A 72,089-nucleotide genomic window follows, 5' to 3' on the forward strand; every position below is an offset into this window, starting at 1 on the left:
GGTTGATGCGATATGCGTGTTCTCAGCGTTCTCCTCAACCTATCAATGCCCACGATGAACTCAGGCCTTGAAGTCGATGGTGAGCAAGACCCTGAACCGAATAACAATTACGGGCAATAGGCTAGAGGTTATATGTTATGGTTGGTCTCGTTATACAGTCAAACCCTCTATTTATAACGAAAGATTGGGTGTGGTTACATAATGTGAGCAGTTCACGTTCAGATAACTTTCACCCTAGTAACTCCCATTAAGTGTCCACTAACAGCCTCACTAACCCGATCATTAGTGTCAAATCGGGTCACAATATGGATTGGATCCCAACCCAAATGTCCAATAGCGTCAAACAAAGATCCGACTTTTTACTAGCCGGTGGCTTTTGTGCCATGGTCCTTCAACAACGTGGGCTGCCCAAGCCTTTGTCTTCATCCCCCCATTTCTGTTGTTTTCTACACCCACTACTTCCCATGCCTTGACCCTTACTTCCATGGCCTCAATAGTCACTGCTACAAGGCACTAGTCTAAAGCACAGTATTCTTCTTTTGTTAACTTTTGGGAAATGGGGGGGAGAATCTTATTTATATACAGTTGGGGACACCATTTACCACATCCAACTCTTTGTTGCTACCGCACATCAATCAATGGCTACTTGTTCTTCCATGAATCTCCTCCTCTTGGTAGCCATTTTCTCCTTCACTGCAGCCGCACGCAGGAGTACCATTAATGGAGAAGTTGGTGATGGCCCTTCTAGGAGGAGAGAGCTTCTCAACAATGGTCTTGGCCAAACTCCTCCAATGGGGTATGTTTGCAACTGTATTCTTTGGTACCCTTCTTTTTTTCTGGTGAGATTATGCACCAATGTTCGTTTCATGCATGTAAAATGTAGTTGGAATAGTTGGAACCGCTTTGGATGTAACATCAGTGAGGAGATGATCAGGGAAACAGGTAAGTTATAGAGCTATTATATGACTCTAGATGTTGGGCTATTGGTATTAGTAACCTAACAATAAGGATGGTCTTACAGCCGATGCCATTGTTGTCAAAGGATTGGACAAATTGGGATATGTCTATGTCAACATAGGTGAGTTCATTGTGGCTCAAGCCAACCATTGTCAATTTTCTATATTATCTTGCTTTGTTTATTATTAGTGGAGAAACAACAACTAGAAAATGAAAGTTTTGGGTTGTCTAATTATTTCTGTTATTTGAAGAATGTGCTTTGATGGTATGTTTTTCTGCCTACTACTAATGGATAGAGAAACTTCACTTTTGTAGATGATTGCTGGGCTGAGAAGGGAAGAAACAAGGAGGTAACCCTTTGGTTCATTTATCTTACAACGGTTAACCGTGTTTGGTGAGACGCACAGTTCATGAAGAATTTGTGAAGTCAGCTGTAGCACCCAAGAAAGTGATGGTGTCCACAGATTATTGTGTGGTTTTCAATGCTGCTCTTTGGTATTATATTGAAAAACATTAGCGGGAAGAACAATGCCACAAGGACCAACAATCAAGAGAACTCTAGGCTCAGTTTGGTCACTAAGATAAGGACTCATGAACAACTTGCGCAGGTGCTAATTATATTTGGACACCATGGCATTGGAGTCTTCAATGCCTAAATGGAGCTAATGGTTGTGGTGTCGTTGCCTTGCAATTTAAGAAACTGGTAGCGACAGGGCAACCTAAATGGCAGTGAGGAACTGAAGGAGACGTGTTTTTGTTATATGCTTTGTTTGTTGCTTGGGTCATTGTGGTCCATTTCCAATCTTGTGTAGCAACACTTGTGTTTGTTTGTTTGTTTGGATAGGGCAAATTGGTGGCAAGACGTACTACCTTCCCTTCTGGCATGAAAGCCTTAGGGGATTACATTCATAGCAAGGGCCTTAAGTTTGGAATTTACACTGATGCTGGGTCTCTCTCTCTCTCTCTCTCTCTCTCTCTCTCTCTCTCTCTCTCTCTCTCTCTCTCTCTCTCTCTCTCATGCGTGTGTGCACCCGCGCACACACCAGTCGCAAATCTCAGCAAGGGAAATTCTGCTACATTAAAAAAAAATCTGTTTTTTTCTGGGAAAATATTGGTACATAAATATATATATATATAACAATAACAAAAAAAAATTGAAAAACAGTTTTAACACAATATTAATGCATTTAAAGAATGATATTTTCAAAATAAGCATTTTCAGGACATTGCATTTTTAATGTCAAAATAACAGCCATTGAAGATATCACATTAAATTCTTGATATTTTCAAAATATTGGGGATATTACACACAACCACCACCACCACCACCACCCCCCCCCCCCCACCCACCCACACACACACACACACACACACACACACATAAATCCATTTCTTGCTGTTACTGAATGTTGGGAAACATGCCAATAGGACATACACTTGCTCAACTTTCCAACCAGGATCATTGGGCCACGAGGAAATAGATGCCTTCACATTTGCTTCATGGGTGAGTCAATTGCATTTGCATTAAAATCCTTTCTTCCCTTGACATTCACTCTTTTCAGTTATTCTTACAGGAGCATGACTATCTGTAAAACCTGCTTCTAATTGAATAGAGACACTTAATTTTTGTTGATTCAATTCAAGCCTAGGAAGTATTTTCCATTGGGAAATAGTCATAATGCATGTGTTATATATATGCAGGGAGTTGATTTTCTTAAATATGATAACTGCTTTAACCAAGGAATCAAACCCAAGAGCAGGTAATCAAATGAACTTTTCTATATTTTTTTTATAAGACAGTTCCTATGATCTTAATAGTGAGTTCACATCCAACGCAGGTATCCTGTGATGAGAGATGCTCTTCTCAAGACAGGACGTCCGATTTTCTATTCACTTTGTGAGTGGTGAGTTTGTCTTCTTAACACATTTTTTATATACATTGTTTAAGTTGTAGGTGTGATGATCCCTGAAACAAATGATGTGTTTAGATTCTCAACATAAAGATGATGCTATCACATCAACTGAAACTAATGTTAAGCTTATTGTGTTCATGTTATGCATTTAGAATTAGCCACGGTGCAAACCCAGACCCATAAGTAAGCCTAAGTACTTATTGCAGGTGCATAGGCTGGACTGGCCTTTTTGTGAATGCAAGCCTGAATCACGAATTCTTCAATCTTAAATGTTATCTGTTTGTTGTAGTTACTAAGAGTTCATGTTGATAAAAAATATTAGTTGGATGATTCCTGAATGTGGAATCTCTTCCCTTGCAATGAAGAGCTGCTTCTGTGAATTTTATGATAACTAAAACCCATATTCTGCAAAAATAAGGAAGGGTCAACCTTGTACCAGTTGAGTCCCCTTTCTCATTTTCTATGGAATATGGTGCATGGATCACACAGGTCAGAATGTAGTTCTTAGTTTCAACATGAATGGGCTTCAAACTCCACTAACCAGACATTCTATAGCACCAGACACGTTGGAAAGTTAGGCATATGATTTGATAATATTTTTGTGACATTGCAAGGGGTATAAATCATCCCGCAAAATGGGCAAAACCAGTTGGGAACAGTTGGCGAACAACAGGTGATATCAGAGCAGATTGGCACAGGTGATAGTTTTGTTCTACTTTACTTCCATGTAAAATCTTTATTCTTCATATCAAGAACCAAACAGAGAGAGAGAGAACACTAAACTTATTGTTTTCCATCCAGCATTACAACGCGTGCAGACTTGAACAACCAATGGGCAAAGTATGCAGGGCCTGGTGGATGGAATGGTATGATCATTGCCCCTACTGTGGAGCTGTCCTAGAAACTCTATGACAGCACATTGTTGGAATTTCATATCCTTGTAAAAGCTTGCTTAATGGTAGGGTGAAATTAGTCCTATCTATTTGATAATGGGTCATGTCCAAGGTATGTTGGATGAAAACTCTCTCCTTAACATTGTGTGTGTATCATCATGTTCTCTACTCAGCCATATGTAGAATGTAGAATTGAAGCCTTAGCTGAAAGTGATTGAATGGTTTTGGATACCATGTTTACTACCCTTGCATTAAGATGAACACTCTCAAATATTCCCTTTTCTTTCCCAAAAAGATTAATAAAAAAGTAATCAATGGAAACTTTTCTTCTATCAACGTATTGTTGTTTTCATTTGCATGCAGGTTGCAATGTTTGAGACCAATCCCAAATTTTTTCTGTTTCTTATCGCTCAAAGTTATCTAATTAACCATGCGGCATTATCTGAAACTGGGACAAGTTTCATGGGCTCCATCCTTTCTATTTCCTATGAATAGAATGTTGGAGTTCCTGAACTTGGTCTTGTTTCAGGAACATTATTCATGAACTTGATCATTGTACATGTTATCAAGAAAATGAGTCCTGGTATGCTGTCCCATTGTCTGTATTTCAGATTATTAATGACTTATAGTAAAGAATAAAGTTACCTTGATTTAATTTCTTTTGGCTCTATTCAATGATTCCATTCTAAATAGTAATTCACTTTGTAGACCCGGACATGTTGGAAGTTGGAAATGGGAACTTAAAAGAGGGCGAGGCTCGTTCTCACTTCAGCCTATGGGCTTTGATGAAGGTATTATTCTACCACCATGTGCTTGCTTATTTAACCTGTGCTGGTCTTTCAAAGGACTCAGAAATGAACAAGGCATGATGACAATGTGTAGGCCCCTCTTCTCATTGGCTGTGATGTGAAGAACATGGACAAGGAGACTTTTACAATGCTTAGCAATAAAGAAATCATTGCCATCAACCAAGGTATAGTTTCCTTTTGATTGGAGAGGCATTAAGTATGTTCTTATGTTGAATGTGTATGGGTTTAAGATGTAGCATTGAATAACTACATGCATTCACAGGCTTCCATGTTTAATCTTCTCATGATGAATTTGTGTAGAATAAATTTTTGACACAGGTGAAACACAAAGCTCAAGTTACTCATGGCTTGGTTTTAAACTCTCTTCTTCTAAACTTGCTTTTGAAAGTTCAAAAAACATATGTCTAGAAGGAGAGAGGCTGTTATCCTTAATGTGTTATGTTACAGGAGAGTTTTGGTCATGTTGACCAATATTAGTTTTCTTTGCCCCTTATCTAAGCTCGATAAGACAACACTTGTCTGGTGGGTCGCATACATCTGGTTGTGCTCATATAGTCAATCATGTTTTCTAAGTTAGCTTACTGTGAAAAAGAATGCTTAACTATGAAGGTTAGGTTGCTCATGGTTCATTCAGAGTTCAAACAAGCACATAGGGATTTTTCTTGTGGCATTTACTAATTTAATTGATGGTAGAAGTTAGTCCCAAGCATAATATTTTTTTGCTTCATTGTGTTCTGGAACCCACTGTTCATGTTTAGGTTGGTACTGGTAGGGAAGTTTAACTGTACCATCTTTCATGCTTTTGGCCCTTCAGATGCCTGGTCATTTCCTTTTTATGCAATACCATCGGTTTCCTCCTCTGTTATGTGACATGGATAACAGGAAGAGCCATAAATAAGCCAAGCATTGGACCATTTGGGTGTCCCTGTCCATGCGTTCAAGATCAACTTAGCCACAACAGCCAGGTTCAGGATTGGATATATATATATATATATATATATATATATATATATATATATATATATATATATATATATATTCAAGTATTTTTTGCTTGATCTGAACCATTAGATGTGTTTATCATTGCTTATTTACCAAGAAACAGGCTTTCTTTCAAATTGATTTGATGTAAAAATGTAAATATTGTCATCAAATTTTAGTATAATATCAACCATTGGTTTTTTTAACACTTTCAAATATACATCTAAGCATAAAAAATGTTAATCAAATACATGCTCTCTCTTGAGTAAACAATGATAAACACATCTAATGGTACAGATTGAGCAATAAATACTTGAAAGTATGATTTTAGGAAGGTCATAACAGGACCTAACCAAAAAAAAGGGTAGTAGACCATCTCCCCTATATATATGTACAAATGCCTTTGGATCTCCATGTTGCAGGTTGTTTTGATCCAGTCCGACCTCATGGATGGATTCAGCATGATCAAAATAATGGGGATCAGCTTTTGGATCGTGTTTTTTTATGAAAAAACATGATTTTATGACCCAAGAAAGTGTTGCACATTTTAGACCATTGAGTGTTGAAGCCTTGTGAAAACCTTCCTACATATCGTAATCAAGTAATAAAAGAGCCAATTCCCACTAAAAAAAACACGTAGATCACATCTATAAGGTTAGTTTCATGAAAAAAAGAAAAAAAGAGGCGGTTGTATGTAATGGCGCCATTACCAAAATTGTTATAATATATGTATATATATATATTGATATTGATATTTGTGTGTGTGCACAGGCATGCATGTGCGCGAGCGCATGTCTGCATGTGTATGTGTGCATTCACTCAAGCTATTTTAGAAGCCTAGGCTGAGTTTGATCTGGCTTGTATGCAAGCTGAAGTTTAAATGCTTCTGAGCAGCTTTGGAAACAGCATTTTTGGTAGTTCTTCAAGTTGAATCTTTCTTCAAGTCTCATTTCCTATTTCAACTATTATTTTGCCTATTTCTTCATCAGATAAACTTGGTGTGCAAGGCCAAAAGGTTAGCCGAGTGCAGCACTCTGAGGTATAATTCTTTTGTATGAGCATAGCTATGGCCACTGAGCTGTAAAACATAGATGGTAACTTCTTGTTGTGCATACTCGCTATAGGTGTGGGCAGGTCCTTTGTCCAATAGCCGCATTGTTGTTTTGATGTTGAACAAAGGGAAAACAGCTACCAACATAACTGCCTATTGGAAGGACATCGGCTTAGACCAGAATTCCATAGTCAGAGTTCGAGATGTGTGGAAGGTAAATTTTCTATAGATGAAGCTTGGAAAACTCAGCTGTATGTGAACTTTGCCCTCAACATCTTACCAAAAATCATGATTTATGGAAGACGAAATAAAAGTAAAATTTATCTGGTTGACTAAGTGGGTGCACTTTACCATACAAACTATCAAGATTATTCTTCTAGGGAAATTGGTTTTCTAACAGATCTTTTTGAGGTGCAAGAAAAGCCTGGAAAACTGCAACTAATTCTTTGCAAAATATCCATCTTGTTAATACTTTTGCAAAGCACCCTGTTTTTGTATAATGTGTGACTTTGTATTTTTTCCCATTGGGGCTTGGACTTGTTTGTGAACTCAAGTGCAAGATGATTGTTGGTTTTTCATGTTTCCATTTGTTATTGAAACTTTCTAAAACCAAGATATGTGATTTCATTATTCTAGACATTTAACATGTGTTTGTGCATGATTTATTCTTTTGCTAGAACCAAGTTCTATCATCGAGGTATACACAGAGTGTGATTGCAGAGGTTGAAGCTCATGATTGCCGTGTGTTTATATTGGCTCCATGACACCCTGCCCTGCAATTGGAAGGAATGTTGCGTTGTTTCTCTCTCTTGTTGGACACAATAAAATTTGATGCAGAATGCTCATGTGGGTGGACATGGAATATCCATACCAATTTAAGTTCTTGATTTTATTAAAAGCTAGTTTTCCATGATGATGCACAAACATCTTATTTGCTAACATCATTAAGCCACAATGCCTCATTAGCCATGTTGGTAAAGTCCTCAACAGTTTATCCTCCCGACCATTCTAACCACTTCAAAAATCATTGTTTCAGCTTTGTTTTGCTTATTCTGAACCTGTTGATGCATTTGCCATTGCTTATTTATCAGAAAAATGCTTTGAGTTCACTGATAAACGAAAACATTGTTTTTTTATCTTGAAGTTTTGGTGTAATATGAGCCATTGATTTTTAGCGCTCTCTTGAACATGAAAATTATAAATTTAACACATGTTTTCCACCAAATAAGCTATTTAGGACTCATTTGGTTCAGATAAGCAAAAAGCACCTGAAACTATGTCAGTTATAGGACAGTTAAAGATGGATAAACTGGTTGGAACCCACCAATTCCTCTACATTCCGGAGTCACAATGCCTTTGAAACGTAAATGATAAAAGTAGGGGGCTAAACGCAGTAAGTGAAATGTTAGGCAGTCCTTTGTAAATAGCTGATGAGATTGACAGCTTTTTGTAAATTACTCAACTATTTCTAATATTTTTCGCAATGGAAAAAGAAAGAAAAGGCTCAAAAAGAGGAGCAGCGACTTGGTGACCGACATACCAAAAAGTGACTCCCCACCGAGTAATGCTGTGAGCGGCCCAAAACCAGGATTTTTTTTTACTAGGAGAAACTGCTCCAGGTGCAGAGACCTAGCGGGTGCTGGCTCAGCCTGCTATACTACAGTCTCTGTTCATGGGGGGGGATGATGCTCATGGGATTTGAACCTAGACTGCCTGTCAAACAGTCTAGGCCTCTACACCAAACTTCTCTGAGAGGTCCGAAACCAGGATTTTATTGGTATTAAACAAGATCAAATTTAGGTAAAACCTTTTAGGGAAAATTTCAAGGGCCAACTCTTTTGGCTCTAGTCACAAAAATGAGCTTCACTTCTCTAAAATTCCTGATATGGGTCATAGTTTTTTTGGGAAAGTGTCAAATATGGATCTCAGATTAACATCCATCTTCTTGAAAAAACACGACTTGTAAAAAAGATTTAGTTTCTTGTATTGTCCTTTGAAACTAAAAAATACTCATCCATCTTCATAAAAAAGAAAAAAGATAAATATTTTGAACATTTGATTTGCAAAGGTTATTGTGGTCATTGTCTTATGATTTAAATATTAAAATTGTTGTCATTGTCTTATGATCTAAATTTTAGTTAATAGAGAATGGATAGAGAATGATTTTCTTTTTTGGTTCATATCGCCGACCCCAGTCGTTTTGGGATGAAGTCGTAGTTGTTTTGTTGTTGTAGAGAATGGATAAAAGTGAGACTTTGTTGAAAAACACAGGCCCACATTAGGAAATTCAGACACACTAAACATATTTTTGAAATAAGGGCCAAAAATTGACCACTAAATGAAATTTCCCAAACTTCAGCAAGAACTGTAAGGTACGTTTGGCTGCATGTGCTTACATTTAAAAAGTGAATTGCATATGATTAGTACTCTAAAAGAAATCAAACATAAAAAAATTTTAGCACAAAACTTAGAAGCAAGCATCATAAAAAGTAAGTTGACATATAACTTTTAAAAGTGAGATTTAGAAAGTAAATCTCCTATGAGGTCTAGATTTTGAAAGTGAATATTTTTTAACACTATTTTAACTTTTCAAAAAACACAATCAAATGTATCCTAAATGCTTATTTCGCAAAGAACCCTTTTTTTTTAAGTAAAGTAAGATTGAGTAAAAGTTAAGCCAAGAAAAAGTTGTCAAGGTTAGGGGGATAACCAACACTTTGAAGGATCACCCCAAGGCTGACACCTTTGCTTGAAGGGTGAATTTTGTATATCATCGTGTTTATAGCTAATTTTGAATTAATTGGTCTACCTAACCCCAGCTTGACTATAAAAAAAATTGTTGCCAAGGTTGCACACACTCTCTCTCTCTCTCTCTTATTGTCAATAACTAGACATAAGGATGCTTTCTTGAACATAAGATGTTCTCCTATGTAGGAAAAAGTGTGGACCTACCACCAGTCTATCACAAGAAAATGGTGTATTTTAAGGTAGGTTTTTTATAATAGGATTCTGCATATGTGTTCGGTATGATCAATTTACAAGTAAACGACACTTAGATCATGTTTTTTTTATGAAAAAAATATAATTTTTATGCCTTAAATATTTGTCAAAATTTTAGACCATCAATTTTTAAACCTAATAAAAACCTATCTAAATATCAGAATAAGATAATCTAAGAGTTTATTCATATAAAATCAAGCATGTAAAAACACATGCATTGTCAGATTTAAAGAAAATAAGGAAAAACCCTTCAAAATCTTGGTAGGTTGGTGGTTGCCTACCACTTTTCTAGCCTACCACCAGCCTACTACTAGCCAGTATGTGTTTTTGAGTAGTTTTTTCATAAATCGAACTATACAACTGTGTTTGACGTGATTGATTTGCTAGTACATAGTCAAACAAGACTAAAGCATCTTGACAAGCATCAATATCGTACTTTACACCAAATCATTGTGCTGTAACTAATCGGTTGTGATGGCATAGATATGGCTTGCCACCCTATTCTGCCCAGCCTGTTGTTGTAGTGTTTGTTGAGGCTGAGCTCCTCAAGCTGCTCGTCTCTTATCGTCTGCTTCTTTCTTGTGAAACTGTCAGATATAGTGACTCATCTTTCTGCAGTAAACATAGATGCCTGTGTCACGGGGCACAACTGTCTATTGTGGACTCTATTGCACTTTGGATTTCTAATATATCAAAACTTAATTCAATCAATGCATAAACATATTTAACATGCTAAAATACAGAATCATAATTTATATTCGTAAACACACAAAATATATTTTTCTTTCAAAAATGGTTTTTCAAAAACATATATCGATTTATTGAAAACCTCCACACTCTAAAATATAACAGATCATAAGTGGATTTACATATACCTATTTATGCATCTGCGAATCACATCTAACATGCTCATGCTTTTTAGCATCATACATACACTCATAGTTAGACTGTACCTACCACAAAAGCCGAAAACCAAAATCGTAGAGAGCTCCTCCTCCTTGATGATCATCTTTCTCCTCTTAACTGCACCACCAATAGAGAAACAACCACTGGTGTGATAGAGAGGAAGAAGAGATAAGGGAGAGAGAGAGAGAAAACCATTGAGAGTAATTCCCAATTGGACCAACCTTCAAGCAAGAAGATTGCTTATTTTGGGAATCCAAACACAATTACAACTTGCAAACTTTTGTAATGCTCTATTGTTGGGAGAAACTTGTCCTGTAAGGACATGTTAATGGCATATACAACATTTCAGCAAAGATTTTAAACAAAAACAAAAATAAAAAGAAAAATAGAAAGAAGAGAGAGAAAATAAAGGAGACTAGTTTAACATGGTTCAATGCTTGTCGCCTACGTCTACAAGAAAAGATACGTGCATAACTTCATTCATAAAAAACACACGCTTTAAAAGCCCAGTAACATGATAATTAGGGGTGTCAACGGGTCAGGTTTGGTTCAGATCCATGTGGAACCAGACTTGGTCCCGATTTTTGGGTATAGTATCAGGTCCGAACCCGGGTTTAATCGGACCCACTATAAGAGAAATCATACCCATACCCAATAAAAACTACATGAACCAGACCTTAGCCATTCCCGATAAAATAATATTTTTTTATCATTTTTACATTGAAAATTTGTGAGTCTTAATCAAAACTCTAGTTGGGCCCGGGTTTGGTATAAAATTTCACAAACTATACTTGGATTCACAAATCTTCTTATTTATCACCATACCCGGATCCTATAGGGTTTGATATGGGTCGGGTTTACTCGGGTAAACCTGACCCATTGACACCCCTAATGATAATGATAACTATTCCAGCATGGCAAGTAGGTGTTGGCGATAAGAGCCGTTTGGCCTCTCCCTTCCTTATATTCACCTTTTTGTTTTTTTTTGTTTTTCTGTTACTTGGTTGACTTGCTTCATTTTGTGTTGTAGTTTCACCTTTCACTCTTAGCCTAATGGTGTGACTAAATTTTTGTAGATGGATGATAGCTTGATCGTTATCCATAGCGTGACACTTGAATAATAATTGTTTGATAAAAAATATGATTTTTGAAGCATTGAATATTTGTAAAAATCTTAGACTGACATTTTTTAATAAAAACCTACATGCATTAGGAATCGAACGATAAAAGAGACGATTCCTATAAAAATCAGTCATGTAGACACATCTACACGGTCAGATTTAAGAAAAAACATGAAAAAAACCTTCAAAAACCCGATAGACTAACGGTAGGCAGCTACCACCTACTATATATGTAGAGTAGATGGTAGCTGTGTACCACTCTTTTAGTCTACCACAAGTGAATAGATGTTTTCTAGTTGTTTTTCGCAAATCTAACCGTGTATATGTTTGGCATGGTCGATTTGTCAGGAAATGAAGCTTGAATTATGTTTTTTCAATAAAAAATATGATTTTTTAAGCATTAAATATTTTTAAAAATTGTACACCATTGATTTTTAAATCTTATAAAAACCTACCTGTGTGTGTCCGATGATCTAAGAGTCTATTCCTATAAAATCAAGCACGTAGATCACATCTTTATGATCAGATTTTAGAAAGAAAAAAAAACCTTCAAAACCTAGTAGGCTGGCGGTAAGCATATACCACCTACTATATATATAGTATTAAAAAATCAATAATTGTATTATAATAAATTTATTTATTTTAATATATTGTGTGTAATAAATGGTTGATTTTTCTTATACTTGCTCAACAAAAATGCAAAAGAAACCAAAGTTTTGAAAAAATGCCAAAAATTATATAGTTGATAAAATAATTTTTACAGCTTTGGTCATACGGTAATGACCATTCTTGTCATTTAGGTCGAGCTAGTAAAATGAAATTAAAGGCCTTAGTCTATATATATATATATATATATATATATATATATATATATATATATATATATATATATATATATATATATATATATATGTACAAACACAATAACTAGGTATATATACCTACATTCAATAGGTATATATATACCTATACATAGACAACTTTAACACTCTCCCTCAAATTTACGGTGCGATCACCGAAAGTTTGTCAAGTAAGAAGTAAAACCGGGGAGAAGGAAGCGCTTTTGTGAAAAAATTGGCCAACTGGAATTTTAATGCTGCATAAGGCAGTGTGATAGTCTTTTTAGATAATCTTCGCAAATATAGTGGCAACCATCTCGATATGTTTGGTTCTTTCATAAAACATCTTATTACCGGCTATGTAGTTTGCGCTTTTGTAATCACAACATAACTTGGAGGGTGACTGCATACACCCCTATATCTTCCAACAATCTTTTTAACCCATGGCGTGGTATTGAGCTTATGTTTATGATAGAGACACTTTTTGTTACTTCTTACAGTTTCAGGATACCATCGAATCACCTATAAAAATGCAAAAACCAGTAGTTGAATATCTATTGTTAGGATTTTCTCCCCAGTTAGAGTCGGAATATGCAATTAATTCAAGTGGAGAGGAGGAAGATAATAAAGAGCCTTTCGAAATGGAATTTTATAAATATTGAATAAATCCCATAACAACACTGATATGCATGAAAGTAGGAGAGTGTTAGAACTGGCTTGTTGTATGCATTGCATGAGAAATATCAAATCAAATAATTGTTAAATATGTGAGAGCCCCAATCATTCGAGGGTATTACATCATTTATCTTTATCTTTTCATTGATTACTTCAGCATTGTCCACCCTCTTTTCATCTGTAATTTTAGACTTGTCCATAACCTCAATGGAAAACTTAGATTAAGTTAGCAAATAAACACAAAAAATGTTACCACAATCTCCAAAAAGAATCTTAAGGATTCCTAGATCAGTCATTTCAAAATTTTGTTTAAATTTTTTTTTAATGTAATTGACTTATTGTTTACACTGTAATGATCATGTCATTCACATAGAGAAGTAAAATAAAAATACCTACGTCAGATCTCTTAATAGACATAACACTTTCAATATAATAGGATTTATAACTAAGCATAATTATAATAGAATTGAATCTATCATAATAGACTTTAGGAGTTTGTTTCAAACCATATAAAGCTTCTCTTAAGTAAAGAACCTTTCAAACCATATAGACTTCTTTTTTAATTCACCATTTAATAGATGGGCCAATTCCTAATAACAGTTACGACTATGAGGATTCTAACCAGAGTTGTCAGTCGAGGAAGCGGGACTGGGAAGTGAGGAACTTCTAAAATTTTAGGAAGCGAGAAGCGATGAATGACCTAGAAGAGAACCAGGAATCGTTTTGGAAGCGAGAAGAGAAGTGAACCGGAAGCGAACCAAGATTCAAAGGGAGACAAAGAGGGAGCGGTCTTGAGTGGAAAGTGAATAGGAATCGAAAGGGAAACGAAAATTTAATTATATATTTTTCTAATTTATCAAAATATAGGACTTATGTTGTCATTAACAAAATAAAACATAAGTCAATAACATTAAAATTGATCTATTAATCTCAAAACTGAATCATATAGGTAAGTGTAATCATTTAACAAATTCATCTTGTTTCAATCATTTAATAAATAATACATAAAAAATCACAATTCATATTCTTGTTGCAACCATTTAACAAATGCATCATGTTTCAAACATTTAATAAATAATACATCAAGAAAAATTCATATTCTTGTTGCAACTATTTAATAAATGCATCATGTTGCAAGCATTTAATAAATAATACATCAAGAAAAAGTCATAATTCATATTCTTGTCGCAACCATTTAACAAATGCATCCAAGCATTTAATAAATAATACATAAAGAAAACTAATAAATTTGATTAAGAAGTATACCTTTTTTCAAGAAATGAATCAATTGACTTGTTATTTAAGGTTGCGATCTTTGCAAGATAAAAAAATCAATAAACAAAAAGATTACATGGAGATATGGTTAAATTTTTAAATGCACAAAACAAATTATACATTTAAGCACTAAAAAATTTAATTTCAAGCATATTCAGTCCTACTCTGGACCTATGTCACATGGGTGCGGGTGCGGGGATGCGGCACTTCCAAAAAAACTGGGTGCGGGGGTGCGGCAAAATATATATATATATATATACTTATAACCAGTTTTTTTTTGCTGGTGTGTTTGTTTGAAGACTTGTTACCCACGTTCTGCTTGTTGTGTACTTTGGCACAAACGGGACAAAATTGATGAACCGAAAGGATTGGCAATTTGATCGACCCAGCCTGCTGGATTCTGCTGACTGTCATGATTCAATCATGTCTGAAACTCCCTGGTCTTCACGAAAAAAATATAAGCGAAAGGTTTGATGTGGTTTGTTGGGGAGAGAGTCTTCACGAGGCCTACTGCTCCACTGCCACGCCACTGCCTAGGGTTCTTCAAATTGCATTTTATATACAGTTGCACACAGATCTTCAGTCTGGACTTTGGATGACAGCTAAAAGAAATTTATTGGATTTAACATGTGGAAAAGAGAGGTCTACACCAGGCTACGGCTAGAGCACCCGTCTCGTCAGGAGAAAAGTGAATAGTAATAGCCACCAAGGCTACCACCACCATTATCATTTATTATGGAGAGAGAAAATCCTTGAGGAAGAAAGATCTGGATGGTTGAAGGATAAAGACTTCAAAAGGCTCTTGAATTTTGGTTTTAATTTTTGAGGAAGATGGATCATCATCATTTCCAAGTTAACCAACATGGGATGCCAACAAAGCTCGTCAAATATTGTGGACACAAGTGCCCCCTTTATAAAACAAGAGCAGCAGCAACAAGCAGACATCGGCTGTTCCGTCCTTTCATTCTCTCATCACTACCTGCAGGGATTCAGCAAGGGGTGGGGAGAGGTGAAGAATCTGGAAGTCCTCGTCAGGGAATAGGCGACTCTAAAGAGACCGAAGCTATCAAGGCCAAAATCAAAATCCAGCAAGGGGCGAGTCCCGCTGCGCGGTCAGCTGTCAGCAGATTTTTTTTTTTAAATTCAGCAGCCCATTTCACAGGGCAAATTTTTTTATAAAAAAAATCAAAAAAATTGGACCAAAATGACCTTGGGTACGGTCAATGCACCCAGGGTCGAGTTGACCGCATCCGGTGCCGCACCCCCACACGCACCCCCATCGCATCGCGTCGATGCGGGTGCGGCACTTGTCTGGCCGAATCCCTGTGACATAGCTCTGGACATAGCTTGTCGTAAGCATTCTGCAATATCTTTTTCATACTGCAAAGCAGAGAAGAAAAAAGAAAGCCATCATTCACTTATGATATAAAAAATGGTTAATAACTAACATATAAAATCTCGAATCAACATGAAGCGAGAAAGTTTGTTGACCAAATGCATACTACTGTATCCTAAAATTTAGATGAATATGGCTCCTAAAACCATATAACATATATTATACCAATTTAAGATCCATTTCATGAAGAAGGAAAATGAACTCAAACCAGAAAAAATTGTGCATCTTCAATGACTGATAAACCAAAGCAAAGCGCCATGCCAATACCAAATCCATTGGAAAATAACGAGCAGCCGACAAGTAGCTTGGGATATGACTTTCTTGGATTATGTATTTGCTCTATCAAAGATAATTCTGAAGTTTGAATTAGTTTTCTCTAAAATCCATTGGAAAGATATGCTTTTTCAAATGTTTCATTATTGCCTTGTCATTGCAGATGACGCTTAAGTTTTCGCTTAATGCATGTTCTGTAAAAGGCAATCTCGTGGAGGATGCAAGAGGCATTTACCATTGTCCCTCTTGTGACAAGAGTTGAGTCAGGAGCTTAACAATACATCCTCGTCTAAGGAGAGGAATCTCTAGCAGAGATCCTGGCTTTTCGAGTGAGCAGTCTTGCAAAGTAGACTTGAGAATTTAGGGAGCTGCGCAAAAGCATCAAAGACTGCCCAAATCAAAATATTTGGAAGGATATGATTAGTTGGTTATGTTCGTCTATTCGACATATCTCGGGTAACCCCAAATTGGGGCTTGAGCGAACTTCTTAGCGGGGATTCTATTAAGAAACTCATATCTCGTTCATCGAGGTCGTTATCGAGTCATGTGAGGCATGTAGATATCACGATAGCGGATGAGATTCTAGAAAATCGCATGCCAAATGTTGGCATAATCTGTTGCCTGCTTCAAAAGATAAATAATGTCAAAAGTAAAGTTTGAGAAACATTACATCTTTGTGAAACACTTTTGTTGAGGCTCCTATTGAGGAACTATACCCCTTTCATCTTAGAGTACTTGTAGTCGTGCACTACACGCTAGTACTGTAATGATCGGATGAGACGGTCGTGCGACCTCGAACAGTGTTAAATGCACAATGCTGTAAACACATAAAAATGAGATCGCCTTCATAGGTATGATGCTCATTTGGTCAAAAGACTAGAGCATATAGAATGAGTCATCAGTTAATTTACCCCTGACGCACTCATTTGTTTCTTGTAGTCTGTCAAGAAAGAGGACAGAGCGATACACACTCCAATGGACAAGTTGTTAATAACCACCCCACGGGCAAAGATCCGGCCTCCCCGGTCATTGGAGTTAGGGAAAGGGACTACCGGACATTATCCTAGGTGATAGATCCCATAGACTTCTACAGCAGTTGGATGCATCTGTTGACATGTACCTGCTTTTGGGGAATCCTCTATCGGCTAAAGTCGTCCCCTTAGAAGCGGACTCAACTAGCTATTCGGGTTATTGAAAATACATAGAATAACAGACGCCCGAACTAGTCTCAGTTGTTTCTACGATTTGTCTGCGCGTACCCGCAGACCAGTAGTATCGAAACATAAGTTTGTTCACACTGGTTGATGGGTCATAAGACTTGCTAGTTGCGTGGTAGTTCACAACTTACTATAAAATGAATCGTCATGTTGCGTTTGACAGTTGCACAGATTACCTGTTTAACTGTTGATCTGTTTTAAACTGCTTAGCATGCTGAATTAAATGCTCTTAATTCAGTTTCTTGTAGTCTCTCTTGTGTACCTACTAGTTTTTCGCGAAACTAACTCATTCTATGGGTATAGGTGATGATTAGGTACACCACGTGAGAAGGCAAGATGGCTTCAAGATTTCCTTCTCCTGCTCTTAGCTCGCGTGCTGGACGTTTTTGGGTTTTGTCACAGATTTTGCTTTGGATATCCAAATTTGTACTATTTGGGAACTTTTTTAAATGAAAGTGGCTTTTCCAAGTGTTTTGCAAGTATCATGTGTAGTGAATTTTGGTTCTTTTAGCTAACGTGCCCGAAGTTGTCAGCTTGCCTTTCTAAATTCAACAAAAGAATTATCTTACGCTGATTACATAAACAAACTCTTAAAGGAAAAAGAATTTCTTTTAGTCTCTTGCCTGTTTTCTGAAAGGTTCACAAGTTTGAAATTTTGGGGCATTATATTGATGGCAATGGCGTCGACCACCGAGAAACAGAGAGAGAGAGATGGAGAGAGAGAATGATATATATATATAGAGAGAGAGAGAGATGAAGAGCGAGAATCAGAGAGAAGAGGGTCAGAGCGAGCGAGAGAGGAAGAGGGGAGAGTTAGAGTCAGAGAGACAGAGGGAGAGAGAGAGAGGTACCTGAGGGTGCCCATCGCCATTGTCGAAAGTCAGAAGCTTAGAGGTTGCCAAAGGAGGCTCGGATATCAGTGTAGATGGTCGAGAACCAATAAGAGATAGAGAGAGTTGTGTTGTGTTGTAAATGAAGAAACCCTATGCGATTTAGGGTTTTTTCACAGAAAATTACCATTTTGACCTTACAAAAAATATGTTTTCTTTTTTTTGGTAAAAAACATTTAATTAGAGGGTAAAACTGTCCAATTATTAAAAAATAAAGAAAACTTGCTTCCCAATATTGGGAAGAGTGCTTCCTGTTAACTGGGAAGTGCGCTTCTTAATTTAAATGGGTGCTTCCCTGCGCATTTCGGAAGTGTAGTGTTTCGTATTTTTGAAACACGCTTCCCCACTCCTACCAGCACTTTTGGTAACCCTGGTTCTAACTAAAGTTATCCTAGCTACAGGCGCAAAAATTTCATCATAGTCTATGTCATACCATGGTTGCCAGTCGAGGAAGCGGGAGCGGGAAGCGATACGGGAAGCAAGAGCGGGAAGCGAGACACTTTCAAAATTTTAGGAAGCGGGAAGTGTGGGACTACTTAGAAGCGAGTCACGAACTGTCTCGGAAGCGACCTAGGAAGCAAACCGGAAGCGAACTAGGAAGCGAGGGGAAGCGAAAAAAGAAGAAAAAAATAAAAAATAAAATGGAAAAAAGAGAGAAGCGAGGGGGAAGAGTGAGGGAAGCGTGCTTCCCATAAAAGGTTAGTGTGCTTCCCAAAAAAAGGGGACGCTTCCCCACACGTTTCAGAAGCACGACGTTTCGCACTTTCGAAACGCGTATCGGGGAAGCGTGCTTCCCCTACTATAGGGGCACTTCTGGTAACTCTGTGCCTTACTCTTGGGAATAGCCTTTGGCTATTAACCTAGTCTAATATCTTTCAAGAGTATCATCACTTTTAGTCTTTACTTTAAACACTCGTCTACATCCCATGGTCTTTTTTTCTTTCAAGAGTTCTTTCAAAACCCATGTATCTGATTTTTCAAAAGCTTCTAGCTCATCATTCATGTCACTTATCCATTCAGGACAATTTTTTGCTTGATTATATATAGAGGGTTTGAAATAGAAAAATATTTTAGCTAGGCAGGCTCTATATTAAAGAGAGAATGACTCATATGACACATTTGTCTGGGGTCTAGATGCTCTATTAGATCTTCTAAGGGTATTAAATTCCTAATTTTCAATGTTAGAATATTTTTTTAAAGCACTAGATTGTCTATTATTACCTCTTCTATAGTGTTGAATAACTAGAGGTTCATTTTTGTCTATGTCATTATTAACACCACCAGGAATATTTTGTTGGGGTTCTTCATCAAGAATATCAATACTCAAAGAATCATCATTACTTTTAGGAAGCAATTCTAGCAAAAAATAGTCATTGACTTTCTTAGGCATACCTTGTTCAAAAAAATTCCTTTTTCAACAAAAGACATTTCTAGATCCATAAAGTGTTATTTTCAAAGTCATAACACCTTAAATCATTTTTTTTTCTACATACAAAAAAAAACACATGGTATAGCTTTTTGAGAAATCTTGTCATTTTTGTCGGTAAGAACAAAACATTTGCATCCAAAAGACCTTAGTCTAGAATAATCATGAGATTTTAAAAAAGTCCTTTATAAGAAAAAAATATTTTGAAGTTTGGTGGATGGAAGTCTATTGATAAGATATACGACGGTTAAATAGGCTTCGGCCTAAAACTCTTTTGGAACATGTTTTGAAATTAGAAGTGTCCGTAGTTTCAATTATGTGCCTAAACTTTTTTTTGTCTAAACCATTTTGTTGAGAAGCATAGGCCCACGATCTTTGAAGATCTCATTTGATTCAAGATATTCTTTGAAATTATTTAACATAAATTCTCTCCCTAAATCAGGGCGAAAGATATATTAGTTTTAAATTAATTTTTGACAAAGTTACGAAAAACTTTGAATATTCCAAAAACTTCATGTTTATGCCTAAGAAAATAAATCCAAGTAAATCTAGAATAATCATTCACAAATATCACACAGTAAGAATAACCTTTTTTTGAAGGAATAAGAGTGAGACACTATACGTCTGAGTGCACTAATTCAAACGGTTGAGATGAGAAAAAATTGTAGTGGGAAAAGAAAGAGCTTTCATTTTGCCAAGAATGCAATCGGTACAATAAAATTCTTCATTACAAAAATATTTCAAATCTGGTACATAATACGGTTTAGATATGCTAGGATGACCTAGCCTTTGATGCCATAAAACAATGTCCACATTTTGCACATTATAACACAAAGGTTCTTTTGAAAGAACAAGTTGATCCATATAATAGAGATCCCCTTCTCTATGGCCTTCCCTAATCTGCTTATTTGATCGGAGATCCTACACCCAACATTGGTTTGATGAGAATGATACATTATACCCACGGTCAATAATTTGAAAAACAGAAATAAGATTCAAATTTAATTTAGGAACAAATCTAATTTTTTGAATGAAAATATTTTAAAATTTTCAATACCCTTAATATCAAGAGAGGACCCATTGGCGGTAAAAACATATGTTTTCGTTGAATTAGTGCTACAATAAAAAAAGTAAAGATTCATTTGGGGTCATGTAAAAAGAAGATCCAAAATCTAAAAGCCAAAAAAACTTACTGGGAGGAGATAAAGTATAGACCACGACTGCTAAAATGGAGGAAGAGGAGGATTTGAGAAGTGGTTGTAGGGCTTCCACGAGTTAAGACAGCGTCATAGTTCCAATGGATTTTGAATCTCCATCGGTTGTACACTTGTCATCTTGAGAAGATCTTATGGATGCCACTTTCATTTCTTCTCTTCCTTTGAATTTTGGGCAATAGAGCTTAATGTGCCCTATTTCTCTGCAAATTTGACATATTATCTTTTTTCTTGCATCATCATTGTAAAGTTTTCGGTAGTAAGGCTTGGATAAATGAGGAGGTTTATAAGCATTGGTGTTAGTCCCCTGTCTAGAAACGACAAACACATTATATTTTGATTCTTTGGATTCAGACATGGAGTTCAACCTTGTCTCCTTCGTACAAACTTGGGCCAAAACTTTATGTAAGGGAAGATATTTTTCCCTATAAATGATATTTACCTGAACTTGTTCAAATTTGGATTTAAGGCCTCTCATTAATTGAAATAATTGCTCTTCAAGGATTTGATTCTTCCTTTGGAGAGTAGCATTTGATGTTTCCCATATTGACTCTAATTTGGCCATTTGATCCCAAAGCTTTTTAAGAGTACTATATTACTCTCTAACGGTCTTATCAGCTTGTTTGCAATTGTGGATCCAATCTCTTAGATCCCATTTGTGAGCGACATCTTTTTGGATTTAAGTTTGCCTAACAAACTCCCATTCTTCGTCCGACCTTTCAAACTCAAGTATGTTGGAGCACGGCTCTTCATGCATGCTCCCCATAAAAAGGGAAAGGACCTTTGTGAGGCCCACCTCTTACTCTTTATAAGCTTTTTTGTAATCCAACAATACTTTTTCTCTCTCAACTCCCTTAGAGTTTCTTCTTTAGATTCTTCATTTTCTTATATGGTAATTTTTGTAAGAATAGGTTGGGGTTCTAAGAGGGATCCATAACGTATTGCCACAATTCCTTGCCCATTAAAATTCTTTTCACCACCATAACCCACATATTAGAGTTGCTCCCATCAAACTTGATGGGAACAAGGTCACAACCTCTTTGTCGGCCATTGGGAAGAGAGAGAGAGAGAGAGAGAGAGAATAGTGGATGTTGATGAAGGTTCCACCCAGATGATTTTACACGAGCACACGAACCTTCCACACAAACACGATCTTGAATCCACAAGCTCCAATAGCCCAAGGTTTTGATACCATGTAATGAAACAAGTGCATAACCCGATGCCTCTTATGGGCTTACAAACATACAAAATAGTGCACAAACAAAGAACCACTTGTGAAAATATCTTAAAAGAGATAATGTGCATAAAAAGCACAACCACCACAAAGGAAAATGTGCACAAAGGCACAAGAACACTTAGAACAAGATGTACTCAAGGTACAAAAAGAGAACACAAATGCAAAAAAATAAAGAATTTTATTGAACAATGGAGAACAATGCTCCAAGCATTGAATGACATTTAAGAAGGGGGTTCACCCCTATTTATAAGAAGAGAGAACCTTGGAGGGGCTCCCACTAGACGTTGGAGCCCCTCCAACGGTTAGAAATCTAACCATTGGAGTGTCCAACGTCTAGTTTGCCCAAATTTTCACCCATATCCCCAACACTTCCACCAATCACTGCAGCCTGTCTTCCAAGATCTTCAGAGGGCAATATGGTCATTTTCTGTCTCGGACCCGCAGGAGTCCAGATTTCATCCCCGATTCTCAAAAAATTTCTATTGTTTTGCTCAAAATCATTTTCAGTCACAAAATCTCAAAGTCTTATTCATATCAAGAGATTGAAATCTCCAGTTCTTCATGCAGTATAAAATCTCCTGAGACATGTCATTGCATATCATCACATGAGCATTTCATATCACTGCACGGCACAACATGTTATTTCGAGGTCCAGAACTCCTGATTTTCAAAATTCTCAATCCAGATTCGAGTTTTTAACTTTTCAAAATTGATTTCAAACCCCCTGGGTCTTTAAAATTGCCAATTCTTCCCATTTTTCTGAAGATTTTCTCAGGAAAATGATCTGGATAGTTTTTAATATGGATTTTTAAATTTTATCAACCTGCCTGAAGAAGGGGACTTCTTCTTTTTGGATCTGGAACCCTGGATAGCTCCCTCTCTCATCTCACGCCCCCCTGGAGAACCCCTCAATTCATTTTTCATCTTCATTCTCTCACTTCCTCTGCACCTCTCTGGAGTCCATCCTCAAGGAGCCATCCCGTAGCCGCCCGTCTCTGAATCTTCAAAACAGTAAAAGAACACAAGGTAAGCTCTCATTCGAGTTGATTCTATTGAAATAATGCTCTTGTTTCAATTTGCATACTGAATCCCATGGATTTTTCGTTTTAAAGAAAGGGTTTGTCTGAATGATGGATTGAACCATTCCCATAAAATGACATATATTAAGTAGGATCATGCTTCCTTGATGATTTTCTAGCATTCATGCATTAGTTAGGTTTAGTTCATATTTTATTTCGCTAATTTAGCATATTTCATGAGTTAATTAGATCTTTTTTTAGTGTTTATGTCAAGCCTGTTTAAAATTCGTATATCTCTGTTTTTTTAAGTCAGTCCATGCATCATTTTATGTTTTTATTTTTCTCTTAAAATGCCAAAAAATCATATTACGTGTGAATAGTTGTCCCTGATAATCTGCAAAAAAATCAGAATCGTTTGAGTTCATTTGCTTCTCCCGATTTTCAAAATGCCAAATCAGCTTTTAAAACCCCAGAAACATTCAAAACATTGGGTCTCAACTTGTAAAATCTAGATCTCCCTAATGGGAGATCCAATTCCCGATCCAAAAAATGCCCTAAACTCGAGATTGAGTTTAGCATTTAATATGATTTTATCAGATTTTTCTGAATTTTTATTCTACCTCACAAAAATCGAGAGCTCGGGACACATGTCAGAGCCCAATTTGAGCCTCTAAGACTCAGGATCGATTTGAGACAACTAGTTCTCTTTGAATATTGCTCCAAATCCGGATATGTAAAAAGAGCACTTCATATTCTAAATGTCCTCTGTTTGATTCTGACATTTTGTAATTTTTAAGACAGTATGCATGCCATTTTCGTATTTTTTATTTCGATCTTCTGTTTTGGTATTTATATCTGCTCTTCTGGTTTATGCGTGTAATACCGTATTTTTATTTCTCAACCAGTTAGTCAAATTTCAAATCCATACAAATAAAAGTTGTTCATATGCATGTCAGTGGTTCTCCATTTAATTTTCGGAAATTCTGGTGGTCAATTATCATTTTTTATCCATTTTCACAACATATCCTATTGATTTCAGTCCTGTCAGAATTAAATCTCTGCTACCGAACTCAACTTAGGTCAAATCCCGGTGCCGTAAAAACCCAAATCTGTTCATTTTCATGTCATTTAGCAACCTGCAAAATATTAGACATTTCTATGGTGGATTTCTGCATTGTTGCGTTAATGTCATTCCATACATTTTATCATTCTATGTTGTTTCTAAGGATAGAGGGATGTTTTCTACCAAATTTGGCATGATTTGAGAATCGTTTGATGATCAGTTTAGACATATCCTCAAATCAGGGTTCCCGCGGGACCCTGATACGGGCGAAAAACAAGCGAAATTCGTTATTTTGGCCAAATTTCAAATGTCAATTCTGATTTTTACAGTCCCATCATATTTAGTAGCATGCCATCATGCATTTCATCATCGTTTGATTCCATTTGCATTTTAAAATCCCTAAATTTTGGCAAAACTCCTTCAAAACCCCTGATTTTAAAGGTATAACCTCAATATTAGGGGTATTTTGGTCATTTTAACCACAAATCCAAATTTTAAACTATTTATTACCTGATCTTCATGCATTTGCATCATTCAAATGTCAAGGAAGTATGAAAATCGGGTTTATATCCAACTCAGACCAATAATCTCAGGATATTATTGAAAAATCTTGGGAAAACCCACATATTCGAGCTAACCCCATTTCAAGTTTGGCAAAGACATTCAAAGGAAGGAGCTGGAATCTGCAATTTTATTTTTCTTTTATTTTATTTAATAATGTAATAAAATATAACTTTGGAATAAGAGATTTACTTTTTCACTTAGATTAGGATGCATATCATATAGTTTGAATTTCTGCAATACCCTGATTATGTGATTCATACATTTTATTTTGAAAATCACTGTGGATGAACACGAATGGCACATGCACCAACTCTTAGGGAGTTGATGAACTCGGTGGAGTCCATATTTACGGCCCTAGTCAGAATATGGACGAGACCCAAATCTAGCATCTTCCTACTAGGCACACTGAGCCTATACTCTTAGGCTATCTTCCAAAATTCACTACATATCTTCAATTTTTACAAAATATTTTAGAATTAACTGAGTAAATTACAAGCATATTTACGGCAATAGTCGGAATATGTGGTAATCTTACCTTAGTTTAATTCTAAAACTGCATATTTTCCTGAAAAGATATTTTCATGAAAAGACATTCATTCATTCAGGATAGTTTGCATCATGAACTCATAGTCTTTTCCTTTTGATAAAGTCAAAAAGATCTTTTTCCAAGAAAATCGATTTCTCAAGATGCTCTGAAAATGTTTTCAAAGATTGATTTTCCCAAGCTAAGTTTTCCCTGATTTTCTAGGAAAATATTTCATCTTAGAATTCATTTCCAATTTTTCAAATGAAACTTTCCATCATTTTCCAGAGTCAAAATCGATTTCCGATTCTTTGAGGCCAGGATTCCCAGAATTTCAATTTCGGATTTGATTTTCTTCCTCAAAATCGTTTTCCTACAAATCTTCAATCATTTTCCAAAGAAAATTCTCACAGTTGAAGTTTTCCTGACAAACATTTTCTCTTTCAATGTTTATCTTTTCTCAAGAATTCTTTCTATTTTTTCAGGATTCTCATTCCTTCATGATTTTCCCAAATCTTTATAAACTTTCTTGAGATTTCAAATCCTTTTATCAGAGTTTTCCTAAGAGATTGATTTTCATCTTTTGCCTTAGAAATATTTTTCAACTCCAAAGCATTTTCTAAGCATACATCATGTTTTTCAACCTACATTTTACAAAGTTTCATAGCACATGCCTGAATTCTCTGTGCATTTAGGATAGAACACGATTTTGATAATTCAGCTAAGTCAAGCACACAGTTGGTCCTTGGTTCGATTACCATTGGTAAAGGCGCCAGGAACGGTCGAACCTCATACCGACAGGTCGAGTCTCATTCCACGAAATATTTTCCCCAATTTCAAAACGGAGGCGAGTATTTCAAAACAATTTTCAAACTCTGGTCAAGTTTGACTGGCGGAAACATTTTCCCCTCTCTCCCGCAGGGAAGGGAAGAATTTTGCAACGATAACAGACCCCCTCCAAGTTGACTTAGTCAACAAAGAAAAGAAAGAAAGAAAAAGAAAAAGAAAAAGAAAAAGAAAAGAAAAAAGAAAGTTACAAACATATACACTAATGTGGATATGCATAAAAAGAGGAAAAGACAAAAATACCCCTGAGGGTTTACATGATATTAAATATATATATATATATATATATATGTGTGTGTGTAATAAAACGAGATACAATTTAACACCCTCCCTCAAACTTAGGGCGTAATGACCGAGAGTTTGCCGAGAAGAAAGTTGAATCTTGGTGAGCAAAGTGCTTTGGTGAAGAAGTCTGCCAACTGATATTCTGAGGTGACGTAAGGAAGATATATAACTTTTTGCAAATATCTTCTCTAATGTAGTGGCAGTCCATCTCAATATGCTTTGTGCGTTCATGAAACGTGTGATTTTTAGCAATGTAGATTGCACTCTTATTATCACAACATAACTTTGTGGGTCATTGGACTTGAATCCCCATGTCTTGTAGTAGTTGATGAATCCACACAATTTTCATGGTTGTTGAGGCCATGGCTCGAAATTTTGTTTCTATAGATGATAGAGACACCTTCTGTTGTTTCTTGCATCTCCATGAGATCAGAGATTCACCTAAAAAAATACATAAACATGTAGTGGAGTGACGATTATTTGGGTCACCTCCCCAATCAGAGTCAGTATATGCAATTAAATTTAACTCAGAAGATGAGGAAAGAAAAACTCTCTTGTTTAATGTTCTCCTTATGTATCTGACAATGCGTAGAACGATGCCTATATAGACGGATGTAGGGGCATGCTAGAATTAGCTTGCAGTGTGCACGACATGTGAGATGTCTGGCCTTGTGATGCTAAGGTACATTAGGGACCCCACGAGTTGTTGGTAGGGAGTGGGATCCTCCAAAAGTGTCCCATCATCGATCTTCATTTTTTATCCAATCATTTCAGGGATCTCACAGATTTTATCATCAAGTAATACTTGATCAGTCAAGAATCTCACATGCAAGTTTAGTTTGAGACAAAAAATAGCCTTTATGAGAGTAGGCTACCTCGATACCAAGAAAGTATGTCAGATATCCCAAGTCCGACATTTCAAACCTTTCTTTTAAAGTGTTTTTAATACTTTTGATGCCCTTTATGTCACTACCTGTTATCAACATATCATCATCATACAATAGTAAAATCACAATACCTGCATCAGACTTTTTGACAAACAGAGCAATGTCAGTGTAACATGATGTAAAACCATATTACTTCATTAAATCGATCATACCAAGCCTTAGGAGCTTGTTTTAAACCATAGAGCGGTTTTTGCAAGCGAAGAACTTTTCCCTTTGTCACAACCATGCCAGGAGGAGCAATCATGTAAACGTCTTCATTAAGGTCCTCATTTAAAAAGGCATTTTTAACATTCATTTGGTAAATGTTCTATTTTTTAATAGATGCAATGGTGATCAAACATCTTACAGTGACTATTCATGCAACAAGGGCAAAAGTTTCTTCATAATCAATGTCGTATTCTTGACTATATCCTTTTGCGACAAGGCGGGCTTTATATCTTTCAAGAGTGTCGTCACTCTTGGTTTTGACTTAAAAAACCCATCTACATCCTATTGTTTTCTTTTCTTTTGGAAGACATTGAAAGACCCAAGTTTTGGCTTTATTGAAGGCTCTAAGTTCGTTGTTCATGACACACTCTATCATTTCCTTAGCTTCTTCAAAATTTCTAGGTTCTTGATACGAGTGAATGGCACTAAGACATGCCCTTGGTTTTGGAGAAAAATACTAATATGATATAAATCTAGAAGGATTTTTTCTAGATCTTTCAGTTCTTCGAGAGTGGTTGGAAGGTTCACTAAGGTCACTATATTTCTCTATCGCACTTTTAAAAGTACTTTTATCTCTATGTGTATAGGTAATTGGTTCAACAGTCATTTCTTCTTCATGTTGGATGGGTTGAGGAATACTTGCACTTATATCCTCATTCTTATTCAATTCATCATCGCTAAAAAAGTCCTCATTTCTAGATAATAGTTCAAACAAGAAAGAGTAATCGGCATTATCTTCATGAGTTTTGTGTTCTTCAAAACCACTCATGTTTTCTAAAAAGGTTACGCTTCTTGAAACATATAATTTATCATTTTTTATATCATAACACTTAAAACCTTTTTGTGTTTCCGAATATCCTAAAAATGCACAAGGAATAGCTTTAGGAGATAGTTTATCATTTTTTTCAGTGAGGACAAAACATTTACAACAAAAAAATTGTAACCTATTATAATCGGGTTCTTTTTTATACAAAGTTTCATATGGAGATATTTGATTCAATTTTTTGGATGGAAGTCGGTTTATAAGGTAAACTGATGCAAGAGACACTTTGGCCCAAAATCTTTTGGGAATTTTTTGAGAAATAAGCAAATTTCTTGTAGTTTCTATTATATGTTTATATTTTCGTTCGGCTAACCCATTTTGTTGAGGTGCTTTGGGGCAAGACCTTTGATGAACAATCTCATTATTTTCAATATAACTTTTGAAATCATTTGAGAAATATTTGTTAAAATGTAAAACTATACATATATATATAAATATAATTTTTATTTCTTTTCTGTAACTTTTTTCCTTTATTTTTATTTTTTTGTCTTTATGTCATCTAGTTCAGTTTGAACTAGAATGACTGTTGCTAGTCAAGTCCTGTCCAGACTTGACTAGTAATGGAGTTGTTGGACACAGTCCAACAGCTTTATTTAGAGTTGTTGGACTGTGTCCGAAAGCTCTATTGAGTCCTCCTCTTTCAGCTGTGTATATAAAGGGGTGCAACCCCTCTTGTATTCTATTCCAATGCTTCTTAAGCAATTGGTTTTTCATATCAATAAAGAATACCCTTTTATTTTTATTTTGTTTTCAATTATACCATTTTTAAGGGTTATGCTTTAGTGTCATTCATGACACTTTCCCTTGTGAATCTAAGCTCATGTTTTGAAGATCCCTATTTCATTTCATGGTATCAGAGCCGCGGAAGCACTAGATCTTGAGGAAAAGCTGCCTCAATTTTCGTGCCCCATTTGTAAAAGTATTCGCCACTTGAAGAGAAGTGTTTTATCACTTCATTGGGGAAGATTTCACATCTTGTCGTATTGTATTTTCTTCTTTCTTTTTCATTTCTCTTCTCGTTTCTCTTCTATCTCTATTCCTTCTCTCCTTGTAATCAATGGATGACAATGATAAATTCACCATTATGCCTATGAAACTGAGTGATACGAACTATGTAACATGGGCTTCAATCATGAAGCACCATATATGGGGAAAAGGTCTATGGGGGATTATGGATGGTTCCAATTCGGAACCTAAGCTATCTCTTACTAAAAAGGAGAGAGATAAAAAGGTCCCTCTATCGGAAGAAAAGAAAATCAAGGCTCTTGCCTCATACGAGAAGAAATAAAAAGAATGGAGAATATCTCATGCGAAGATAATGTCATGGCTTATCAATAGTGTTGACATTAAAAAATGCTCAAATTTGATCATGTTGATAAGGCATGGGAATACCTTAAGAATATGTATTCCCTTAAAGATATTGCACACGTGTGCAACCTCTAAGAAAAAGTTTGAATGATGACACAAGAAGACAAAACTATTCGTGAATATTACAATGGGTTGTCCGAACTTTGGGAAAAACTTTTCCTTTTAGAACCAAAGTGGCATTATGCCGAAGACATTGAGCTTCGTCAGAAACAACTCGATGCTCAACATTTTTACCAGTTTATCACTGGATTAAGGCCGAAATTTGAAACCACTAAATCGGCCCTCCTTCACCGAGGAAAAAATTCTTCTATTGTTGAAACTATTGAAGAGTTAACAATGGAAGAAAATCGTCTCCAAAAAGGTTCTTCAAAAATTGAAGACGATTCCGTTTTAGCCATGTCTAGACCAGGGAATCATGTTCGATCATATAGGCCTCCTCACTTTAACCGACAAAATGGTGACTATGATAAGAAGAAAGTTATTTGTCATCACTGTCATGAACCGAGAGCTGAGAGAAAAAAGAGTTGCAATTGCTAGATCGGAGCCTAAAGATCAGGATGCACAAGTTTCCCTGGCACAACTAATGGAGATTCTTCAGCCTCTCATCAAAGGTGTCTCTTCCTCATCTGAAGCTTCAACCAGCGCAGCAGCCTCATCTTTTTCTGATCCAGGTAAAATTTCTTGGCTCTTTGACTCTGGTGCATCTTTTCATACGACTCCAAATAATCAAAGTCTATCCAAATGTGTTAAAAATAAAACAAGTGCGTCAAAGGTCTTTACAGCTGATGGGACTTCTCTTGAAATAAAAGGAATAAAAAATTTTGAAAAAATTTATAAAACAAAGAAATTTTCTATTCCAGAAATTAGACATGTTCCCAAAATTAAATTTAAATCTTTTATCTGTATCTCAAATTTCTGATTATGGGTGTAATATTTTCTTTTCTTCTCATGGTTGTTGGGTACAGGATCAACAATCAGGCAAGCTGATTGGAGAAGGCTATAGAGGAGGACTCTATTACATGGATTTTTTGGAAATGTCGAAGAAAGCTTTTTGTTATAATATTCAGATAATAGAGTTGGAACTGTTGCATAAGAGACTTGGTCACCCACATATAGCCAAAATCCAACATTTTCCAAATCTAGAAAAAATTTGTAACTCTAAAGCATTTGATTGTAAAGATTGTGTTCTCGGAAAAATAAAAAGATTATATTTCAAAACAGAACCTTTTTCTCTTCAAGACAACTTGAATTAATACACTCGAATGTTTGGGGTCCTGCACCAGTAATTTCTAAAGGTGGATTTGTTTACTATATTATTTTTGTCGATGATTTCTCCCGACATACATGGATTTACTTTCTCAAACATAAGTCTGAAGTATTTTCATACTTTCAAACTTTTCATAACATGGTTAAAAACAAGTTTCAAAATGATATTGCTATTTTCGCACAGATTCAAGGGAAGAGTTTTTATCCACAGATTTTCAAAATTATCTTAAATTGCATGGCATCACACATCAAAGATTTTGTCCTTATACACCTCAACAAAATGGATTGACGGAACAAAAACATAGCCATATTATATAAACCACTAGAACTTTATTAATAGCAAATCAAGTCCCGAAAGACTTTTGGGCAGAAGTTGCCTTAACTGCCACCTATCTCATTAATAGAATGTCATCTTCTTCGTTACAAAATATCACTTCCATTGAAAAACTTATGAACATTTCTTAAGACTACTCTAGACTAAGAATATTTGGGTGCAAATGTTTCATATTTACTGACAAAAATGATAAACTTTCCCCTCGTGCGATTCTCTGTACCTTTTTAGGATATGCTGAAAATCAGAAAGGTTATAGATGTTTTGACTTCAAAAATAATAGACTATATGTGTCTAGAAATGTTTTCTTTCTTGAAAAGGAGAGCTTCTTTGATTTTAGAAAATTAAATTCTTTTTGCTAGATCTAACATCAACATCTGATAAATATGACCTTGAATGTAACTTTGATGATGATCAAAGAATTATTGATCTTAATCATAATATTGAAAATGAAGTTCATAGGGATACTAGTACTCAATATTCCAGGCGACAAGAGTCTAATCTTCCATGTGCACTTGAAAAATATTCTAACATTCCAACTAGACAATCTTCCCAAGTCTCGAGGCCTCCAGGAAAGTTTGTATCATACGAGTCCTTCTCACCCTCCAAACCATTAAGATCTCTTAATTTAATGTGTTAAAAAAAAGTACAGAGAATATGTAACGCCCCAAAATCTTAACCCATATTTTTGAGATTTTTTTTAAACAGCGAAAACAATAAATACTATGAGGTTAAGCATTCTGGAACATTACCATGGAGAGCAATCCAAATCATTTATTTTATTTCATCATCAAATGAATAATAACATCAGAGTTTAATGACATGTTCTAATAATAAAAAAGAAACCAAAATATCTCGGGAACAGTAAATCCAAAATCTTGATCCAAGCCTCATCCCGCAGCCGCTCATGAACTTTATTCTTCACCTGAAAAATGATAAATTTATAGGAGTTGAATTGCAACTGTCTGAGTAAGAATTATTGTAATTTTTTTTCCAAGTATATCATGTGTCAAGTATGTGAAGTGGGTGTCATGTATGATTTCCAACATATACAGATAAAGAGTAAGGATCTATACCACGATAGTCAACACGAAGCTAACTAGCAAGTAATATCGTTAGCAAAATTTAAATATCACATAGACACAAATTTCATTGTATGCTGAAATTAAATATTCACATGTCACAAGTAACTGTATATGTATAAAATCGTAAATCTATCACTACCTACTCAGATGTGATATCTAAGATGATCTAATTCAAATGTTTATCTTTCATTATCCCGTGGGCCGAATCACCCGTAACGGAAGAGAACATTTGGGGGTTTATTAACTCAAAACGTTCTAATCGAAACTGTAAATCCTAAGGGAGTGGCTAGTGACCGAGAGAACCTCCCAAAGGCCCAAACCAAAACATGATGCATCCCTAACTTCTGCATAAAAACAAAGAACTACCACCTATGACACATTGGTAGTCTGGGTCTCCCAACTTCGAGGATTGGGGACCAACGAGTCATTTCCGCTCGAAACAATTAAACACATACCCACAAAGTTTTGTACCACTTACCCTCTCCAAGGTAAGCCCGAATCTGAGTGGGTTGATCTTTTCATTTAATTAAATTTCCTAAAGTACAGGAGTGTTTCTCCAAAATTTACTACCATAGTAGTAGATCCCCACCCTTTCTGATCTTACAAAGGTATACAAGCCAAATTTTTGTCTATTTGATTGCATAGACCCATTGAGAGTGCTCCGGTACCTTTAAACTAGTCAAGCACACAAGCCCATGTGCCTTTAAACCAGTCGGGCACACTACATTTAAGATTAAGTTTTTTATCAGTTTTATAGACATAGCACACAAGCTAATAGCCCAAGTAACTGCATCGGGTAATCAACTCATATTGCCCATTGGCAGGATTTCCCAAATAACTCACATATACTTATACCAACCCTGAAATGGAAATCTATTCACAGATATTTATTTAAATGTTGGTCACTAACCAAGGTTAAACATAATGAGCAGAAACTATGGCAAAATCAGAACCCCATTATGTGCAGGACATAATGTAACCCATAACTAGAAACATTCACATGCATGTGGGTCTTTTTAATAAAACATAACCAGCACATCAGCATATGCTAATCATAATGTACAGGGTATTGTCAACTACAAATGCTCTTAAAGTAACGAACACATAGAGGCTATAGACATGCAGCCCCGATATAGCCAATCTATTATGCGTGTGTGTTACAACAAGCTGCAAGTGTACAATGATGGCTGCAATGATGGTTACAGCAACTATATAGCAAATTACAAATGGCAATCAAGAACTCATGCCAGACTTCGACAAAGTAAATGAAGGTTGGTTCATACTAACAGGAATGAGGATCCAAAATGAAAGAAAAAGATATTGCAAATGGTGATCAAGACCCCAACTAAAGTTCGACAAAATAAATGAAGGTTGATTTATAACAGAGATTATGAAATTTTATTAATAGGAATTTTCCTTATCCTGACTAATAAATCAAATAGCCCACCAAAACCCATTCTGCCGCACTTCAAAACATTACACATACGCCGACCAAGATTTACTTTAGAGAGTTTAAAATCTATTCCCCAATTGAAACACGTTGATCAAGTAACATGTGTATTGTAATACACGCAGAACAGGGATTAACGTCTTTCAGGAAATATAATTCAACACACAGATTTTATTCATTAAATCGAAATACAAAAACAAAACAAAACAAAAATCTATTTGAGCATATCCGTAATACCCAAACCAGATCAAACCGATCTGTGTTCACTCCCCTCTTTTAGTATGGGTCGGTCACACCAAAAGATATTGGTTGATTAGCTCTACACGACAACAACCATCGTTGTATCCATACGATAACCCCACAAGATTTTCAAAGTTTCTAGTGTTGAGCTGTGATACAACACAGTGCATCCTTGAAACAAAATACACACACGAAATCGAAGAAAAACCCGATTGTCGAAAGTTCACGATTTGGGGCTTCCCAAGCACTTCAAACCCCAATCCTCCTTTTACTATGGATTTCCAGCAACCCCCAGCCCATGATCGACCCATAGGCTACCCAAAAGAAAAAAAAACAGAAAACCTACCTCGTCCGGCGCTCTGCAGGTGGCTGTTACGAGGCAATGGTCGCCGGTTCCCGTGGCCCTACCGCTGCCGCGAGTGGGAGTGCTTCTACAACCCTCAATTGCCCTGGCGCCGCGAAAAGGGCTCGAGGGGGAGATGAGAGGCAAAGGGTGGAAGAGAAGGGGTTTGGGACCCCTATTTGAGGACGGTGGTACCCGAAAAGGCAGGAGCACATGGTCCTTCTGGCGGTTGAGCTCCGGCCCCCTCCCCCTTTGCGATTTCCCCTTGGGGGTTAGTGTTCACTCTAAACCCTAACCAACTTCGTTTTATTGGGCAACCCGTATCGGGTTGCCTTATATTACATTTTTTTTTCTTACCGTATGTACGTGGGGTGCAGTCCGGGTCCAAGACCGAGACCTGGGATCCAACCGTGAGTTGGATCCGAGGTTCACTTGCAGCGTGAATCCACGGATTCGCCTAGAAATTGGATCCGAAGGTTGGATCCATATGGATCCAACCATTAAGGTATATTTAATATATTTGCTATTATATTTCTATTATTATTATGGTTTCTTCCCTAATATATATATATATATATATATATATATATATTATACGTATGTTTATATATGGATCCTGGATCCGAAACACGGATCCCGGGCCAATTTAGAAAAATATATATGATTTTACTATAAGTTTAAGTAAATAATTAAAAAAATGAGGTTATTACAGAATACCTCTGTATGATCAGATTTCCAAAACATTCAACCCAATATTAGAAAATCAATGGGGCTACTTGATGGTATGGTATTGTTGACAGTACAAAATACAAGCTTATATATATATATATATATATATATATATAGAGAGAGAGAGAGAGAGAGAGAGAGAGAACTTCACTGAAGAAAAAGAAAATATATATAATAATATATGTACAATTTATGATGTATGAATACATGGAAGCATCCAGTAGCACCCGTTGCCAGCACCCTAAAATACAATTTCAACATGCACAGTTGCACACTGGGAATTGAAGTACCATATTACAGTCTCCATGGTTTTCTAGTTGATCTGCAACATTCTGCTGAGATATTTTCAAAACCCAGTTGCAAGGAACTCTTTTGAAACAGATAGACTCTGACAGATTAATGAAGTATCATGCATTTAGCATTTAGCATAGGCGCCATTATTTCAGTTCGCCTTTTATTTACTGTAGGCTTGAAATCTCCATGTACAAAGTGCAACTTTATTGCTTACTTAATTGTGAGGGTTCCATTCCTTCAGTCAAATCATAATATGAATCCAAAATCAAATTTTGTGTTATGAGGTTTCTGGTGCTTTAAATTCACTGGTTTGATATTCTCTGAGAATTTCTTAATGATGTTTAACATAAGATTTTCCTGATCATGTTTCTGGTCATGAAGGTGGCTTCTCATGTGATGCTGGGAATTTCAAAGCATGAGGTGCCTCCTACTCCACAACGCCCACTCTCCCCAATGGGTGAAGCCTGTTCTAGGATGGACTTAACAGCCATGCATCAGATCTTGGTGATGACACATTATCGAGATGATGAGGGAACCAATGAGGTAATAGGCGTAGTTGTTTGTGAGATTCATGGTACAAGGCGTAGTTGTTTGTGAGATTCATCATGGGAAATATGCATCTCTTTGTCTAGCTTGCAAAACCGGTCTGATGTGTGTGTGTGTGTGTGCACATGCTCCCTGCAGTTGTCATTCCAAGAATGGACACAACAAATGAGAGACATGTTGGAAGCAAGAAAGCGTGGGGACTTTGCATTTCGTGACAAGGATTTCAAAACAGCCATTGATTGCTATACTCAGGTACATTTTGGTCCAATAGTGGGCTGCACTTCTTTCATCTCCTTTGCAGATAAATGCATAAACCCATATATTTCTCAAATAATCTTTGTAGAAGATTGTTATTAGGGTACGCATCAAAGGAATGCTTTATACATGTATTTGTACATTAGCGTTGTCACCAATCATGATCGAGTTGCAAAAGCTATATCATGATTTCCATGCATTTGGACAGATTTGGAGATCTAAGTAGGAAACATCTGTGGAAGTTTCTACCAGATATATCCAACCAAGATGCAAAGAATAAACTTCCCCGAGCAGTTTGTTAGCAGCATGAATGCAAGTAATTTGTTAGAAATAAACAGCTCTACAACAAATAACCTTGGCATCGAGACCTTGGGAGCTAGTGCACCACATTCTGGCTTGCAATGGCATTAGGCGATAGGAGGCAGCAATGCATGCATGCAAGCCATCTTTTTCAAAAAAATCACAGCATGCAAACTTGAAGCAGAATAACTGCTCTAGGACCAGCATCCTTAGCATTCTCATTAGATGACTGTCGTTTTCCATATAGATGTGCGTTCATGATGATTTTTTTAAAGACCAATCATCATATCTTCTTGCCCTGGTGCAGTTCATTGATGGAGGAACAACAGTGTCTCCTACAATCTATGCAAGACGCAGTCTGTGCCATCTCCTCTGTGACCAACCTGATGCTTCTCTACGGGATGCAATGCAAGCACGGTGTGTGTACCCAGAGTGGCCCACTGCTTTCTACATGCAAGCAGTTGCCCTTGCCAAGCTTGACATGCAGAAGGATGCAGCAGATATGCTCAATGAAGCTGCTGGCATAGAAGAGAGACAGAGGTAGAAGTTCACATAGCCAGCAGCAATAACCATTGTTTTCTCTTTCCACTCCACTGTAACTTGCATCATTTTGCAATTATCAGACAATCACCTCATTGGAAATTAAATTTCCCAAAGAATGTATAGACGAGGATGTGTGTTCCCTTAATGCATTGAATTTTTCATTTATGTAGTACAATACAGCTAAACATATGATACAAGCATGTGGAAAAAATCTACATAAAATCAAGCGACAAATAACTCAGCCTTGCCATCAATGAAGAGACTCATGAATTCCTCCCCATCAACTGTCTCCTTTTCTATCAGAAGTTGTGCAAGTTTGTGAAGAATGTCTACATGGGTGGAGATGATATACCTTGCCCTTTCATATGCTTTCTCCACCAGCTCCCTGACCTCTGCATCAACAACATCTGCAGTTGCCATAGAGTAGTCCTTCTGGGAAGACATCTGCACTTCCAGCAAGCAAAAGCCAAAGTGTTTTATGGTATCTGCATCCAAGCATTGCATCAAAACAGCCACACCCATCCATCAAAATTCCCATACCTGTTGACCCAAGAAAGGATTACCCCCAGGTCCTCCAATTGCTACCTGCCCAATCTTCTTACTGAATCCAAATCTCTCAACCATCTGCCTCGCCACCCGAGACACCTGCATGAAGTCGTTTGATGCTCCAGTGGTCACATTCTCCTTCCCAAAGATAACCTCCTCCGCTACTCTGTACAACCAAAACCAAATAATTCAGTATGCGTGAAATATCTGAATCACACCAATACCCCATTTACTACAGATTCTGGTGGTGAATTGTTACCTCCCTCCAAGGGCAACTGCCATCTGGTTCTCCAGATAGCTCCTACTGTAGAGCCCTGATTCAAGGCGCTCTTCGCTTGGTGCAAAGAATGTCAGTCCACCAGCTTGGCCACGAGGAATAATAGAAATCTTTGCAACAGGGTCGTACTCAGGCATAAGAGCACCAACCAATGCATGCCCAGCTTCTGCATCCATGTGAATGCGCATGCACGCACACACACACACAGAGCAAGCTTAATATGATGAGCCAAGAACCAGGAAATCCAGAAAATGATAGATGAGTGTTTAGATAGCACTATTACCATGATATGCTACCAGCTTCTTCTTCTCATCAGATACAACAGCATTTTTCTTCTCAGGTCCAGCAATTATCCTTTCCAAAGCATCAGAAATTTCATCTTTGCTGATCTCCTTAAGATCTCGGCGTGCTGCAAGAATGGCAGCTTCATTCATAAGATTTTGCAGATCAGCTCCGGTGAATCCTGGGGTCCTCCTTGCAATTTTCTCAAAGTCCACATCCTTTGCAAGTGCTTTCCCTCTTGAGTGCACCTGCCATAGTTACAACCTCGTATAAGCAGCAGAGGAAACAAGAAAATATTACACGGCTAAGCATGACATTTTTTGAAAACCCAGTCTGAAGAGAACCGGGAAGAGTAAACATCAGCACACGCAGCAGATGCAACATTCTGTATCAACTACATTCATGATTATTTGCAGAATCTGAGGATAACTTATAAATCAGTGAAATCACTGAAATGCAAACAAACTCAACACAGCAAGTTGTTAAACAGTGAAGAAGGCAAAAGATACATAAAAGTACAGGCAATTTTTAAGGAGCGTTCTTAGACACGAAATATTCAAAGATAAATGTCTTATATTTTGGTTTAACAAATTAGCAGTTACAATTTTGTAACTAATGAAAGCTTCCTTTTGTTTCTTAGCTCCACAACGTAGTGATGAATTGCAACTGAATAATTAACAAAATTATAAATGAGAAGACAGCAGCTACACTCAAAAGCACATGAAGAATGCCTCACAAACTCCCATGAAAAAACTATGAGAAAATATTGACGATACCATATACAAAAATTTAATCGCCACCTCGAATGCCTATAAAAAACAGGACAAAGATAAAATTTTCTAGCCATAACTGTGTGGTAGAGCTCATGTATCATCTCATGGAAACCATACAGGCATCAGAACATTTCTCATTGCCTGAGTGGCTACGGAATGGATCTTTTAATCTATTTCTTATTTTCGAATTTGAAAGTCATGGTGCCCACTTATGGTATTCTCCCACTAACATAACCAAAGGAGTCATTCAGGCTGAGATTGATATCTTATTGACTGCAGTATCAGTTTGCCTGGACAAAGCAAACATGCTTTATAGGTTCATGAAACGAATGTCAGATTGAATATTTTACATAAACTTCACAGGAAGATGTAATTGAAAGTATTTTGAAATGTTCAACAAGATGACAATGCATTAGGAAAAGAAACTAAAGTTGGATTGAAGACGTATTTACAGGACAAGAAGATGCTGATGTTAGTTTTGATAAACCAATGAAAGCCATCACACAAGCTGCAGTATCTATTGAAAGGGACAAATATCACAGGACGCTTTTCTGTAAATATTCACACGTCAAGCAGTCTGTTCTATAATTATTTAATGTTATCTTGTCAAGATCAGAGTGAGGTGAAGCACGAGGAAGAAAGACGAAAAAGAGGGAAGACAACATTTAACGTAGTTCGGTCATTACAGCCTACATCCATGGAACGAGCTCAAGAACTTTCACTATTAGAAGCTGGGAGAAATTGATACATCATGGCAGAGGAATACACCAGGTATCTATAGATTCAATGGGATAAGATTTCCTTACAGGAAATTCCTTAAAATCTGGCCTAGAGGATGGAAACCATGGCCATACCTTCTTGAATGGAGATTTACCAAGGATGGTGCTAACCTTGGAAGGCCCTTGCCTGTAATGAAGCATATACGCGTTCCAATCCTGGAGTCATTCCTGGATGCTGGGAAGCACTTACCATTGTGGGGACATGCTTGCCATAGGTGAGACGTGCTTGAGCTGTCAATACATTTTCATTGGTGTGCTGACCTCAAATCCCATCTCATCAAGTAAAGACTTTGTCTATGTGAGTTCGCAAGTTGTTGTGGTCATTACGCGATATTCTGCTTCGGCGCCGGACTGGGAGATAACACTTTGCTTCTTGCTTTTCCAAGAAGTTAGATTTCCTCCCACCAAAAAGCAATATCCCGTGCTAGATTTTTTGTCCGTGTGATTACCTGCCCAATCTGCATCTGAGTATCCCTCTACATCATGGTATCCATTTCTTTTCATCCATATCCCCTGACCAGGAGTCCTTTTAATATAACCACATTCATGTGGTGTAATTTATGGGTGTGCATGAACTGGCTCACGATATGAGTGATATTCGTTCTAGTAACTGTAAGATAGATGAGTTTGCTGACAATTTTTTAATAACTCTTGATATCTTTGAGGGGTTTTCCTTCACCATTAAGTTTGTGATTGGGTTCAGCAAGTGTCAATGGGCTTGATTTCGGTCTTGCTACACTCCTTGATTCTAGTCAAACGTTTTTTGGTAGTCAATTCCCTGAGAGTGAGTGAAGCCCTTGGGGACTAATCTCATGTTGTATCGCTCAAGGGTACCGCCGCTCCTATATTTTATCTTGTAGGTCCACCGACATCCAACAAGTCTCTTCCCTTTTGGCATACTGACAATATCCCAAGTTTAATTTTTGTCGAGAGCAGATAGCTCCTCTTTCATGGCTTTCCTCCACTCGAGAGATTCCATGGTCTCTTTATAATTTTTTTGGAGATGGAGCTAATAAAGGCAACAAATCCTTTCAGCAAGTGATCATAGGATATGTTTTCCTCTAGGGTACTTGTAGGCTTGGAAAGTTACGAAGTCATCATACCACTGAGAAAGCTTGGTGGGTCTCTCGGAGCGTCTGAGGGGGGTGCCATTAATCTCAAGAGTAGCGAGGTTGTTTTGGATTTCAAGATTGGTGACTCCTCTATGATCACTGACACCTTGCCTGATGGGGATGGGAAAGGTGTCGTCCAAGGAGCTTATGTTGGGTAGCACAAGATCGTGAGAGGTCTCCCCCTGAGTTGGAGTCATAAGAGACTCCAAGTTGGGATAGTAGGGTGTGCTTTCCTCAAAGATGACATCCCTTGAAATGTACATCTTTCTTTTAATGGGATCATAATATTTGTACCCCTTGGTAGTGGATGAGACCCTAAGAAGACACACTTGGTGGCTTGGTCACGATGTTGGGGAAGGATGAGCACATATGTGACACAGCCAAAGGACTTCAAGTGGTTGAAAGATATTTTTCTCCCTTTGGGGACTTCTAGTGGAAACTTCATATTGAGCTTCTTCTTTGGGACACGATTTATGAGGTAGCATGCAGTCAGGATCACATCACTCCAAAACTCTCTGGGCATGTTTGACCGGAATAACAAACCTCTGGCAACTTCTAGGAGGTGCCTGTTTTTTCGTTTTGTGACTCCATTTTGTTTGGGAGCACCAATACACGTTGTCTATGTTAAAATGTAAAACTATACATATATGTATATATAATAATATTATATTATTATATATATATAAATACATTTTTAATTTCTTTCTTTTCTGTATTTTTTTCCTTTATTTTTATTTTTTGTCTTTATGTCATCTAGTTCAGTTTGAACTAGAATGACTGTTGCTAGTCAAGTCCTGTCCAGACTTGACTAGCAATAGAGCTGTTGGACTGACACAGTCCAACAGCTCTTAATAGAGCTGTTGGACTGACACATTCCAACAGCTCTAAATAGAGTTGTTGGACTGTGCCCAACAGCTCTATTGAGTCCTCTTTCAGCTGTGTATATAAAGGGGTGCAGCCCCTCTTGTATTTTACCCCAATGCTTCTTAAGCAATTGGTTTTTCATATCAATAAAGAATACATTTTTATTTTTATTTTGTTTCCAGTTATACCCTTTTTAAGGGTTATGCTTTAGTGTCATTCTTGACACTTGCTCTTGTTAATCAAAGCACGTGTTTCGAAGATCCCCATTTCATTTCATGGTATCAGAGCCGCGGAAGTACTAAATCTTGAGGAAAAGCTGACTCGGTTTCCGTGCCCGTTTGCAAAAGTGTTCGCCACTTGAAGAGAAGTGTTTTATCACTTCATTGGAGAAGATTTCACATCTTGTTGTATTGTTTTTTTTTCTTTCTTTCTCATTTTCCTTATTCTTTCTCTCCTATCCCTATTCTTTCTCTCCTTGTAATCGATGGATGACAATGATAAAGTCACCATCATGCCTATGAAACTAAGCGATACGAACTATGTAACATGGGCTTCAATCATGAAGCACCATATATGGGGAAAAGGCTTATGGGGGATTGTGGATGGTTCCGATTCGGAACCTAAGCTATCTCTTACTAAAAAGGAGGGAGATAAATAGGTCCCTCTATCGGAAGAAGAGAAAATCAAGGCTATTGCCTCATACGAGAAGAAATGGAAAGAATGGAGAATATCTCATGCGAAGATAATGTCATGGCTTATCAATAGCGTTGACATTAAAAAATGCTCAAGTCTTGCCAAATTTGATCATGCCGATAAGGCATGGGAATACCTTAAGAATATGTATTCCCTTAAAGATATTGCACACGTGTGCAACCTCCAAGAAAAAGTTCGAATGATGACACAAGGAGACAAAACTATTCGTGAATATTACAATGGGTTGTCCGAACTTTGGGAAGAACTTTCCCTTTTAGAACCAAAGTGGCATTGTGCCGAAGACATCGAGCTTCGTCAGAAACAACTCGATGCTGAACATTTTTATCAGTTTATCACTGGATTAAGGCCGGAATTTGAAACCACTAAATCGGCCCTACTTCACCGGGGAAAAATTCCTTCTATTGTTGAAACTATTGAAGAGTTAACAATGGAAGAAAATCGTCTCCGGAAAGGTTCTTTAAAAATTGAAGATGATTCCGTTTTAGCCGTGTCTAGACCAGGGAATCATGTTCGATCATATAGGCCTCCTCACTTTAACCGACAAAATGGTGACTATGATAAGAAGAAAGTTATTTGTCATCACTGTCATGAACCGGGACACTACACGCCACAATGTCCCAAACTTAAGGAGCTGAGAGAAAAAAGAGCTGCAATTGCTGGATCGGAGCCTAAAGATCAGGATGCACCAGTTTCCCTGGCCCAACTAATGGAGATTCTTCAGCCTCTCATCAAAGGTGCCTCTTCCTCATCTGAAGCTTCAACCGGCGCAGCAGCCTCATCTTTTTCTGATTTAGGTAAAATTTCTTGGCTTCTTGACTCTGGTGCATCTTTTCATGACCCCAAATAATCAAAGTCTATCCAAATGTGTTAAAAATAAAACAAGTGTGTCAAAGGTCTTTACTGCTGATGGGACTTCTCTTGAAATAGAAGGAATAGGAAATTTTGAAAAAATTTATAAAACAAAAAAATTTTTTATTCCAGAAATTAGACATGTTCCCAAATTAAATTTAAATCTTTTATCTGTATCTCAAATTTCTGATTATGGGTGTAATATTTCTTTTTCTTCTCATGGTTGTTGGGTACAGGATCGCCAGTCAGGCAAGCTGATTGGGGAAGGCCATAGAGAAGGAGGACTCTATTACATGGATTTTTTGGAAATGCCGAAGAAAGCTTTTTGTTATAATATTCAAAAAATAGAGTTGGAACTGTGGCATAAGAGACCTGGTCACCCACATATAGCCAAAATCCAACATTTTCCAAATCTAGGAAACTTTTGTAACTCTGAATCATTTGATTGTAAAGATTGTATTCTCGGCAAAATGAAAAGATTACCATTTCAGAACAGAACCTTTTTCTCTTCAAGACCACTTGAATTAATACACTCGGATGTTTGGGGTCCTGCACCAGTAATTTCTAAAGGAGGATTTGTTTACTATGTTATTTTTGTCGATGATTTCTCCCGACATACGTGGATGTACTTTCTCAAACATAAGTCTGAAGTATTTTCATACTTTCAAACTTTTCATAATATGGTTAAAAACAAATTTCAAAATGATATTACTATTTTTCGCACAGATTCAGGGGGAGAGTTTTTATCCACAGATTTTCAAAATTATCTTAAATTGCATAGCATCACACATCAAAGATCTTGTCCTTATACACCTCAACAAAATGGACTGGCAGAACGAAAACATCGTCATATTATAGAAACCACTAGAACTTTATTAATAGCAAATCAAGTCCCTAAAGACTTTTGGGCAGAAGCTGCCTTAACTGCCACCTATCTCATTAATAGGATGCCATCTTCTTCGTTACAAAATATCACTCCCATTGAAAAACTTATGAACATTTCTCCAGACTACTCTAGATTAAGAATATTTGGGTGCAAATGTTTCATATTTACTGACAAAAATGATAAACTTTCCCCTCGTGCGATTCCCTGTGCCTTTTTAGGATATGCTGAAAACCAGAAAGGTTATAGATGTTTTGACTTCAAAAATAATAAACTATATGTGTCTAGAAATGTTTCCTTTCTTGAAAAAGAGAGCTTCTTTGATTTTAGAAAATTAAAAGACGTCACTGAGTACTCCTTTTTTGCTAGATCTAACATCAACATCTAATGAATATGACCTTGATTGTAACTTTGATGATGATCAAAGAATTATTGATCTTAATGTTGAAAATGAAGAAGTTCATAGAGATACTAGTATTCAATATTCCAGGCGACAAGAGTCTAATACTCCATGTGCACTTGAGAAATATTCTAACATTCCAACTAGACAATTATCCCGAATCTCGAGGCCTCCAGAAAAGTTTGTATCATACGAGTCTTTCTCACCCACATATAAGGCAGTTATTGCATTAATTCACTCATATGAAGAACCATCCACATATTTTCAAGCAAAAAATGATATCAAATGGATAGAAGCCATGAAAGCTGAATTAGATGCACTTGAAAAGGCTTCTACATGGAATATTCAAGATCTTCCTCCAGGGAAGAAAACTATAGGATGTCGATGGGTTTATAAAATTAAAACCAAGAGTGATGGTACTCTTGAAAGATATAAAGCCCGTTTAGTAGCCAAAGGTTATGCCCAAGAATATGGGATTGATTATGAAGAAACCTTTGCTCCGGTGGCTCGTATGACTACTGTCCGAACCTTAATTGCCTTAGCTTCTATCAAAAAATGGTCTATTTTTCAAATGGATGTCAAAAATGCTTTTTTAAATGGAAAGCTAGTTGAAGAAGTATATATGGAACCCCCTCCTGGTCTAAGTATTCCTAAGGGTAAAGTCCTTCGCTTAGAAAAAGCTCTTTATGGACTTAAACAAGCACCAAAAGCTTGGTATGATAGGTTTAGTCGTGTTATGATTGATATTGGTTTTCAATTCTGTTTAACTGACACTGCTTTGTTTATTAAGAATTCTGATGCAGGGATCATTGTGCTTCTTCTCTATGTGGATGATATGATCATCACCGGAAGCGATAAACAGGGAGTTGAAACAATCAAAACACTTCTTAAATCTCATTTTGAAATGACTGATTTGGGCTTGTTGAGATATTTTTTAGGCATTGAAGTTGCTTATTCTCCTAGAGGATATTTATTATCTCAGACTAAATTTGCTTTTGATATTGTTTTCAGGTCTAGTATTACTGATGATAAGAAAGTTGACACTCCAGAAGTTGTTAATGTTAAAATGAAGATTGATGATGGAGAACTTCTTGCAGACCCTACTCCTTACAGACAGCTTGTCGGGGCACTTTCCTATCTATCCATTACCAGACCAGATATAGCACATGCTGTTCATACAGCAAGTCAATTTCAACATGCTCCTACTTCTGTTCATATGGGAGCAGTCATGCGTATTATCAGATACATCAAGTCCTCTCTTTCACGAGGACTTTTCTTATCTTCCTCCTATTCTCTTGATTTAATTGCATATACTGATGCTGATTGGGGAGGTGATCCCAATAACAGACACTCAACCACTGGCTTTTGTGTCTTTTTAGGGGAATCATTAATCTCGTGGAGGTGTAAAAAGCAGCAGAAGGTATCTCTCTCATCCACCGAAGCTGAATACAGAGCCATGGCAACCACGACCATGGAAGTAGTTTGGCTCCGACGACTGCTTGCTGACATGGGAGTTGAAGCAACAAAGGCTTCACAAATGTGTTGTGACAACAAAAGTGCGATCTACATTGCCAGTAACAGAACATTCCACGAACGCACCAAACACATCGAAATGGATTGTCACTACATCAGAGAGGAATATCTACACGGGATAATTGATCTGCCATATGTCACTTCAGAATATCAGTTAGCAGACTTCTTTACAAAGCCTCTCGCTGCTCCCCGATTTCACTTTCTCTTAGACAAACTTTCGCTCATTGTACCGTAAGTTTGATGGGGAGTGTTAAAATGTAAAAATGTACATATATGTATATATAATAATATTATATTATTATATATATATAAATACATTTTTAATTTCTTTCTTTTCTGTATTTTTTTTCCTTTATTTTTATTTTTTGTCTTTATGTCATCTAGTTCAGTTTGAACTAGAATGACTGTTGCTAGTCAAGTCCTGTCCAGACTTGACTAGCAATAGAGCTGTTGGACTGTGCCCAACAGCTCTATTGAGTCCTCTTTCAGCTGTGTATATAAAGGGGTGCAGCCCCTCTTGTATTTTACCCCAATGCTTCTTAAGCAATTGGTTTTTCATATCAATAAAGAATACATTTTTATTTTTATTTTGTTTCCAGTTATACCCTTTTTAAGGGTTATGCTTTAGTGTCATTCTTGACACTTGCTCTTGTTAATCAAAGCACGTGTTTCGAAGATCCCCATTTCATTTCAGTCTAATGGATGACACCATGACTTCTTTCAAACTTACTAAAGAGGTGGTTGATGTATTTCAATACCATTATCGATTCTTAAGGTCTTGATTTTTGCACCAAACTGAGTGGCAACCATGGCATGGAAGACTTTAAAATGCTCCAAGACTTCTAATTTAGATGACATAAGATAGACCCATGTGGCTTTGGAGTAGTCATCAATGAAAATGTAGTACCTGAATCCTGAATATGATTCGAAAGGGGTTGAGCCCTACACATCAGAGTGAACAGTTATTGAGGGAAAGAAGTGCGTGTTAATTTTGCATAACGACATACATTATAAGATTTAGAATCAAAACAAGCATTGGGTAAAAGCTTATTCACGGCTTTGTCAAACAAATGCCTAAGTCTCATGTGCCACAATTTCCCATTGGTGCTTTCACAGTTGGATGTGAGGGCTTTGCTATCCTGATTGAGTAGGTATAGATCATGAACTTCATGTCCTTCACCAATCGTCTTCCCTATCGCATGATCCTAGAAGATCATGTTAGTAGGAGAAAATGTGACATTGTAATTGTGGGTTATAGTAATTTTGTTGATGGATAGGAGATTTGAAGCGAGAGAGGGCATATATAAGACCTCTCCTTTGCTCTTACTGTCGAGGAATTAAACTTCCCCAATTCCTTCAACGGTCACTTGGGATCCATTGGCAATAGAGACCGGTCTTCTTAGGGAGGTGATTTCGAATTTGGTCAAATTGTTCTTAATACCGGACATGTGACCGGTAGCATCAGAATCAATGACCTAGGAGTTTTGAGTGGAGGTGGATAAGAGAGAGTAGTCATTATCTGGGTTTGTGTTGTCTTTGGGAAGGTGAGATGCGCCGACAATACTGTTTTTGACAAGGCCCTATATGATCTCCGTAAGCTTTTCAACATTGAGAGGAGTTTCACCTTTATCATCTCAGGCAGTATGAGCTACAAATTTATTCTTTTCTCTCAGGCTTGGATGATCTAGGCTTGCTGATTATTTCCAGCATCGATCTTTGGTGTGTCCGTCCTTTTTGCAGTATGGGCACGAGAGTTTCTTTCCCAGGAGAAGACAAGTCAGACAGACCGGCAAGCATCTGAAAGATTTTTTTTGCTCACAGTGCTTTTGGATGGTCTGAGGGTTGTAGGATATGGGAGTAAAAAGAATCGAACTCGTCTCACATCCAGCGAAGAGTCCCGATATATTCGTTGAAGGGGCGATGAAGCTTCTTGAATTCAGCTATCTCTTCGGTAAGCTAATACCTACAGGCTATGTTATTTTGTTCGCCATAGAGATCTCCTGCGGTCGACCAGACTGCCTCCACAAAGTTGAGGAACAGGAAACCTTCAGTAATTCTTCGCTCCATAGAGTTGAGGATCCAAGACATGACCAAGTGGTTGGTAGATTCCCATTCTTCAAATGAAGGATTTGAGGGGTCGAGAGCAGGTTTTCTCCTATTGACGTGTCCAAGTTTTCCTTTTTCTGCTTAGGAAGCAGGTGGCAGATTTAGACCACTATAGGTAGTTGGTACCATTCAAAGGTGCGGACACAATTTTCATGTCGAGGTTCATTTGTTCACGTTTGACGATTCAAGACATGGTATTCACTAGGACCCGCTATCGGAAGACATGGGTAAAATAGAGGCGTCATCCAGTGGTCGGGATCAGAGAGTCCGCTCACAACTGAAGTTAGTGATGTATGTCAGCCGTGGTGATCCCCAGTGAGCAGCAAGGCAGTGGGTCGATGACATCAATCAGTCAAGGTGGTCTTAGCAATGCACGGTACTATAGCAAAGGAACAATGCGCTGAAGGGGGCATATGTCGCATTGTACAGGGACACGTGTCAAACATACTCCAAGGGTACAAGATTTAGGAGCCACCACCCCTCTCCTCTAATTTTTTGGCAGACGGCGTTCTGCGCATCTGCCACTTTAGTTAATGTGTGTAATTTTCGATCCACCTCCCACCTATTACAAAATGATCAAGAAAGGAGGGAACGATTAAAAAAAATGTCTCTCTCTCTCCTCCGATTGAGCAAGGCAGAGGAAAGTGGGGTTTCACGGTCGGTGCTCTCTCTGTGGACGACGCGCCACTCTTCCACCACCACCATCAAGCGTTAGAGTGGGGTTTCACGGGTGGCACTCTTTCTGTGGACGATGTGCCGCTCTTCCACCACCACCATCAAGCGTTAGAGTGGGGTTTCACGACAGAGATTCCAATGACAAAGTTTGACTACCTCACCGGAAACTCTAGGTCTTCGACTGACGCTGGGAGCTCCACCGCCAGGTTTCTCCACTAAGATTCATGGGATGCCTTCTGCCTCCTCAAAGCTCTACCAGAGACCGGCGATAGGAGCGAACTCCGACCATGCGATGAGCTCCGTGCCCGAGGTAGGAGGGGTTTCACCGCCAGGTCGGCGACAGAGGGGTAGGAGGGGGTTTACTGTGCGGCCAACAGCGGAGGTTGTTCGCTGAGAGGACTCTGGTGGGTTGTTCGTCTCCCAGTGTGTAGCATTTTCCAAGCTGGGTAGGAGGGGTTTCACCGTCGGGCCGTCGGTGGAGGTTGTTTATTACGGGGACTCCGGTGGATTGTTTGCTACGAGGACTCCGAGTGTGCAGCGTTTTCTGAGATGGGTAGGAGGGGTTTCACCGTCTGGCTGGCGGTGGAGGTTGTTCGTTGCAAGGACTCTGGTGGGTTGTTCGTTGCAGGGACTCTGAGTGTGTAGTGTTTTTCGAGATGGGTAGGATGGGTTTCACCGTTGGGCTGGCAGCGGAGGTTGTTCGCTGCAAGGACTCTGGTGGGTTGCGACGAGCTTCGTGCTCGAGTGGGCGCAGCGGCGGCCAAGTGTAGTGTTGTTAAAATATGTAACATAATATATAATATAATAATAATATATTATATTATTATTATATTATATATATTTTTTATTTTCTTTTTATTTTTATGTAATAAACATTATCTAGTTCACATAGAACTAGATAATGTAATTTGGTCAAGTTCCGGTTGGAACTTGACCAAATAGTCTAGCCGATGGAACTAGTCCAACGGCTAGATTTCTAGCCGTTGGACTAGTCCAACGACTAGAAAGGGAGAGCTCCTTATGAGCTCTCCCTCTTTCTCTTGTATAAATAGGGGTGCAGCCCCTCTTGTTTAGGCACTTCTTGTAATGCTTTTCAAGCATCTTTTTACATAAATAAAATTATTTATTTATGTGTTGTTCCTATTTTACCCTTTTTAAGGGCTTTGCTTAAAGTGTCTTTTAGACACTTTTTTTTAGTGTTCAAAGGGCGGTCGTTGAAGACCACCATTTCATTACATGGTATCAGAGCTACGAGAATATTAGATCTTGAAGAAAAGCTACGTCGGTTTTCGTGCCTTTTGCAAAAGTATTTCGCCGCTTAAAGAGAAGTGTTTTATCACTTCATTGGAAGAGCTCCTACATCTTGTATCTCTTTCTTTTTCATTCTTTTATTGTTCTTCTCTTCTACCCATATTATTTCTCTCTACTTGTAATCGATGGATGACAATGATAAAGTCACCATCATTCCCATGAAATTAAGTGATACAAACTATGTAACATGGGCTTCAATCATGAAGCACCATGTATGGAGAAAAGGTCTATGGGGGATTTTGGATGGTTCCGATTCGGAATCTAAACTATCTCTTACCAAAAAAAAAGGGAGATAAAGAGGTTCCTCTATTGGAAGAGAAGAAAATCAAAGCCCTAGCCTCTTATGAGAAAAAATGGAAAGAGTGGAGAATGGCTCATGCAAAAATAATGTCATGGCTTATCAATAGCGTTGACATTAAGAAGTGCTCAAGCCTTGCCAAGTTTGATCATGCCGATAAGGCATGGGAAAGATAAAACGATTCGTGAATACTACAATGGGTTGTCGGAACTTTCTCTCTTAGAACCAAAGTGGCATTGTGCCGAAGACATCGAGTTTTGCCAAAAGCAACTCGATGTTGAACACTTTAAATAGTTTATAACTGGATTAAGGCCGAAATTTGAAACCACCAAATCGGCCCTCCTTCACTGGGGAAAAATTCCCTCCATTGTTGAAACTATTGAAGAATTAACAATGGAGGAAAATCGTCTCTGGAAAGGTTCCTCTAAAGCTGGTGATGATTCCGTTCTAGCTGTATCTAGGCCTGGGAATCATACTAGCACCTAAAAGCCACCTCATTTTGGGAGGCAAAAATGGCGAGTTTGATAGAAGAAAAGTGATTTGTCATCATTGTTATGAGTCGGGGCACTATAGGCCTCAATGTCCAAAATTAAAGAAAAGAGATGAAAAGAAGGTTGCATGAGTTGAAGAATCAAAAGATCAAGATGCACCTGTTTCTATGGCTCAACTTATGGAGATTCTGCAGCCTCTTCTTCAAAAGGCCTTTTTTTCTGCTGAAGCCTCAACTGGAGCGGCAGTTGCATCTGTTTCCGGTCCAGGTAACTTTCCTTGGCTTTTAGATTCTGGTGTCTCATTTCATATGACTCCACATTATAAATGTTTATCCGAATGTTTTAAAAATAACTCAAATATTTCAAAAGTCTTTACAGCAGATGAAACATCTCTTGAAATAAAGGGAATTGGGTGTTTCGAAAAAACCAAAACTTTTTGTGTTCCAGAAGTTAGATATATCCCAAAACTTAATTGGAATCTCCTATCTGTTTCTCAAATTTCTGATTATGGATATAATATATCATTCTCTTCTGATGGTTGTTGGATACAGGATCGTCAGTCAGGGAAGCTGATTGGGGAAGGTTATAGAGAAGGAAGACTATATTACATGAACTTTTTGGAACTACCCAAGAATGTTTTTTGCTTAAATGTTCAGAAATTGGAAACAAACTTATGGCACAAAAGACTTGGCCATCCTCATATGTCTAAAATCCAATATTTTCTAAGTTTGGGAAAGTTTTGTAAATCTGAAAATTTTGCTTGTAAAGACTGCATTCTTGGAAAAATGAAAAGATTACCTTTCTCTAGTAGAACTTTTGTCTCTTCAAAACCACTTGAGTTAATACATTCGAATGTTTGGGGACCCACACCAGTGATTTCTAAAGGTGGTTTTGCATATTATGTCATTTTTATAGATGATTTTACTAGACATACTTGGAATTATTTTCTTAAACACAAATCTGAAGTTTTCACTCCCTTTCAAATATTTCATAAAATGGTTACAAACAAATTTCAAAGTAATGTCTCCATTTTTCGCACTGATTCAGGGAGAATTTATGTCTAGAGAGTTTAAGAACTATCTTAATTCATATGGCATTATTCATCAACGATCTTGCCCAAATACCCTGCAACAGAATGGTCTTGCAAAACGCAAACATCGTCACATTATGGAGACCACTCGGACTTTGTTAATAACAAGCCAAGTGCCAAAAGGGTTTTGAGCTGAAGCAGCTTTAACTGCTACTTATCTCATAAATCGAATGCCATCTTCTTCTTTAGAAAACATATCTCCAATTGAAAAACTTTATACCTTAGCTCCAGACTACTCCAGACTAAGAGTATTTGGTTGCAAATGTTTTGTATTTACAAACAAAAATGATAAATTATCTCCTCGTGCAATCCCATGTGCCTTTTTAGGATATGCCGAAAACCAAAAAGGGTACATATGTTACGATGTTCAAAATAATAAGTTATATGTGTGAAGGAATGTGACCTTCCTTGAAAAAAGGAAATTTTTTTGAAAGTGAAAAACCCAAGGATATTACTGAATATTCCTTTTTAATTGACTTAACTTCTAAATCCGATGAAGAGGATTTTGAATGTAATTTTGACAATGATCAAAGCCCTACTAACTATGAACATGATACTGAAGAGCAAACTAGTAGGGATGTTAGTCCTCAGTATTCAAGACGAAGAATTGGAGAGCAACGCCCCCCCATGTGCGTTAGAAAGATTTTCTGAAGCTCCTCCTAGTAGGACTTCTAGAATCTCTAGACCCCTCGGGAAGTTTGTGTCTTATGAATCTTTTTCACCCTCATATAGGGCAGCTCTTGCTTTAATTCAATCCTATGTTGAACCTTCCTCATATTTTGAAGCCAAAACTCATGCAGAATGGATTGAAGCTATGAAATTAGAGCTAGATGCTTTAGAAAAGGCCAATACGTGGTCCATCCAAGACCCACCTCTTGGAAAGAAACTTATAGGTTGGCGATGGGTCTATAAAGTCAAAACCAAAAGTGATGGGACTCTAGAAAGATATAAGGCACGACTTGTAGCCAAAGGCTATGCTCAAGAGTATGGCATTGATTACGAAGAAACCTTTGCCCCTATGTCTCGAATGACCACAGTTCAAACTTTAATTGCCTTAGCCTCTATTAAGAAATGGTATATATTTCAAATAAACGTTAAAAATGCTTTCTTAAATGGGAGTCTTATTGAAGAAGTGTACATGGAAGCTCCTCTTGGTATTAGTCTTCTTAAAGGTAAAATTCTTCGTCATGAGAAAGCGTTTTATGGTCTTAAACAGACACCGAAAGCCTGGTATGACAGGCTTAGTCATGTTATGACCTATGTCAGAGGGATTCGCCTAGACAGGTGTTGCACCCGCGTCGGCGCGATGCGGGTGCGGTCAACCCGACCCTAGGTGCGATCAACCCACCCAGGGTCATTTTGGTCCATTTTTTGGATTAAAAAAATCTGCTTTGGAAAATAAAAAAAAAGAGACCCTTGCTTTAAATTCATTTAAAATGCATTGAACAACATTATTTTCAAGTGAATAAATTCTCATTAAACTCTCTCTCTCTCTCTCTCTCATTTAATAGTAATAAAACTTCCTCTCATCCACCAAAAACATAAAACGAGTTTCTCAACAAGGCAGCTTTGGAAAGTGTTGATAATAGAAAACGGTTTCCTAAAATCTATCTCGAAAATTAAAAGCTTTCATTGAGAATAGGAAAGGTCTCCTAAAGTCCAACATGTAAATTAAACCCATATTTTGAAGTTTTAAATGATTTTATTTAGATTCTTGGAAATTAAAAGCTTTCATTGAGAATAGGAAAGGTCTCCTAAAGTTCAACGTGTAAATTAAACCCATATTTTGAAGTTTTAAATGATTTTATTTAGAAGTTTCAATTTTGGACCCCCCTTCTATATATATATATATATATATTTTTTTTTTTTTCGCACCCCCGCACCCAAGGTTTTTGAAAGTGCCGCACTCCCGCACCTGCACCTATGTGACATAAGTTATGACTGATATTGGTTTTCATTCTTGTTTGACTGACACTGCCTTGTTTATTAAGCAATCTGATGCAGGTATATCATTCTTCTTCTTTATGTGGATGATATGATCATCACTAAAGGTGACAAACAGGGAGTTGCTAATATTAAAATTCATTTTGAGATGTCTGACCTAGGACTATTACGACATTTCCTAGGAATAGAAGTTGCTTATTCCCTTAGAGGGTATTTGATATCTCAATCTAAATTTGCTTCTGACATTGTTTACAGGTTTGACATCTCAGATGAAAAGAAAGTAGATACTCCATAAGTAGTTAATGTTAAGATGAAAATTAATGATGGAGAACGACTTGAAGATCCTACTCCATTTAGACAACTTGTTGGAGCTCTTTTCTACCTTTCTATCACTCGGCCAGACATTGCACATGTTGTTCACACAGGTAGTCAATTTCAACATGCTCCCACCTCTGTTCACATGGGAGCAGCCTTACGCATTATTAGATATTTAAAGAGTTCTCTTTCACGAGGACTCTTCTTGTCTGCATCATCATCTTTAGATTTAATTGTTTATACTGATGCTGATTAGGGAGGTGATCCTAATAATAGGCACCCAACCACTGGTTTTTTTGTATTTTTAGGTGAATCTCTCATATCGTGGAGGTGCAAGAAGCAGCATAAGGTTTCTCTTTCCTCCACTGAAGCTGAATATAGAGTCAATGGCAACTACCACAATGGAGGTTGTTTGGCTCCGAAGACTGTTAGCTGACATGAGAGCTAAAGCAACACAGGCCTCTCGCATGTGCTGTGACAATAAGAGTGCAATCTACATCGCAAGCAACCAGACTTTTCATGAACGCACCAAACACATAGAGATGGATTGTCACTATGTCTGCGAGGAGTTCCTGCATGGCACCATTGATCTGCCATATGTTATATCAGAATACCAATTAGCAGATTTCTTCACCAAACCTCTTGCAGCTCCCAGATTTCACTTTCTCTTAGACAAATTTTCGCTCATTGTACTGTAAGTTTGAGGGAGAGTGTTAAAATATGTAACATAATATATAATATAATAATAATATATTATATTATATATATATATATATATATTCGTTTCTTTTTCTTTTTATGTAATAAACATTATCTAGTTCACATAGAACTAGATAATGTAATTTGGTCAAGTTTTGGTTGGAACTTGACCAAATAGTCTAGTCGTTGGAACTAGTCCAACGGCTAGAACCAGAACTTGACCAAATAGTCTAGTCGTTGGAACTAGTCCAACGGCTAGATTTCTAGCCGTTGGACTAGTCCAATGACTAGAAAGGGAGAGCTCCTTATGAGCTCTCCCTCTTGCTCTTGTATAAATAGGGGTGCAGCCCCTCTTGTTTAGGCACTTCTTGTAATGCTTTTCAAACATCTTTTTACATAAATAAAATTATTTATTTATGTGTGTGTTGTTCCTATTTTACCCTTTTTAAGGGCTTTGCTTAAAGTGTCTTTTAGACACTTCTTTTGAGTGTTCCAAGGGCGTTCGTTGAAGACCACCATTTCATTACAGCGTTTTCACGATTCCTACCTTGCTCAATTGGGTTCTCTTCAGATAAGAAGAAGAATAAGGGTTTCGGCGGGAATGGCGCAGGGAAGCGGTGAATTCCAGTGTCGTCGATGCACGAGCTGCACTATTCGACGAAGAGGGCACGAGCGAAGGAAATGAGAAAGAAGATGTTCCTGTCGTACCAGACATCAAACAAGAGACATTTGGAACATAACATGTGAGTACGGTCCTAACAAACGTTGAACTTGGAATAGTTGTTACGGAACGAACAGAATCCAACCCTGGAGAAGCCATCAAACATACCCTTGAGGAACAGGGGTGTTGAGCCGACTGGTGTCACTGACCAGTCTGTTCTCACGCAATAGAGAGACATTGTTTCTGTACAACAATGTTGAAGGAAGGGCGCAGGGAACAAGATCTGGATGTCTTTGGGTCTTCCGGTGGCGGCTACAAGCTGCTCTGACAACATTAAAAGAGGAGAAAGGAGGGAAGACGACATTAAATGTGGTTCGGCCATTATGGCCTACATCCACATAATGAGCTCAAGATCTTTCACTATGAGAAGCTGGGAGAAATTGAAGGATGGAAACCATGGCCATACCTTCCCTGAATGGAGATTTGTCAGGGACGGTGACATCCTTGGAAGGCCCTTGCCTGTAATGAAGCATATACGCTTTCCAATCCTGGATGCTGGGGAGCACTTGCCGTTGTGGGGACATACTTGCCAAGGTGAGATGATAAGCTTGCCATAGGTGAGACGTGCTTGAGCTGTCCAACATATCCAACGCAAAATAATAAACTGAAAGTGATGATATGACCATCCAACTATCAAGTCGATTCTTTTCTCATATTTGCACAATCAAACAACCACTCAACACTGCTTTGAAGCAACAGAATGCTAGTATCTCGTAGCAGGGGCCCTAGTCATTTGACAGTTCACGAGTTCCTAATTTGATCAAATCCTTGCAAATAAAATCTAATATTTATGTTAGTCATTATTATAAAATTACGACCCAACCACCAAACCACTGTGCTCCTAATCCAGAGACTAGCCAAATCTTCATAATTGATTTCTCTATTCAACCAAAAGCTTCGGTGAAGCCTCCACCAGTGCTGTTATCTAGCTTCAAAATGATCCTTACCATTCATCCAACAGGTACATTACTCCTCAAGAAGATTCAACAGTTTTCAAACAGAAAGAGATATCTCAACTGGGTATCAGTCAATTTCAAGTTTCCAAATGTAAAAACCAATGAAGACAACACAAAACGAGAGAGAGAGAAAGAGAGAGGTGTCCAGGGGTTCACTTACCTGAAGGATCTTCACTCTTCCTGCAACATCCGGGCGATCGACGGTGACCTGCCTATCGAACCTCCCCGGTCTAAGCAATGCTGCATCGAGGACGTCCGGCCGATTGGTCGCCGCGAGCACGATGACCCCACTGTTCCCTGAGAACCCATCCATCTCAGTGAGCAACTGATTGATGGTTTGTTCCCTCTCGTCGTTCCCACCCCCAAGACCGGCACCCCTCTGTCTCCCCACGGCATCAATCTCATCGATGAACACAATGCAGGGCGCCTTCGACTTCGCCTTCTCGAAGAGGTCCCTGACTCTCGAAGCACCAACACCCACGAACAGCTCGACGAACTCAGACGCAGCGCAGGAGAAGAAGGGGACGCCGGCCTCGCCAGCGACGGCCCTCGCAAGCAGGGTCTTTCCGGTGCCGGGCGGGCCGACGAGGAGGCAACCCTTGGGGATCTTGGCGCCGAGGGCGGTGTACTTGTCCGGGTTCTTGAGGAAATCCACCACCTCCTGAAGCTCAAGCTTCGCCTGATCGGCCCCGGCGACGTCCGCGAAGGTGACGCCGGTTTCCGGCACTTCCTGGAACTTGGACTTCGACCGGCCGAAGTCCATCGGGCCGCCGAGCCCACCGGGGCCGCCGGGGCCTCCCTGAGCTCTCCGGAAGAGGAAGAAGAGGCCGCTGAAGGCGAGGAGGGGGAAGAAGAGGCTGCCGATGAGGTTGAGGAAGCCGTTCCCGGCCTCGCCCTCGGAGACGGAGATATCGACGCCGTTCATGGCGAGGATGTCGATGAGGTCGGGGTCGTTGGGGACGACGACGGTGGCACGGCGGCCGTCGACGGCCGTGAGCTGCAGGACGGAGCCGTCCTTGCTGAAGCGGACGCGCTCCACCTTGCCCTTCTTCACGGCATTGAGGAACTCGCTGTAGCGCCATTGAGAGCCATCGGGGATGTCGGAGGAGGGGGAGGGCGATTGGGGTTTGGGGGCCACCTGGAGGGATTGGGCGAAGGGGGAGACGGTGGTGGTCAGTTGCTGCTGTTGGATGGTGGTGGTCTCGATAGGTGGTGGTAGTGGTGGTGGTGGAGTGGCGTCTTGGGCAAGGGCTAGAGGGAGGAAATGATGGCGGGGTCTTCTGAAACTGGAGGAGGAGGAGCGTTGGGGGAGTTGAGATGGGCGGAATTGGGTGCCGTAGAGCAGGGAACTGAAGGTGTTTGTAGCCATCTCCTCTCTCTCTCTCTCTCTCTCTCTCTCTCTCTCTCTCAACCAATGTCTAGGATACTGATTGTATGTTCACCAGGGATGAGGCGAATGGTAGGCAAGTCTGACACAAGACTTCTAGGGCTAGTGTGTGGTGAGAAGATGGGGTTGGTTTTTTTATGCTTAGTCCTGTTGTGTTAGATATTTTTTTTCTTTTGGAGAGGAATTCTCAAATAATTCTGTTGTGTTGGAGATTTTAGTTGGATTCTTGGAGGTCTACGTGGGTCGCTTCTTACCCTAGCATTTTATGTGAAATTCTAGAGAGAGACTCTTTCTGATTCCTATGTTAATCCAGCATCACAGTCGGATTGATTTGGTTGAGAATTCTAAGATTAGTTGCAGATATGATGTGGTTTATTGTTGCTTGATGAACCTCTAATTGAGCATTCCTGCAGTCCGTGTGGCTGATAATTCAACTTGAAAAACGTTCAATCATCTACGTGTGTCTACACTTGCATGAATGAGGTACCTAACGGTTTTCTTCTCGTTATAACAGGTGAAATTTATCTGACGATTCTATTCATAAAAATGCATGGGTTATGGGCCTGTTATTTACGAAAAGCTGCAGCTTATCAGCAATTTATAAGTACTTTAACGTCCAGTTATTACATTTAACTACCTGATATTATAAGTTATGTTTCAAAGACATGCTTAGTCATAAAATCAGTTAGTTGACTTGTGTTTAGTAAAAAAAGTGACTAAAATAATTGTGATTTGTTTAACAAAAGACCATGAGATGGAAACCATGGAATGTTTGATAGAAAGAAGGAAAATATCATTTTATATTTTAAGCCAGTACCTGAAATTAGGGGTGGACATCGGGCAGCCCCGGTCCGCTAATGGTGTAAAGACTGCAAATTTTTGGGGTTTTTCAGAAAGCATTCCTGAGAAACTCATCGACCGTGATTAACTAGGTCAATGAACTTTTGGATGTTTGCAAGGTTTCATCACTTAAACAACACCATCGGGATCTAGATCTCAACGGGGGATCCAATCGAGGCCCAAAATGGGTCTTACATAAGATAACTAGGGGGTTTGGGTCCATTCAGATCCAACCCAACAAAGAACATAAACTAAGTGCATTAAGAATGGATTTGGATCCAAATTTGTATCCAATCCAATCTTAATCCCTTGCAATCTACCTTAAAATAAGGTTTTTTGTGAGAATTTTGGTCTTTGAGATCAAAATTCAAAACCACACTCATACACTATATATATATATATATATAGAGAGAGAGAGAGAGATTTAGTTGAATCCAACCCAATTTAAAAACAATATATATATGGATTGAGTTGGCCCAACCCAATCTACTTCCTTACCCAAATTATTGGGTTAGATCCAGGTTGGATCCAAATAGGCCCTGTCGACATCCCCTCTCTCCTCCCCTATTTAAACCCCCCTATGGGGGTTTTCCTTTTTAATTTGAACACCACCCCCTCTATGGCTCTCGCTCCCTTTGTATCCCCTTCTTCCCCACCCTGTATCTCTCTCCCTCTCTCTGAACTCTCACCCCTCTCGACTCTCTACTGTGTTCGCCAACCTAAGGCAAGCCCGACTGGGCCAACCCTTGTCGCACCTCCCTGTTCCCAGCCAGCGCACCACGCCAGCCTCCACAGGTGCTCTCTCTCTCTCTCTCTCTCTCTCTCTCTCTCTCTCTCTCTCTCTTCGTTGTTTTTCGGCAAGGGGGCAGTACCGCCCTGCCTCCTCCTCTTCTGCCTCTTCTTCATTGCAAACGCAGGTGGTTGGTGCCACCGCCAGCCACCTAACTGCCCCTTTTTTTTCGTGAGCCGTAGGGCCACCCACAGTCGGGTGACCCCTGTGCCCCGCCCCCTGCCCCCTTCCGTATTTGTTGACCATCGACAGTGGTCAGAACCACCGTCACTGCCATCTAAAAGCTGCTGGAGTTCGCCCCTGCATAACCACCTCCTCTCTGCAACTCTTTATTTTTTTGGCAAGCACCGGCTGGTGCCAATCCCTCTTCCCTTTCTATTTTTCGGAAAGAAGGAAGAGTCGGGCGGCTCTTTTCCCCTGCTGTGGTGGTCCCCTGCACCTGTGAGGGGTTGACCCTCAACAAGTGAAAGATCGACCCTCACTTTCCACTCTCTCTCGTCTCCCTGTTTTCCAGCAGGAGGGTGGCAGCCTCCTGCCCTTCTCTCGTCTCCCTGTTTTTTGGCTGGAGGGCACCGCCCTCCTGCCTCTCTCGTCTTTCCCTCTCGCACGGCCAAGGGCGGCCATTGCCTCCGGCAGTGGCCTAGACACAGGTCTCACCCCCAATTTCCTTGAGCTTACTGAGCTAAGCTCGGTTTAGACCGAGCTCATGCTCGATGCTCAAAGTGGGTTTGGGTACCCCTGGGACACAAAATATGAGATTTTTTACATCTTTCTATAAAATTATTTTTAGTGCTCTACATCGGCATAACATAACAGACAAGACATGCCATAGGCGTTTGAGCACCTGCACTCGAAATCGTTAGAGATTTGAATCATCTCTGAAGTAAGGAAAAGTTGCATACTATAATACTATAATGATGACTGAACATTTCTTTATATATATATATACACACACGCTCTTTTAATGTATATAGTTTACATATTTTTCTTTCATTTAAATTATGTTATTTACTTTGTCATTATGTTGTAATGTATATATACTCTTGCTTTACGTAATTTACTTAGCCTGATGTACGGTTTTGTACATCGAGCCTTGCTTATGCAATTTACTTAGTTCGATGTATGATTTCGTACACCAAGTCTTGCTTATACAATTTATTTAACCCGATGCATCTGAGCCCTGCTCTACGCCATTTATTGTGTTGCCACGCTATTATGTGCACAAATTTTTGCTTTAATATATATGTTTCCTATATACATATATAATTATAGAGCGCATATAGTTTTGCATATTCTTGCTCTATTTCAATTAAATGTGCATTTATTTAGAATAAACAATTTTACATACTTCTGCTTACTTAAATTACATCAACATTTATTTAAAGACGCAAATTTGCACATCCCTTATTTAATCTTCAAAAAGGTTTCTCATGCGAGATTTCAAGTTTGCATGTCCCGATGTCTCATAAAATAAAACAAGTGTTTTACATTCATAGGTTTGTGATATTCAGCATACACCGCTTATCCTACGAACAAAATAAGTCTTATATGCTCTCATACGTCATAGTTGTTGCGTTTGTTCTTGTCAGACATTTCTCAAGTGTTGGAGTGTTTTTCGAAACACCCTTTCAACCTGGTTCAAACTCTAATATAAGTTGAGATTTCCATGACTCAGACATTCACAACTGAGTCCTCTCTTCAAACCAACATAACAAAAAAACTTTAACTTTATAACCTTCGGTCGTACATACATCATGTCCTTTTTGTATCCAGAATTACTTAGATATTTTTTCAACCTAAGGCACGAAAAATCATGATTTTCAGTTATGTGATTGGGGGTTCTTTTGAGAAACCAATTTCATTCTCATTGTTGTAGTACTATCGGACATGCACGACATGCTCGTACAACGATTAGTAAATTTGAGGTTTATGACAAATCTCATTATGCGATAATGTATTGTTTTTATGAAAAAATCACGTAAATTGAGATGATCGCCTTCATAGGCAAGATGCTTGATTTTGTTTAAAAGACCAAAGCATATTGAATGGGTTGTCAGATAAAATAAGACCTGATGTACCTATTCATCCTTTGGTTCTGTCAAAAGAGATGATAGGAGGTACAAACTCTAATGGACAAATTGTTAATAACTATGTTCATTGAATGACAATGACTCGACATCCTCGGTCATCAGAGTTAGAGGGCTAGGCTACCAAATATTATCCTAGGTGGTAGATCTTATTGAGTTCTGCAGAAGTTCGGATGCATCCCTCTCTTACAAGTGGCATTTTGAGACTTCTCTCTTGGTCTTTATATTGTTCCCATTAGAGCATATTCAGCTAGTCATTCAGGGTATCAAAATACATAAAATAATAAATCCTCGAATGATCTAAGTTGTTTCTACATTTTATCCTGTGAGTACCCACAGGTTATTAATTATTGAAACAAAATTATGATTTTCACTTTACTTCTCTTGAAACTGAATGTTGTGAAATATGTTAATGTATATGCTAGCTTTGTTGTGACGTCTGATATCAATGCACATACTAGGCTTTCATGAGTCTGACTCATTTTATGGGATAAAAGTGATAAATAGACTGATGTTGCAAGCGATGACGCGATGACATCAATAATCTACTATCTCTATTGTTCTCTCCTGAACACGTTTTGTACTTTTGTATAAACTTCTATCTAAAACTTTATCTTGAATCTATATGGTCTTGAATGGATATATGAAAATGCAGACTCAAATTTAAGATATTTGGGGACCCAATTTATTGGATGGAAAGTTCGCTTATAACCGCCCAAGGTTCGTGGACTTGTTCTTTTCAAACATTATCTTCCGTTGAATTATTATTTTGAACTCTGAAAAAAAGATTGATTGTTAAAATTTTAATTTTTTCTTAAAAATTTACAAGCATAGGAGTTTGGGGCATTACAAATGGACCAAGCCCAACTCATTTACTAACAAACTGGGTTTTGGCCTGGTTCTTAATGGGCTCGGGTTTGAAGAGAGGCCCATGGGCCAACTCGGCCTGGCCCAATCTTAAAATGCATAAATGCTTGACTGAAATTATGGGTTAATGAGAGAATAACAAGTTCTCATATAACTAATTCTTAATTAGTGCAACTAATTAGGTAAATAGTAATAATAAACAAATAGCAGATTCTCATGCAACAAGTTAGGTAAATAATAATAGTTATCCAAGTTACTATGTAATAGTTAAGTTTTAAATTTTTTATATTATTAAAAAATAATAATAAATAACTCAGCCCTGTCCGAACCTAGCCCACGTAATAACGGACTGGTTTTCGGCCCGACACCTAACAGGGCCGGGCCAAAAATCATGGCCCAAACCCAGCCCATGGCAGACCGGGTCGGGTTGGTCCATCGGGCTGTCGGTCTGGTTGCTCACCCCTACAATAAATGCATTCAAGTCAAAGTAGGCAGTTAAATAATGTATAACTCAAATATTAGGTGGCTTTTTATAAATAGGTGACATGTTAAGCTGCTTTTGGTAAATTAATTTTTATTTAGTAAAGCACATGGATGAAGTGCTTAGCTCTCTTTTAAGGGTGTAGTTGATGGCTGAGATGAAAGTGGGCACCAGCCTGATAGGCCTGCGGGTTGGCTCTGCCCAGCCTGCAATGGGTCGAGCTTGGGTTACAATGCACAACCATTTGTGCATTCTAATAACATTCACAATTGATTTTGAGATGTTGTAAGTATCAGATTTGCTTACAGGAAATAAGGAGAGAGAGAGAGAGAGAGAAAGAGCGAGAAGTTCACAATGGCTGGGGCGGCACTACAATACTCGACCTCCAAAACCCTAAACATTATAAAGTAAATCATGTATAGTGATATTACAAAAATGCCATTAATGAGGTTATATTGCATGTGTTCATATAATATGCGTATGGATCTGGATCCAGATCCATACGCATATGCAAATTGTATTCTAACACCCTCCCTCAAGTTGTACGTGATTTTGGAGCATGTACAACTTGCTCTTCAATAGCCAAAATTGGCGTCCTGTTAATCCCTTGGTAAACAGGTCTGCTACTTGATCTTCTGTTCGAACATGATGTAGTTCTATCTACTTCATCTCGACTTTCTGTCATATGAAATGTTGATTAATCTCAATGTGCTTCGTTCTGCTATGCTGGATAGGGTTACATGTAATGTTTATTGCGCTTTGATTGTCACATAAAAGAAATGATCGAATAATTGTCTCCCCAAGATCACTCAATAAGTGTCTAATCCATGTGGCTTCTGCCGTGCCTGCAGCCATCGATCTGTATTCAGCCTCTGTACTTGATCGTGCCACTGCCTTTTGTTTTCTGCTGCTCCAGGACACTAAATTGTGCCCAATATATACACAATATCCAGAGACAGATCGTCTCTCATCTGGATCTCATGCCCAACCTGTGTCTGTATAAGTGATGAGTTCATGTCCTCTATGCAGATTATTGTTCTTGCGATAAACAAGTCTGTCTCCTATAGTTCCTTTTAAATAGTGTAGAATGTGCTTCACAACTTCCATATGACCCTCCATTGGAGCATGCATAAACTGGGATACCTGATTGACAGCATAAACTATATCAGGTCTGGTAAAGGTCAAGTACTGTAATATCCTCACGAGACTTCTATACATTGTAGGGTTGACACAAAGATGACCATCTTCAGAGCTTTGCCTTTAATGTAATACACTAGGAGTGCTGACTGGTTTGCAATTCGTCATCCCGGCTCTTTCCAGAAGGTCAAGAGTGTATTTTTGTTGCATGAGTGTCAATGTGTTTTGTTGTCTGTCAACTTCCACACCAAGAAAGTACCGTAACTCCCCTAAATCTTTCATCTTGGAAGTTTTCATTAAAAATTGTTTCACGTCTTGCACATGACTATCTGAGCTCCTAGTGATCACAATGTCATCAACATATATAAGGAGTATAACAATGTCCGCCTTTTGGTAAATAAAGAGTGAGTGATCCGGAGAGCATCTTCTAAAACCATAACTCTGAATCTGCATAGAGAAACTTTCAAACCAGGAACGGGACGCCTGTTTCAACCCATACAGAGATTTTCTTAGTTTGCACACCCAGGCAATAGGATCCTTCTCGGCATAACCAGGTGGTTGCTCCATATACACTTCTTCCTTTAAAGTTTCATGCAAAAATGCATTTTCAACATCCATCTGTCTAAGGCTCCAACCTTGATCAACTGCTAGGGATATGATGATACGAATAGTACCCATTTTGACTACGGGACTAAAAGTTTCGTCGTAGTCTTCACCATATTGTTGTGTGAATCCTCGAGCAACAAGTCGCGCCTTATATCTGACAATACTTCCTTTAGGCTTATATTTTATTTTATAAACCCATTTTGAGCCAACAACATTCTTTCCTTCTGGCCGAGGGACTATTTCCCAAGTCTGACATTCATGAAGAGCTTTCATTTCTTCATTCATAGCTTCAGTCCAATGACGGGATTGAAGAGCTTGATTAAAACAAGTGGGTTCATCCTATTTTGTGAGCTGAGACATAAATAACTGGAAATCAAGTGAGAATGTCTCATAACTCACCCATCGTTGAATGGGATGCTTAATGTGTGACGACCTTTGAGCCGAATCATTGGCGATGATTTCCTTCGCATTCCTCGGCTCTGTATTTTTGTCTCGTCTAGTGTATATCTGTCTAGAGAAACGTTCTACTGGGGGTGGCTCAACTAGAGATAATTCAACATGCATTTGTGAGTCATTCAACTCCCTACTCAAGCCGAAGGAAGGACAATTTGTTTGACATGTTTCTCCTGTATTAGCAAAAAGATTTACGCTCATCCATGGATCATATACTTCTAAGTCTCGAGGTGGCAACACTGCAGAGTCATTGACCTGAAAATTTTGTTCGTCAAAAACAACATTTCTGGAGGTCCAATATATCTTATTCTATGACACGTACAAACACCAATTTAATATTTTAAATATTGTTTTGTTACTTTTGATAATATTTTAAGTTTATACATTAAAATCTAAAAAAAAAATTATTAATTAAAATATTAAAAAAACCTGTGTCACTATATCTTATTTTTGAAAAAGATTTCGAACATGAGTCACATATTAGGTTGTACCCTGTATCTTTGTGACATACATCTAGATCCAAACCAAAATCCGTCTATAAAAGATGTTTTGTCTTATGTGTTGTTTAGATGACGCTTCAAAACTCGGTTCTCATCTTTGTCTCGTCAACATTCCCTCTCACTTGCCTCCTTCCCCAACCCTAGACGGGTACCTCCACGGATTCCTTCGGCAACCTCTGAGAGTGGCAGCCAAATTCTGGCATCCTCATCCCCGGTGACTCTTCGACATATCATCGGCAAAGATTTTTTGGCATCTTCTGGTGAGGTGCGACTTTCTTTCTTCTTCTTCTTCTTCTTCCTCCTCTTCTTCTTCTTTTTCTCCTTCTTTATCCCTCTCTCTGTCACGTCTTCTTCTTACTCTTTCTCTTTCTCTTTCTTGTCTTTTGTGATGCCTCAAAATTTAAAACCCAAAATTTTACCTAAATGTTAGCAGCGAAAAATGAATTAATATTGAGTTCGGGTTTGAAAATTTTGAGCAAGCCACAAGGGTAAAATAAGACAAAGCTATTATCAGAGTGAAAACTAAAATACTATTTATATCATTTTTGACAAAATGTATAAATAATTTAAAACTTGAGAATACAAAATATTATGAACAAAAGTTTCAGGTTGGTCCCTGGATCCTTCGAAGAGTATCAGTTCCTCGATGTCACTTCTGCCCCGCTGCATTCACTGACTTGTACCTAAACAACAACTCATTAAAAGGTCAGACTTCGGATAGTCTGATAAGTCTATATCAATTTTAGTAATTTAGAATATTAAACATATTCATTTAATTCAGATAAAATATTGTTACTGAAAAGTAAGACAAAATATAGAGCAAAATTGTTTTCGTAATTAGGGCATATTTTTATTTTGAACTGTGATTAAAAATGGTCATTGTTTCAATAATTAATCATCCACTCTGGTACGTAAGGGAAGACCATTGCAGACAGTCGAGGTATTTCGGAAGGTGTATTATTCTCAAATATTTTAATCTTGAGTACCTTACTGTTGCGAACCCAAAGCGAGCAGTTCGTGATTGGGAGAATCACCGCTAAGACAGAATAGAAAGTAGGATGCATCTTGAACTACTGCAGTAGTTGAGGATCTATCACCTAGGACACGTGGATAGCCCCAGCCTCAGTAGACCTACAAGTGAATGGAGACTACTGGGACACCTCGCTCTAAAAAACCAGAATAAAATCATTCAAGGTTGTACAATCTACCTTCTCTAAGGTAGAGATTAGAACAGAATGAGTTAGAAGGGTTATCTTTATTATAGAAATTATTTTAAGTGTTTTATGTTGTGTAAGCCAGAATGGGGGTTTAATAATTCAAGTTCTCATTTTTCGAGTAATAACTAGAGTCATATACGTATACCCGACCCGATCAATACTTGCTTTGAATATACGAGCATTTCACCATTGTGGCAAATCAATATCTTAAGTTTTGTATGTAGGCATGTTTTATTTATCAAATAGTGCTTTATTTCACACTTTGGGAGTTAATTTATTTCAAGCTCGTACACGAGCCAATCTTAAATCAAAAGTATGCGTTACACACTACTGTATACCGGAAAGATCTCCAAGACCTTGGTCTTTTTCTTCTTTTTTTTATTTGGAGTGGATTATTCTATTGCCAGTAGGGTTCTTTGAACCTAGAGCTTTATTCTTGAACTAAGTAGATATGCACGTTATTCTATGCATGCTTCCAATAATTTATCTTCGCAAAGCAGAATATAGGCAAAAAGTATAATTTTGTTCAAAATCTATGCATGCATCTTTATAATATTTTATTCAAAGTATGATGCATACCAAAAACTATTATTTTATTATTTTATTTGAGATATAATTATTTTTCTCAAAGTATGGTATGCACAAAAACTATTATTTTATTTTAAGTATGATTATTTTATTTCAAGTAGGATATGTACCAAAACTTATTATTTTATTTGAAATATATTTGTTTTATTCAAAGTATGACACATATCAAAACTACTTTATTCGAAATTCAATGCACATATATACATATATATATTATATTCATGAGACAAAATAAATACGTCATGAGTAATATAAACGAACATATATGCTCCCAAAATATATTTAAATATTCAGAATCTACATGCATTTGGATAGAGCTTACATAGTGTTTTGGTAAGAGATCTAAAAATTCCCAAAAGTCCTAGAGAAAATTTTCCTCCAATATAGTATTTGACGAGTGAAGATAAATTGGATCGTGTTATGGACTGAATAGGTTAGCGCGAGGAACCTGGGTCAAATTGAGCTGGGGTTTGTTGAGCTAGGTTTGGATTAGGTGCAGTCCGGGTAAGGTTTAAATAGGGTAGACTTGGTAGGTGTGTCAGGCTAGTTGGGTGCAACTAGCTGGATTGGGGGTGAAGGTGGTTGGGTAGCCACCAAATTTGGTGGTGAGGGAGAGGAGGGTGACTGAAATGGGAGAGGGAGGAAGTGAAGAGGAGGAGGGGGGTATGCGTGAGAAGAGTGGAAGATGGGAGAGAAGCCCCCCTTTAAATAAGTGGGGAGGGAGAGAATGGTGCAAATACAAGTGTTAAGGATCTTAACACTTGCTAAGTTTTATAAAACTATGGGAGTTAAACGGGGGCGGGGGCGGTGGGGGCATGCAAAATGTGTATGGTTGGGTTTGGATCTGGGTTTGATCTAATGGTTAGGTTTGGATTTGGGTTTGATCCAATGTGATCCAACACTAGTCTAAATAGGTGTTTAGTTGAGCTGATTTGGTTGGGATCTATTTTCACTAGTTAGTGAAATTAGATCATATTCTTTGCCCAATCTTTATTATATATATATAATGGTTTTTATGTTACAAATTCTTGGAGTGGGTAACTTAGGTTCAGATAACTATGACCCTGGGTTATTGGATTTTTTTTGAAATTATTATTTTGCCCTTGAAACGTGCCGAGCTTGTTCCAAATGCGTTTTAACTTCGATTTTGATGAAATCAAAACTTGTTTTTTAGATTTTGGATACGAATGCAACCAAGTGTTTAAAACTCGTCAAATTGACCTTCAAAATTATACCATTAAGGTTGTTGGGCATGTTTGATTTTGATGAAACCACTTACGTTCTTTTCAAAATTTTGATGCAATCGCAATTGTATATTAAAAAATCATAAAATAGGTTGTCAAAAATATTAGTTACTTTGATATTTATATTCAAACAAAAATCTTTAAAAAATTATCAAGTATTATATCTTCTTCCTTCTCTTCCTATTCATCGTTCTGAAGCCCTTTTCCAGCGGGTTGTTGGTGTCTTGAAAAAGATTTCGAACATGAGTCACTTATCGGGTCATACCCCGTATCTTTGTGACATACATCTAGATCCAAACCGAAATCCGTCTATAAAAGATGTTCCGTCTTAGGCGCATACTCGATTCCTTCTTTGTCTCGTCGACATCCCCTCTCTCTCGCCTCCTTCCCCAACCCTAGACGGATTCCTCCGGCGATCTCTGAGAGCGGCGTCCTCATCCCCGGTGACTCTCCGGCGTCTCATCGGTAGAGATTTTCCGACGTCTTCTGGCGAGGTATGACTCTCTTTCTTCCTCCTCCTCCTCCTCCTCCTCCTCCTCCTCCTCTTCTTCTTCTTCTCTATCCCTCTCTCTGTCTCGTCTTATTCCTCCTCTTCCTTCCCTTTTTCCTTCTCTTCTCTCCATCTCCCTCTGTCTCGTCTTCTTTCTTCTCCACTTCTTATTCATCGTTCTCCTTTTCTTCTTCTTCTCCTTCTCTGTCCCTCTCTCTCTCTATCTTCTTCTTCTTCTTATTTATCGTGTCCCTCTCTCTGTGTGCGTGCAACCTGAGGCCCTTTTCCAGCAGGTTGTTGGTGTCTAGCTTTTCCTTCTTCTTGTAATTTAGGATTTTTGTAATTTTGGCTATTTTTGAAAAATAATGTATGCAATAGCTTTAGAATTGAAACTATCATGAAATGATTGAATATAAAGACATACTTTGAATCTGATTACAATCAGTTTTATGTGTTGTTATTTTAAAGTTCCTTATCCTGGATGCTTTCATGTACCGAACATGGCATTTTTCTGTATGCTTTGTGTCTGAATAGTGGTGATTTTTGTGTGTGAGGCTGTCATGTATCATTCACATATCATATTGTCCTACGAATTTTAAAGCTCCATATCATTTAGACTTTGAATGTTTCTATTTTTTAGAATGTGTTGTCTTGTAAACATAAGAGAAACTTCAGAGTTACGTATATTAGCAAATAATGAGACTGCTACAACGGGTTGATATTGGTAATTATTTTGTTGAGGTGGTTCAGATTTCAAAGTATGTGGTGCCATGAGATAACAAGTTTGTTGTGTTAAAATCAGCATGTCCAAAGTCTACTCTTTCTACCACTTTGTTCTTTTTATGCAATTAATATGTTAGTTGCCTATGAGATTGTATTGTCGATATTAAACAGCAGTATGGAGATATGTTAGTTGCTTATATTCAACAGCTTGTGATTCTTGGATTTTCTCAAGATCCTGTGATTGTAAATCACAACCACAGCACTTTCTCAAGGTTAGTGAAACATCAGAAAAGTACAAGTTGTGATTGTGATTGCCAGTTATGGTTGTTTTAAAAAAGGATCCCATCCTTTGACATAGGATACAAAGTATCATATGTTGATCCTAGTCATCCATTTGATGCATTTGGACGGTTAAGATAAGTCCACATGCAGGTGAGAACGTGGACAGATCCTAGCCGTTGGTTGAATGGCTAGGATTGAATGTAGGATGAAACCCATCCGATGTCAAATGATGGGATCCTTACTAGGATTGTTTTGCCTTGAATCTTGTCAAGGTTAGGCACAAGATTAACCTTGTAACCAACAATCATATCATCTACTTTCTCATCTGTGAATGTTCATCCCCACCTATGAACAAAGCAAGCATGCGTTAGCACCCTATTTACAACGAATTTAATTGGACCTGGATCATATGGATTGGAACTTGAGAACAGACTTCAAATGAAGCTTAGAAGGCTTGTGTAGACATTAGGTTGGGAATCAATCTTGGAATTTGACTTGTAACAAGGGCTAAATCATATTTGGGATCCTTGTAATAAATTGGGGACACTGATAATAGACATAAATTGTAACAAGGTTGAAGATGGGTGTATTCCCCAGTGTTCAAGGGGGATCTCAAGGGTTTTACCAAACGGATTTGAGGCCTGCCAATGTACAATCATTTTTTTTCTTTTTTTTGTTGGGGGGGCTGGTGCAGCTTGGCCTAGCCAACAGAGAAAAGGCTCTAGTTTGTGCTGGAGCCTGGCTAGAGGTGCTTCATTGTGAAGGGTGGTCAATTTGTGACCCTAAGCTGTTGTAGCTTTGTCATTATTCTCTGTACAGTTCGGTGGTTAAGTGATGAATCAACCGGTGTTGTTACTTGCATAACCGAGTGTTATCCTCACCTTTTGAGAACATGGAAATTCTTAAAGGAAAACTTACATCTGTCATGCCAATGGTAATCATTAAGCAGTTAATTTATTTTTAGTTTTAACAAACCATGTGGCACCTGTACACCTAATCCACTGGATAGGGTTGGCACTGACATGATTGGCTATGTTTCAGTCTTAAGTGATCTTCAATCTTCTTATAAGGTGAGTTTGGTAAAAGTAAGTTCAGAATTGTATATAACAAGTAAGAAATACTTTTCCATTGTTTGATACAGTTAATGTTGGTATCAGCTAATTCTGTGAAGTTGAATTTCTTTGTTGCATAATATTAGTTATGGTGCCAAGAATTTGGTCTACGACTTTTTAAGCTTTTGTTTGTAATCCTTAAACAGATTGAGACTGATACTTGAGGCAACAAGCAACACTTAGACATGGGGAAGAGAAAGTCCAGGGCAAAGCCACCTCCGAAGAAGAGAATGGACAAGCTTGACACAGTTTTTAGCTGTCCTTTCTGCAATCATGGAAGCAGTGTAGAGTGTCGCATGTAAGTTCTGGGTTCTGGTAATATTTTATTCATGTCTTTGTGTATTCTTTGTTCACTAATAATCATGATATTTTAAACCAAGCCTTTTTGCGAGTGTTTAATTCTCAAGATTATATGTTGTTCGATGTGATCTCAAATATATACGGATTCTGTGTGGGACATGTTTTTCTCATCGATCTCTATGCATTGTCTGAATGATCTTGGTGATCAGACGTGATCATGCATATTGTATAAAAAGGTTTCTGGCTGATTTAGGAAGGTCGATGTAA

At 38.0% G+C, this 72,089-nt stretch overlaps 4 protein-coding genes and 1 long non-coding RNA gene across 5 annotated transcripts in view; 3 read left to right on the top strand and 2 right to left on the bottom strand.

Annotated features, from left to right (window-relative positions):
• Positions 1 to 1,027: 1,027 nt before the first annotated feature.
• LOC149836030 (alpha-galactosidase-like) lies at positions 1,028 to 7,518 on the top strand. The gene is made up of 13 exons (XM_090010757.1): positions 1,028 to 1,078; positions 1,273 to 1,307; positions 1,802 to 1,905; positions 2,386 to 2,461; positions 2,659 to 2,717; positions 2,796 to 2,861; positions 3,485 to 3,568; positions 3,672 to 3,736; positions 4,472 to 4,554; positions 4,646 to 4,736; positions 6,543 to 6,592; positions 6,678 to 6,818; positions 7,282 to 7,518. Exons 3-13 carry the CDS (start codon positions 1,841 to 1,843, stop codon positions 7,366 to 7,368), a joined length of 867 nt encoding a protein of 288 aa, XP_089866883.1. The 5' UTR covers positions 1,028 to 1,078; positions 1,273 to 1,307; positions 1,802 to 1,840; the 3' UTR covers positions 7,369 to 7,518.
• Positions 7,519 to 9,781: 2,263 nt separating this feature from the next.
• Positions 9,782 to 34,686, bottom strand: LOC149836031 (uncharacterized). Its single transcript, XR_016432674.1, has 4 exons — positions 34,437 to 34,686; positions 10,732 to 10,822; positions 10,562 to 10,627; positions 9,782 to 10,216 (listed from the first exon to the last, which is right to left on the bottom strand). It is a non-coding gene; the product is annotated as an uncharacterized LOC149836031 (long non-coding RNA).
• Positions 34,687 to 35,831: 1,145 nt separating this feature from the next.
• LOC149836032 (serine/threonine-protein kinase BSK1-2-like) lies at positions 35,832 to 37,486 on the top strand. The gene is made up of 3 exons (XM_090009691.1): positions 35,832 to 35,999; positions 36,141 to 36,254; positions 36,865 to 37,486. The coding sequence occupies exons 1-3, from the start codon at positions 35,832 to 35,834 to the stop codon at positions 37,099 to 37,101; spliced, it is 519 nt and encodes a 172-aa protein (XP_089865817.1). The 3' UTR covers positions 37,102 to 37,486.
• LOC149836033 (ATP-dependent zinc metalloprotease FTSH, chloroplastic-like) lies at positions 37,193 to 58,211 on the bottom strand. The gene is made up of 5 exons (XM_090008943.1): positions 56,879 to 58,211; positions 38,207 to 38,453; positions 37,906 to 38,089; positions 37,641 to 37,812; positions 37,193 to 37,544 (listed from the first exon to the last, which is right to left on the bottom strand). Exons 1-5 carry the CDS (start codon positions 58,085 to 58,087, stop codon positions 37,323 to 37,325), a joined length of 2,034 nt encoding a protein of 677 aa, XP_089865069.1. The 5' UTR covers positions 58,088 to 58,211; the 3' UTR covers positions 37,193 to 37,322.
• An 11,046-nt stretch (positions 58,212 to 69,257) lies between these two features.
• LOC149836034 (transcription elongation factor 1 homolog) overlaps positions 69,258 to 72,089 on the top strand; it is a 6,476-nt gene continuing 3,644 nt past the window's right edge. The window contains exons 1-2 of the mRNA XM_090008934.1: positions 69,258 to 69,409; positions 71,669 to 71,820. Coding sequence (XP_089865060.1) covers positions 71,708 to 71,820 — 113 coding nt within the window. The 5' untranslated portion in view covers positions 69,258 to 69,409; positions 71,669 to 71,707. The remainder of the gene's footprint in view (positions 69,410 to 71,668; positions 71,821 to 72,089) is intronic.

The sequence above is a fragment of the Nuphar pumila genome, chromosome 6 (assembly GCF_984573655.1).
Source record: "Nuphar pumila chromosome 6, dmNupPumi1.hap1.1, whole genome shotgun sequence".
Classification (NCBI taxonomy): domain Eukaryota; kingdom Viridiplantae; phylum Streptophyta; class Magnoliopsida; order Nymphaeales; family Nymphaeaceae; genus Nuphar; species Nuphar pumila.

Bases quoted from the DNA above. Each gene is read 5' to 3' on its own strand.
- LOC149836033 (XM_090008943.1), bottom strand. From the start codon at position 58,087: ATGGCTACAAACACCTTCAGTTCCCTGCTCTACGGCACCCAATTCCGC. The intron at 37,813-37,905 runs GTAACAATTCAC...TTGGTTGTACAG, and splicing joins GCAGTTGCCCTTGGAGGGAG to AGTAGCGGAGGAGGTTATCT. The intron at 37,545-37,640 runs GTATGGGAATTT...CTGGAAGTGCAG, and splicing joins ATCCTTTCTTGGGTCAACAG to ATGTCTTCCCAGAAGGACTA.
- LOC149836032 (XM_090009691.1), top strand. From the start codon at position 35,832: ATGAAGGTGGCTTCTCATGTGATGCTGGGAATTTCAAAGCATGAGGTG. The intron at 36,000-36,140 runs GTAATAGGCGTA...TGCTCCCTGCAG, and splicing joins ATGATGAGGGAACCAATGAG to TTGTCATTCCAAGAATGGAC. The intron at 36,255-36,864 runs GTACATTTTGGT...GCCCTGGTGCAG, and splicing joins CCATTGATTGCTATACTCAG to TTCATTGATGGAGGAACAAC.
- LOC149836030 (XM_090010757.1), top strand. From the start codon at position 1,841: ATGAAAGCCTTAGGGGATTACATTCATAGCAAGGGCCTTAAGTTTGGA. The intron at 2,718-2,795 runs GTAATCAAATGA...CATCCAACGCAG, and splicing joins GGAATCAAACCCAAGAGCAG to GTATCCTGTGATGAGAGATG. The intron at 6,593-6,677 runs GTATAATTCTTT...TACTCGCTATAG, and splicing joins GCCGAGTGCAGCACTCTGAG to GTGTGGGCAGGTCCTTTGTC.